The sequence below is a fragment of the Centrocercus urophasianus genome, unplaced genomic scaffold (genome assembly GCF_019232065.1).
Source record: "Centrocercus urophasianus isolate 14NV4802_14NV808 unplaced genomic scaffold, USGS_Curo_1.0 seq_15, whole genome shotgun sequence".
In the NCBI taxonomy this organism is placed as follows: domain Eukaryota; kingdom Metazoa; phylum Chordata; class Aves; order Galliformes; family Phasianidae; genus Centrocercus; species Centrocercus urophasianus.
In genome coordinates, this window is record NW_024884697.1 from 17,251,213 (window position 1) to 17,316,787 (window position 65,575).

General features: G+C 37.6%; 1 long non-coding RNA gene across 1 annotated transcript; it reads left to right on the forward strand.

Annotated features, from left to right (window-relative positions):
- The first annotated feature begins 47,602 nt into the window (after positions 1 to 47,602).
- LOC122158922 lies at positions 47,603 to 49,711 on the forward strand. The gene is made up of 3 exons (XR_006168349.1): positions 47,603 to 47,897; positions 48,204 to 48,318; positions 49,672 to 49,711. It is a non-coding gene; the product is annotated as an uncharacterized LOC122158922 (long non-coding RNA).
- The last annotated feature ends 15,864 nt before the right edge of the window (positions 49,712 to 65,575 follow it).

Genomic DNA, 65,575 nt, shown 5'->3' on the forward strand with positions numbered 1-65,575 from the left:
ACCACAGTAAGAAAAAGACAGGGCTTTTGTGGCTTCCTGTGCTAACCCCACGTTTCTGAGAGGTGGCTTGACAACTTAAATACTGTTTGTGATTTAGATCAATCACCCCAGGTAGGAGGAGAGTGAAAACTCCAGTGTGTAGACTGTGCCTGGGGCTCTTGAAGCTGGCTGGAAATGCACTACTCGTTTTGGTTTTAGAGAGTCCCAAGTAGTGCCCTTTTCTCTAACAGTGAAAAGCATCAAGTGTGGTGGTTGCTTTAAGCTTGTGGCAACCTGCACAACATAAAGGCTTCTGAGTAACCAGGATATGGTAAAAATAGTTTCAGCCACAGGCCTTGAACAGGTGATTAAGTGCTTTATGGCCTGTGCTATACACACCCCCATTCGACTCATATCAACACGAAGCAACATGTACCACTTCTCATTTTTCACTTATTTATATATTTTTTTATTGATGTGTTTTGTCTGCTGTTTGGTTACAGATTTGTTCTGGGCTGTGAGTATTGTTTGGGATGGTTTCTTGCTTGTTGCACCTGACTGATCTTATTGATTTAAAATGAAAATAAAAAAATAAAATAACCAAATAAACCTACAAAAGAACCAAAGTGACTGCAGGGCAGATTGGTTTCAATATCCTCATTTTCACTGCTGGACTTCAGACTGCCACAAAAGGCAAGCTGTCAGTTTTTGTATCTGCACAGACACACATCTGCACACATACACATAGAACAGATTCTTTCATGGTCAGATTCTACCAATTAATGGAGATTGATTCTGAGCGCCTGCTGCTCTCCTGTTCATAGAATTTGTTTGGATTTGACTGTACTTGATTTTGGTTGCCACCTGTAAGGTGCTTTGTGACCTTGAGCCTCACACAAAACTCCTCCCCTGTCTGTCAGTGAAGTACCAAGCTGCTAAAGAATGTCTGGATGATTTCAGAGGCACTGGAAAGGACATTTTTTGTTCAAGCATTCTTCATAGGTATGCTCCAGTGCCTTTTGGTTTAGGCAAATGTATGAAAGTCTTCACAGCCTTAGTGAGGCCGTGGCAAAAGGAAAAGTGTAGGAACCTAGGAATTTATTTACAACAGGGCTTTTCACAGGTTGAAAGTCAAAAGTATAAAGAATATCAGAATATATAAATTCTCCTGCATGCACTTTTTATAGTAAAATAGTTCAATAAAGATAAATAAATTTCTCTTTAGGTATAAGTGTCATGTTGTGGGCAATATTGCAGTGTTGCAGTCAGATCAGATCACTGTTGAAAGACAAGAGATTGCTTGGTTCCCATGCCTCTCTAAATTACCTGTGATGAGTTCTGCAGATATAGATAGACAAGCCCCATATTAGTAATTTACTAGGTACACTTCAAAGGCCAATTACTATAGCTGGTAATTGTGAAGGGCTGGGCTAGGGGGGTAAGGGCTGAACCAAATACAGAGTCAGGTGAGAACATAACTGTTAGGCACAAAATCATGCTAGCAGAATGTGCTTATAGAATAGAATGAATTGATTTTGCATATCTGGCTGTTTATTTTTTAGTTCCCTAAAACATCAATTATATCAGCCAAATCTGATAAATCTGTCATGCTGTAAAACATGTATTTTAGATCTGAGCAGCAGTCTTCCTTCTGCTCCTTAATTACAGTGCCAGGTGCCACTGGTCAGCTTGATCCTGCACATTCATGAAGTGGTCAATAAGTAGGAGGAAAGCCATGATGCTGAAGAGCAGCTGGGATGAGTCCAGAGCCAAGATAGTGTTGCTGTCCATTTTTCAAAGCACAGTGGCTGATCTGAATAAAGCTATCTGGGGACTTGGACGTGTATTGGGCCTCCTATTAATGCTGAAGGCACAAATGGGGTGTGTATGTTTAATGGCTGTGAATCTAATGGCTGTGATTTTGTACTCTGCCTTAACATTTGAGAAAAGGAGATCACTGATAGTTAAAAACAGAGAAGTGGTTGCTCCAAAAGTAATGCATCTTATTTATTTCCATGGAAACTACAACGGATACAAAGAACACAATAACATGATTTGATAAGGCAAATTCTAATCTACAAAATACTCTTTTTCAACAGTCACCACCATTAACCATTTCAGCAGCAATGAACATATCCTTCGTGCTGCACCAGTAAATATCAGTACGAGCGGAGGTGATCCACTGTCACCGTCACTACAGCTGAAACTCACCACCCATTCCCTCAGTGTGCTCATATCCACTATTTAGTCTGTTCAGCAAGCATCAGTGGGTGCAGTTTTCTCCACACACAAGTATTCAATGACACACTTTTGCTTCACATGCACTTCCATACCAGACATCATTTTATCAGACTGTCCCTCTGCTGCCATCTGTCACATGACAACAGAGTGTAACAGAATATTGGTGGGATGATTCAGCCTCTACTGCCATACCACTAACATCCACCTGTGATATCATGAGCCAATATTATAAAATAAGAGGCATTACTTTCAGAGCAACCCTTCTATGTGTAATGAGTGCAAAATTATAAGAACGTGGAAAAAACACACATTCAAAGCTGGTAGAAATGAAGTTCATCTTACTTTTTTCAAAAAGTTAGTTACTTAAAAAGTTTAATTTTGCATCATCTTACATTAGACTCACACAGATTCTGTGATTTAAAAGCAGATGTCTAAGTGTCATTTTACAGGTTGTGGGATATAGCATCTGGTCTCTCACTGCTGTTCCAAAAGCATTCCAAGACTTTTGCAAATTCAACATCAAATGCTTGGCCTTTGAGGATACCTCAGTGATTTAGAATACCGAAGTATCTAAAGTAGCACAAGACACTTACGAGTATTTGCTGATTACTTCAATCACTTTCACAATAAAACCTAATTGTCTTAATCTGGTGTTAAATTCCACTTCTAAAATTCATTAACATCAATTCCAAATCAGAATGTCAACTTTGCAAAAGTATCTAGATGATCAGTATCACACATCGAAGGTTTCGGAGAGAATTAACAAGCTTAAGATGAGAGACAGCAGATCTAATTATTGTTTGAAAATATGAAGCAGTCAGACCTGTCCTTCCTTGAACGGCTCGGAGAGAAAAGAGAATCACAACTCTTCAAATGTGGAAAGTTAAAAATATTGCTTTATGAATAATGACAAATTAAACAGCACTCAGTATTCTCACAAATAATATGCTGATGTCAGTCACTGAATCCAGTTCGGAACTGGAGATGCTTGTTCTGTGGATCTTTCTGGAACCTCTTTTATTTATGTAATACAACATTTCATGCTTCTGTGCTGCAAGGTCTCCTCGAGCTTTGAGTTTGTTATGAAAAGTGGCAATTTGTGATCACTAATGAAATGAAGTTTGAAATTCCCCCAGTAAATGAGACCATCTGCTGTTAGGATCTTATGAATAATGACCTCTTTGCAAGATGGAATAAAACCTTGACCATCTCTTGCAGGAGATGCCCTCTTTTACACTAGCGCATCGGTAAAGCATGTTAGCATAGATCTAGTATATTTAGAAGGTATGATTTACCATCCCCTTAAAAGACATAAAGTAATTTTATAGAGGCTCTCTTCTTCTGTCACAACCGCATTCAAATTAGTGATTTCACCAGCACTTAATGGGCATGAAAATGGTATAGATTTTTTAATTCTAATGAGTGGAAGCTGCTGTGTACATTCAGACTTTCTAATACCTAGTAATCCTGGTACAAACAAGGAGTTCCTTTTTTCTTGTTTGTGGATACAGGGTTAACTTTTGGCAAGAAATTTTAAACCCTACCTTTAAAAATCTACTGGGTACTTTGATCTGATTTGCCTTGATGGGAAGCTCTTATTTAAGATATTCAGCATGGAAATCTCTAGGAGACTGTATGGAAGAAGGAAACCACAACATCACCGACAGCTTGAAGTTGAAAGGGACCTCAGGAGATCATCTAACTCACCTCCCTTGCTCTAAAGGCAGTTCCTTAAAGAAAAGTGCTCGGGATCATATTGAAGTGGATTTTGAATATCTCCAGGAGGTACCACAGTCTCTCTAGGTGACATGTTCCAGCATTTGAAAATTCTCACAGTAAATAAGTTTTTCATTATATTCAGATGGAAATTCCAGTTTGTTGCCTTGGCTCTTGCACTATTGAGCACCACCCAAAAGCACCTGGCTCCATTTTCTTTACTTCTTCCTTTTTAGTATTTCTGTATAGTGATAAGATCATCGTTGAGCCTTTTCTTCTCTGGACAAAAAATCCCAGCTTTCTCTGCCTCTTCACATTTGTCAGGACAGATTCTAATTCTTAATTATCTCACTTGCTCTTTGCTAGGCTTATTTGTAATATGCTCGTGTTTTTGTTGTACTGGGAAGTTAAATTCTCAGTAAATGCTGTGCTCCTTCTCACCTCTGTATCACCACTAACTGTGTCATAGTGTCTGTTTTGAGCAATGTTCATGAAATATGCTTCTTAGTATAACTTTTTTCTTCTACTGGCAACATTGGCAACTCAAAGCCTTTGACATGAGAACAGTTTTATCTCTATCACTCATTCCTTCTGCTGCCTTGGGTTTCATCTGGATAGTGTGAGGTAACTAATTACAGTGTTGGTACAGTGATTGGTTTCTGGGGATGGGCCTCACTTGTACACAAGTTACATGGAATTAAACTCTTTAATTTAAAGGCTGTGTTCATATGTGCAAAGTAGAAGTAGCTGTGAAGGATATGTGTTTCGTTTTGAGGCTCTTGCAAGAGACATTCTGATTCATTGTAATGGATATATTACACCTATAATTTTTAAAAATGGAGAAACAAAATATTTTTTGACCTTGACAGAACTTAGGGGTAAATTGAGCAATTTATGGAAGCTTCTTCAAAAATAATTCACCTTGGCACAGAAAGTAGAAAGAAAAGATCTGGCCTACTGCAACTTGAAAGGGTTTTAACTCCTATATAATTTTATAGGTAGGTAGACATAGCAATAAGAAAACAGTTGTTCCTAACAAATCACAAGTGCATGACATAATTTCTAATAATGCATCAAGGATAGGTGCATGATCCAATTATGCAAATGTCTTCATTTGAACTTCACAACATTCACTATTTTCTCTCATAATATCCTTTCTAAGGAGAGAATACTTCTGTCCTAATTTTTCAGAGGGAAAACTGGGAAGGAGTTCAAAGCATTGCTTTACAAAGGCCACTTGACCGTCTGAATTTGTGTTACACAACTGGCTGTGGCTGAGGCCTGTGTGCTATGCTCCTTAGCCACTACTGAAGAGGGGGCAGAAAATGTCCAGGAGAAAATACATTTGTGTAACACTGTTAAGACGTAGCTGTGTAGCAGGTATCATTGCCGGCTGATGAGGAGTAATGCAAGTTGGTCCAGGTAACTGCATGGACTGTTGAACCTGAGACAAGTTGTTTGGAATGTGCTTGGATACCTCTGGGTGACACTGCTGTGTTTGACATCCTTGCATATGCATAGGTAGTCAAGGATCTGTGGCTCGTGCCTTAGACACTGGACTCATAAATAGCAGAGCTTTGATATGTTGTCTGCATCTGTCTTCAATCTAGGTCAACGTAGGTGCAGATTAGGCCTGCCTAGTAGGCCTTGTGTTCACTGCATGGCAAAGTAGCCACTTCCAAACTACAACTAATGAAGAAAGTGATTAATATTGCACAATATTTTCTATTAAGATTAGAAATTTTCATAAAAAAGAAGGAGATTCAAGGTTTTTTTGTTTGTTTGTTTGTTTTTTCCCGGATGACTGCACTCTTTGGCACCCTACACACAAACCTGAGGTGATGGGCTCTATTCAACAAGCAACATGCAAGACTGATGGGAGCACAGCAAGAATTTTATTCTGTGGGCTACTATCTGCTCCTTGGCAAGGAGAAAACCTTGATTCTGTTTTCTGCTTGTATGCATTTGATCCAATGACCTTTTATGAGCTAAATTCAGTATAACACGGCAAAGGTTTTAAATTATATAATGTAGTCGTGGTGAACTGTAGGGCAGAACAGTATTAATCAATAGTCACCATGACTGGTAAATTGTATATCACACAAAAAAAAGGAAATTGCAGGACTAGGCAGGCAATCCTGCCCCTGTACTCAGAACTGGTGAGGCTTCACCACGAGTACTGTGTTCAATTTGGGCACCTCAGTACAGAAAGGACATTGCGGTGCTGGAGCAGGTCCAGAGAAGTGCAACAGGGTTTGAGAAGGGCTTGGAGAATATGCCCTATGAGGAGAGACTGAAGGAACTGGGGCTGTTCAGTCTAGGGAAAAGGAGGCTGAGGGGAGACCTTATTGCTCACTTCCAATATCTAAAAGGTACTCACAGCGAGAGCAGGGCTGGTCGCTTCTCACTGGTGACAGGTGACAGGACGAGGGGAAATGGCCTCAAGTTGCAGCAGGGTAAGTTTAGGTTGGATATCAGGAAACATTTCTTCACAGAAAGAGTTGTTAAGCACTGGAATGGGCTCCCCAGGGAGGTGGTTGAGTCAGCATCCCTGGATGCGTTTAAAAACCGTGTGGATGTGATGCTCAGGGACATGATTTAGCAGAGGGTTGTTAGGGTAGTCTGGTTAGGTTGTGGTTGGACTTGATGATCTTTAAGTTCTTTTCCAACCTGAGCAATTCTATGATTCTATGAAAGTGACAAGAGTGGTAATTTGAAAATGTATGAATGGGATGAGAGCAATAGGTTGGCAAATTGTTTGGCATGAAAGGAGGTGTTGAGTGTTTGGGAAAACAGGTGTATTTTGGCTAGAGATGGCACAGGACAAATAGGAGATGAAAGCCAAGATGGAGCTGTGTCACAAAGGGTGTTTGCAGTGAGAGTAAGATGCCAGAATAAGGAGCAGTGTAATGAGAAATTGGTATCATCTTTCCTTGTTCCTTTGCAGATGACTGAACATATTATTTCCTTTGGTCAGTATATGTGTAATTTTAAATATGACCTTTGCTGGCTCTCATTCTGGGGCATATACCAGCAAGATTTCTACTCTCATCTCCTGAAGTTGGGTCATGAGAAAAGGGAAGGATCTGTCCATGATATTTCTTCCCCAGCTTTGGAATCTCCTAGTGGTTTCTTGGCCCTCATTACCAAGGCTGCTGCCACAGCTTCCGTTTGGCTCTGGGGCCCCATGGCAAGTATAGCCACTTGAATTCCAGTGTGAGAGAAGACTTGTACTGGCTCCAAGGACTTGTAGGTAGAACAACTCTATATCATGGGTGGGCAGATGGAGAAGCACCACTTGAGTAAATAAAGTCTGATACCTTGTAGAGATACATAAACTCAAAGGAGGTTTCATTTTCAGGTAGGATTTTCCATGGACCTGTCTACATCCTAACATATATAAATGTTCTCTAAACAGTTATTAATCTTCAAAGGATTTGAAGAGCAACTAAGGGAATGTTTAAGATGAGTCTTTTCATAAAAATTCATTCATAGTCATGTAGATAATTACCTTCTACTCCAGCTGCGGAAGAGTGGTGTAAACTCATTGAGTTTTCCATTCTTTCTTGTTCAGGTTTATTTCTCTTCCCTGTGATAGGAGAGGTATTCTTGAGCTTTATAAATTATTTATTGTAAAAAAATTGTCTAAGCACAGAAATAATTACGTAGAACTAAAAAAAAAAATACTGTGATAATAGCAAAGCAAGTAGTTGTACAGTAGATCTGGTAGGGAACAGCAAGCAATAAGATAAACATCAACTGCCAGCATTTCATTTCTGATTCTTGGGTTTTAGTCTACCACCACTGAAGCACATGCACATTTTGCAATGGTATTTGTTCAAGAGAGCCCTGAGGTGTTTTGGAGTGAAAGCTGTGTATGTAAAACACAGATGTTGATTTGATACAGACAGTATATTTCTGCGAGCACTGCTCTTATTCCAAAGGAATTCTGTTTCTATCTTGGGTCCAGAGCTACCATCACTGTACAGCTTGGGCACTCTGGCTACTTGGGTTGGCTACGTGGCAGCTCTGCCTCTGAGTACCTCAAACTGACAGGGTGTTCTGCTGCACTCAAGTCTTGCTGCTGTAGGCCAGCACAGCTTCTCTTAGTTCTTGGTTACATGCCACAGAATGGAGAAGAAAATGAGATCTGTTGTCCTGCCAATGCTATTTGATGGTTTTATAGACACTTCAGTGTCAGCTTATAGGGAACAATAATGAAGGACATCTTCATGTCTCACTGGATGTATGTTGGTATATTCCTATATAATTATGCAGTGGTCACTCATTAGCTGTTCTTCCTTGCTTTACAATTTGACTAATCAGAGATATTTAGAAATAGATCATCTTCATAACCACCACGCATCAGAGAAGAATAGCTGCCTTCCTTATTTCACCTTTGAATGAATCATGGAGATATTCATGGACACTTAAAAAGCTGTATTTCTAAATATCTGGCAGCTATTTAAAACCAGTGATCAGCTGTCATTGTGTCCTGATGGAGGTTGGATAGCTCTGAAATGTTGACAAATGCACTATTTGAAAATAAAAGCAAGTTATAACACACCAGACTGCAAGCATCTGTACTGTGAAGGCTGGAGTGGAGCTGCATACTGACAGTTCTCAGGCATTTTTATTCAAATGTTTCATTTAGGATGATTTAAGACCTCTGTGAGAAATGTTAACATAATAAATAAATATAGACAGGCTACAAGCATGCAGTTTTCATGGTAGTATGACAAATGCTCACATAGCATGCTCTATGAGTTCCCAGTTTGTCATAGCCTCGGTGCGACAGGCTGTGTGTGCAAAGGGGTATCAAAGCAGCACACTGACTCCTGATGGTGTGCAGACGTTACATCCCTAAATACAAGCATGCACCTGTGTTCTCACATGCAAATGTGTACATTCCCGTGACTCCATGATTCTGTTTGTGAGAACAACGCACTGCAGTGAGAATAAACAACATGGGAAACTACCTGGAGTCAGAGAAGAGGTAAAGCAGAAGACACAGACATTGCATGATGGCTTCTGCCCTGTTTCCTGCCCCAGAAACCCCCATTTGATACAGCCTTCTGTGTCCAGTCCTCTTCCCGTGAGGTCACATTTAGCTTTACAGCAGCTAAGTGAGCTTTGGAGGCTCTCATCTCTTCCTCCTTCACAGCATAGCTCAAATTCCTGAATGATGTTCAGCTGGTGATCTGAAGACTTTACCAGATCTCTTTGACACAGACTGTTGGGAGATCCCACAGAGCATTAAGCTGATTACCAATCCCACTGATCTTGCTGTTATAACACCTGAAGGTCTTCATTTCACCTTAGCAGCATTCCTTCATCCCTGCAGTGTCACAGAAATGTCTGAGGAAAAGTGTAGGGACAAGATACATATTCAGTGATAAATTTCAGATATGTTCTACCATTCAGCCAGTGGCATCTGGAGGCGAACATATTGTTTCTGTAATAATCTTTTATGGATTATTGTTCCATAAATTTGTCTAAGTAATTTTGATCCTATGACAGCATTTAGGAACCATTGTAACCTGAGTCAAAGCAAAAAACAACAACAAAATAAAATACCCACAAAACAAAATGAGCAACAAAGTTGGTTTAATTTTGTGCTGGCTGGAGGCATAGCTTCTTGTGTATGTTTTAGACTAAGTTTACTAACAATGTGCTCTGCAATCATGGATCACCATCATTGCAGCCTTTCTACCTGAGCGCATAACCAGCATTCTTTGTTCCTAGTGGTGTAGTTTTGTGTACGTCTCTGTTAATAAATGTTTTCTGATAGAGGACACTCTTCTAACATTTGTATCTAACAATAGTATTACAGCAGCTTTGAAGGTTCCTAAGCCAAGGCTGTGGTCGGTACTGTATATGTGCATAGACTGTATACATAAATACATATACAGAACTTTGGTACAGAGGCCCTTTGGGAAGGAGTCTTCTCAAGGATGGGCAAACCCAAGAGGTTCTGAAGCTAAGAGGACTTTATATTTCTGTATGAATATTTCTTTATATTTACATGTTGAAGTATGATTGAAATCTTTGGAAAGGAAAAAAAAAATGTAGAAAGAAGTATTAAGAGTTAAGTTTTACAGGTGAAGAAACAAAACCCCAATGCGTGCATGAATTTCCTGGAATTGCCCAGGAAATTTCTGTGCTTCCCTTGATCTGTGTCTCTTGATAAGATGAATGCTTGTTGGAGCACTTTCAGCCTGAGCAGCTCCTGAATAGATGTGTCAGAATACCTGAGGACATAGGAGAATGGGCACCACAAGGAGCAAGGGTCTGCTGTCCTTGTCTACCCCAGTGGGGCTCACCTGTCAACACACAACACGAGGGAGAGAGCTTTCAGGTCTATGCAGAGTTAGAGACAGTGGCTAAAACCTGACAAAATCAAGGGAGGGTGAGCAGATGAGTGTAACAGTGGAAGATACTTTAAGAGGGTCATGACACCTTCCTTTTTTTCACAGAACTGTAGAACTACTAAGGTTGGAAAAGGCCTCTAAGATCATCCAGTCCCACCAACAACCCATCACCACCATGCCCACTATACCATGTCCTTAAGTGCCACATCTACACTTTCCTTGAACACTTCCAAGATCTGTGATGCCGCCACTTCCCTGGGCAGCCTGTTCTGAGGGCTTTTCCCATTCTAAGCCAAATTTCTGTTCCCATAACTCTGAACAGTTACCAGATTTCCTTTCTCTCAGAAGTTTGTAAATACACTATACCACAAAAGTGATTAAAAAAGGCCTGTGCCTTTATACCTGAAGAAAAACCTCCTGGATGCTGGAGACTGAAATGCCAAGAACAGATTTGAATCTGATATGTCCTGTGGGTGTCCCAGTTGAATATAGTATTTTAAGTTAACCAAACCCACAATCATCTTTATATTCCTCTCACCCTTTTTTTTTTTTTTTTTTTTTTTCAACTAAAATAATAAGTAATTCAACACAGTCTGTAATCAGATAAGCTACAGCCATAGGATGCCATGCAGCACAAGTGTGAAAAGAAGAACACCAGGCAATTCACAGTTGTAAAGGACAGGCCATCAAGATTTGTATTACTTTAAGTTTTCTCCCTTACCATTATAATATTCCATTTAATTGGTAGCAATGTGCACAATATATGCCCTTTTGAAATAAAATATGAAAGCAGAAAAGTAAGCTTCAATGAAGCTTATTAACCTGTCTGATACTACAGATGAGTTGAAAACTCCAACATTTTACACTGTTAGTTCTAATCTTTGATTTTTTGTTATTGGTGTTCTTGTTATAGTCAAGCTGAAATTGAGGTGTGTCTGTATGACATGTTCCTCTAGAATTTTACCCTCTTTATTTTGGTTTCTTATTGTGTGTTCTCACTGGTCTAAAACCTAAAAACAGACTGAAACTTGCTGGGACAGGAGAACATCTTCATTTTGGTGTGCAGCACAGTGAAACCTATGAGACACACATTACAAAGTATAATTGTAATAACAGTTGAAATGCCAGAAAGCAATCAGCCATATTTATTTTCCATACATTTTCCTCTTCTCCCTGTTTTTGCCTTTTGAACTGTTTGAGACAACCCCTGACATGATACATAAATAATATTCTCACTTGATAAGGGAAACAATTTCTTGATTTGTGAGAAAGTTGTGCCATAATTTGTGGGAAAATTTTTAGCAAAGTCCTCACCATACTACTTCTCCTTGGTACTGTCTGAGCATAGAAGCTGTCTGATTTATCTGCAGTAAACAGGGCTGCGTGACTGCAACCATTTCAGTCAATACAGCTATACAAGAAAAAAGGCAACATTTGTCGTTCTCAGTTCCACTGTGAAAATAGAAAGATTTTTAATCAACTTGTAAATTGATTTATATAAACTGGCACTTGCTCCCCTTTGTAAGAACTCATCAATCTGTCCCAGTGACTAAAATTAATACACATCCAATTGAATACTTTTATTTCTTAAAGAAGCACAAGGAATTATGTTGATTTTAACTGAATCAGTTGAAAAAAGTTTTGGTTAAGTTGGTATTATCTCTTCACATAGCCTGCCTTTGGATAGAGAGTTAATCTGGATGACTTTTATGGGAACTGTTACATCTTTTTCTACTGAGACAGTAGAAATTAGCAGTTGCATCGGGATGTCCAATTCAACCAATATAAAACAGTGGGCCTTCTTCACTTCCAAAACTGTAAACATGTTTCCTGTAATAGTAACACAAAGCTAGCTTGTTGCTCCCACATCAACAGGTTGGAGATCCAGGCTTCTCACCAGTGAGACAATATTCCCAGAGACTTTCTGTAACTCCTCATCTTTTCATCAGAGATTTCTTCAAGGCAATTCAAGGCATTTCTTCTAGGAAGGCAAAGAGAAGAAAGCATTAGCACCTAGCTGTAAGCAAACTTGCAAGTATCTGCGTCCCTGATTCATGCATACTTTATTAGATAGTGATTCTCCTTGTTACCTTGTGTGCTGTAGCTGTACAGATGAGTACTAAGTAGGACACCTCATGGCATTACAGAAATACTCTCTGGTGTACTGGAGAGTGGTAGCATGCCTCTTGATTTCAGGAAGTCTGATCCCAGTTTTTAGTTACAACAGTATTTTTTATGGGTATTTGTGGAAGAAAAGTTGCCATGGGAAATGAGAAAAAAACAGAGGTTTACCCTGAAATACTACCTCCAATTTGACACATTTTAGATCCTAATTTCCAGAATATCACCTTCTGCAAACCAAGTGATTGAAAGAGGACAGGGCTAAAGTAGTAGCAAGTAGGAATGTAAAACTGGAGAAGGTTCCGTAGCCACTCAGCAGTCCCTTATGGCCACTTTCTTCTGAAAATGATTTTGTGCCCTATCCTAAAGAAGGGTAGACGTATTTTAGATGACAGGGACAATAGGAAGACTAAATAAAATCCATGGTGGATTTTCTTCTGTTGACTTCGGCGGGTTTCTGTGAGAATGCCATGACTCTTGAGATAAAAGGGTCTTCTATTTATAGTTAATTTGCATTTGAAGTCACTATTATATGCACAGAAAGTATAGAAAATAGCAGCAAGAAGGATTAGCAACAGAGACCATTTATGCATTATCACCATAAAGGGCCTTGCACACTGGTGAAACTTTGATCTTCCTTGTTGTAAACAAAATAAATGACAGATGTTCAGAATATTTCAGCCTAAATACTTCAGAGATGATCTCAGGCTGAGCTCAGGCTTGGATTCAGCTACTGTGTTTGTATTACATCCAGCTGGGCTTTCCCATCTCATTCCTTGTCTAAAGCTGAAGCACCAGAGTGCAGGTTGTAACAATTATCCTATTGCCTGGCTACAGGAGCAACAACTTTTGAGGGAAGGAAGGAGTGGAAATCTTCCCATGATAAACAGCCTAGTTTAACTCAGGACATTTGAACACTTATTTCAGTGTCCTAAAATTAAATATTTACGCTTTAAAGAAGGTATATGGAAAAGTGTAATGAACTGTAATGTATGAGAGTACAGATTTAGACTTTTTTATGGAGTTACTGAAATTAAAAGTTCTGCATATTCAGTGGCTGTAACTGTTATTATTTCAAGTGAATGGTTTAGATTCGTTCCTCGCACTGCTACTGATCCCAAAGATGCATGTATCCTTGGCAGGAGAGTGGTGTGGTACAGTTAAATTGTGTGCAGCTAGAAAGTAGATCCTATATTTACAGTGGTATGAAGAATTTTCATATATTTTTTTACAAGAGTCAACCAGATAGAAATTAAAAATTGGCTGGAATAAAATGTCATTTTTTTCCCCCAAGAATCTGTTAGAGTTAACCCTTTTTCCTAAACACTAAAATTTCATGCATTTTAAAATTTGATTCATAAATTATCATTTGTTATAAATGAATATGGCTTCCTAGCTAACTCCCATTCTTCTGCCACTTGAAGCCAATTCTGGGCAGAGCTCCTCTGTGCATGGAATCAATCCAGTGCCAGGTTGTGCTGGTGTGGTTGGCACGGCAGACTGTGCTTCCAGTGGGCACTGCTCAACTGCCATGTTTTCTGACTTAACACTGAAAAGACAAAATTGTCATGGTGAGTTGCATTACACAAAGCCATTGAAAGGCTTACCCAGCCCTTGTTGAGGATGGTGTGCAACTACATGTTGAGACTGATACTTAACTGAATGAGATTTTAGCACTATCTGAATGCTAAACAGATGTTTTCCTTACGTAGCCCTACAGTGGAAGCAATATTATGGCTTCATACACATTAGTTCTATCACTCAAGAACAGGTTGGATGGGGCCCTGGGCAGCCTGGTCTAGCTTTAGATATAGAGGTTGGTGGCACTTCCTACAGCAGAGGGCTTGGAGCTTGATGATCCTTGAGGTCCCTTCTAACCCAAGCCATTCTACGATTCTATGATCTGAGATGTGGAGTATCTTGAAAAGTGGTGAATTAACTCAAATAGATTAGGAAAAAAAAAAAAAAATCCTTCCCAGAATTAGAGACAGAATGCAAAAAATAAAAAATAAAAATTAAAAAAATAAAAAAAAATCCATCTAACAAATGAAACAAAAGCTGAGAAGAAAAATTTTGTCAGGTTTAATAGTTTATAATCTATTATTTTACATATAGCCTATGAAGTCAAGAACAGTGCACATATTTAAAAATGATAGAAGAAAATCCTTACAAAAATATTGGTGAACAAATTGCATAGATGCAGTGGTACCGAATCAGGTAGATTCCTTATTGATAGTTTGCTTCTCTAGATTTAATCGCTATCTGTTTTTGTTTTTGCAGGTATCCTTGTATTTCAGATCCAGCTTGGCAAATGACAGACCTGAATATATCTGCAAACATGGAGGAGTGTTTTTCACAGGTTGATTTATATAACAAGTTTGAGATAACATATTTCAGGTCAAATTAATCCTTTTGAATCTCAAACTTCATTTACTGTCTTTCATTCTTTTCAACATTTAAATAAACCTTTGTCTTATTTATCTCTATTACACACAATTTCCCTTGATGAAAATAATTTTTTCTATGTGCAAGCTGCCAGGAACAAAACCATAGCTTTTCTGAAATCAATTTTTATTCAAAATTTAAATGAAAAATTTTAATTCTGTAACTCTGGTTGGTGATCTTGACTTGCAAGGAACTGAGACCATTTAACTTCTGACAGTGAATGCAGCCTCTGTGCTGTCTGCAAAGCAGTTTAATGCTCTACAGATATTAATGTTTACTATTAAAAATATAAATTCTATCACTTCTTCCAGTGTGAAGCCACAATGGACTTTTTTTGTAAAAAAAAAAAACTTTTGGCTTGCTATGCTTAAATAAAACTACGTGTTTTTCTTTTAAACAAAAGCTTAATGTGATCTTTTGATCTTTGCACTTCAGAAAGTTTGTGCCTGGAAGAGACTTCCAGTGACGAGTTACAAATCCCTGAAAACAGATATTTAAAATGGAAAAGCTGTCAGTACATTAAGTATGGCAGCATAAATGGCACAGCTTCTATACTTAGTCACAACTGAAAGATGAAAACAAGAAAAAGAAGGTGTGTTAGTATGAAGTCAGTCTTGACAATGCTCACTGTCAGATGGTCAATATTCAGTCAATTGTTTTTTTTAAAGATGTTAGCTAGTGCATTCCTCTAGAATTTTTTTTCAGATTTGTTTATTTTTTGTATAAAGAATATTACATTTCTACTCTCAGACTTAAGTTAAAGTAAGATTAAATATATAGAAAGGTTCGTTGCATGATAAAAAATATCTAGGATGTTTACTTAGAAAAGCCATTAGCTACTTTTTAGGATTTTTTTTCTGCAGTCTTTGTCAGCAGTTTGGGTTCAAAGTCTCAAAATTTGAAATTTTCTGTTGATCTTCTGTAGGCTTTGGCTTCCCTCAGATTGCTTCTGGACTTGTGCTGCCTCTTTTGGCTTCAGAGGCATTTGGATGAGAGGAGTCAATTAAACATAACGTAAATGGTCTAATATGGTAAGCTTTGGAGGCATTTAATAGATTGTGTGTTTGTGTTCGGTTTAAACAGTGTACCTAAAGCATATGGTGAGGTATATTACTATGCATCTATTCAGAAAAGAGAAAAAAGCATAACTCACAGAACAGCAGAAATTTTACGATGACAATCTTCCAAGGAATATCCAAAGAAAATTTGAAGGGAAAAATTGTTTGGAGATACACCACGCTGTGCTGAATGGCTTTCTGGACTTCAAAAGACATAAAATGCATGACAAATAAAAATGCTTATGAAATGAAAATAGATACTTTTTGTGCTACAAAGTACTATCGCAAAGCTGACGCTGCAATCAAAAGATTACGGCTTTAGTTGCAATGTTTGTGATCCAGTGAATTTTAACTGTTCATTGCATATATATTTAACCCTTTCATTGTGTCAGAATGTGACAGAAGTAATTCCTAATGTAACTGAAGCACAACAGAAGTAGAGCAGCTAGATCTAGCAGGTCCATGGGGATGTCTACTGTGATGCCATATGGAACACCATTTCCATCTTTCTGTCTTTCTGTCTGTCTGTCTAATTATCTATCTACTTGGTTTGAGTTCTCCCAGACTCTGTTCTTTGAAGTGTTCTGTGCTGTTCCTTAAACTAGAGTTCTTTTCCTGCATAATGTCATCATGATCATTTTATCTACTTCCAACTCCATTTTAAAACACGTTTCTTTCTCAGAGGCTACCAAATATTAAACCTTCAGTGAAATGATGTAATTGTAAGGATCTTTGGTGAGAACAGTCCTTTTCAGTCCTTTAAAGTCCTGGTCCTGGGCAGTATAGTGTGCTCTGGCAGAAATGCAAAGCATGGTCATACTGTTCCAAGCACTTCTGGGCTCAGAAAAACTATTAAGAGCATGTTGAAATTCAAGTGTTTTCTTCATTATCATCTCATTAATGCTACATATTGTCTGGTTTTCATTTTCCCTTACTTATGTCACAATACACAGACTAGCCAAAAATAATAGTGTGAAAAAATGTTCTTACTACTGGCCCTGGCTGCAAATCAGCATAGACAAAATTAGGTGCTTTTCTTTCATGCATGCCAAAGGGCCAAATACAGAATCTTCTGCAGAATTCCTTCCTTCTCTCCCAGGCACAGGAGGTCCGAGTGATATCAGTCATCCTGTTGTCCTGCCTTCGACAGCATGCCGTGTGCTGGCAGCTTAACCACATGATAAGTGGAACATACCATTAGCTCAGAGCTATTAATGCACAATAATATTCCACTGAAAACAGGGTAATTTATAAGTTTCAAATAAATTACACATTGAGCTGAAGACCTTAAGGAAGCCGAATTACAATGATAAGTTCCTTTGCCTTTGCTAGGCTTTTACCTTGTTTACTAAGTAAGAACACTTTTTTCTTTGCTTCTGCGAAGGCAAGACCTTACATCTGACATATCAAAGCAAAAGAACATTGAATTCAGGATCCAGATTTTACAGTGTGGGTCCATCTGTGATAAGAACAGAGTGTGAACTCGTGGAAATGCTTGTGTGCATTTTTAATAAATGATTACCAGCCCATTATGATAAAAACTAGAAAACTGAACATAAATGCAGCAAGAAAGTACTGTGCAGAATGCCAGTGGTTCCCTCACACAGAGGATCTGTCTGTCTCCAGCATGATGAGCGTGATGCTGGAGTGCTGTGTGCTCCTTGGAAACAACTCCCTGCAGCAGCACTGACTCCATCTCTCAGAGCTGCAGCAGTGTTGGTAATGGGGCTATGGGCAGAAGCACTAAGTTCCTTAAGGATGGGACATGGAAGAACAAATACCACTCCACTCCTCACAAATAGAAGCTCCTCTATTTTATCTGGTAACCTAATTCAAACTAGTTCTTTTATTTGAGCACGTTAACAAATGTAAGTATTTACAGTAGGTTAAAGTTAAAAAATCCATAACATCAAAAAAAGGCTATGTCTTTGGTTTTTGTTTCTCACATTTTTTACACTGTTGGTTTTCCAAGGAAATGAGAACAGTTCTTTTTGGGTCAAAATGTTCTTTAAACTTTATTATTTGATCATTTTTGGCAACAAAACCGTAGAAACACAGATCTTCACATAGCTCCAGTTTGTAGTTCTGGCAATGGCAGTTTTCCAAGATGTGTTTGGGAATCAGGCTCCCACAAGTCCACTTGTTAGGGAAGAAAGTATGTTTGGGATTTTGTAATTCTTTGTTACATTGCACTTGTGTTCAGTTTCCAGAATTACAAGGAACGGAAAGAAAAAACTGCAAATGACTTTAAGTTGAAGCACACGAATGTGAAACTCATACACAGTGTGAGGAATGAAATTTTGTTTTCTGGGAAGAGTTTGAACACTCAAGTAAATTCCATGAAAGTACGGTAATAATCTGAATTATGTTAAAATATGCAAATAGTTCTCTATGGAAACTAGAAAAAAGCTGCACACTTTAAATCCCAGATGGAGTTCTTATTAAGGAAACTTCGTATTTTTGAAAATCCTATTTCTCCATCTGCTTGTAATATCTTTCAAGTGCTTCTCCGTGTAATTGTGATGATGGTTTCTTTGGGTCATGTGCTTTATTGTTTAGTACATATTTCTACACCTTCCTCCAAAATGCAAATACCCACCTTATCAGTCAGTGGGGACTAAATTCACTTCCGTGCTGATCCAGACAGGGAGAGCAGCATTCCTATGATGTCTCAGTAAGGTGTCCACAAAGGAGTATGTGGTGTGTAACTCTCACCCACTTCAAACTTCACTCAGAGAGAAGCTTCATGTTCCTCTCCTGTTCTTGTGCTTTGACTCATTCTGAATCACTGGGACAAAAGTGCAAAGAAGGAGCAATCCTTCTCCAAATAAATGCAAATAAGTAAATCATAAGAATCTGGAGAAAGCAGATAGAGAAGTGAGAAATGATTTGCTGCTATCCAACATTCAGTTGCAATGCGGTTTTGGTTATTGTCTTATTTTTCTTTCATGACTGAGGGAATGAATTTCTCCGGTTGTAAATCCAAGCTCAGTATGTGCTTCAGGCAAATATTAGTAAATATTTGGTAAAATATCTATTTTAAATTGTTGTTCAGAAGTGCTTATGCAAACATTTCAGTTTAGGAAAGCAAGCAACTTCATTGGCTTCAGTACACTTCAGGTGCATTAGTTTGACTGTGTTGATTTACTTGAAGAAATGTTGAGGTTTCTTCAAAGAGCATTCTTGCCACCAACCAGACCTGTTTGCAGGTTCCTTCAAAGATAATACAAATGGCAGTGGTTCACCATGCAGATGTAAAATTCCAAGCTGGCATTTGCAAGAATTGAATTATGCTGTGTGACAACTTCCAGTTGGTAATATTTCAGTGCTGTTGTAATAAAATAAGATCTCCTGCCCTGGGAGCAGCAGTGTTAAGGAGACTTTGGCTCCTCCAGTTGCCGCAGGGTACATCCCCAGGTGCTCATCAATACTCCAAAATGGAACCAGGACCTGAAATGTTCCATTTTTCCAGTGATAAAAGTGGTATTTCACGTCTTATAAAACCTGCAAATCCTGTAGTAGCCTGATGGTGTCAGTCTTGTATTGAGGCTTTATAATTATTCTTCCCCCTGGAGCTTCAATAGAATATAATAAATTCTGCCATTCACATTATTTTTTTCACCTGTACTAGTCTAATAAAAAAATAAAAAGGAGTGACTTGCCAAAATCTACCATGAGCAGGTCATGCTCACTGTCCTTGAATTGCAATGGGCATTTGCAGACCAGAGTGTAAAATCTGTATTTCTTTAAATCTAAGATGTCCTCTCTGAAAAAATTTCCTGCCACATATTCCTTGATTTTATTGTCATGATGACAGACTTTTCCAGAAATTCTTGTTATTGAGAGAGACACAGGAAATAAATAGTGCTTGCATAAATTTAAATGAACTAAAAATGCATAGACTTGGGAAAAGCAAAATGGAAAAGAAATACCAAAGCAACAGTGACTGGCAGTTTATTTTAAAAATGGGTACCATTAATAATAAAAAAACTCGGATTATGCAGAGCTGCAATACATCTCTAAAAAGGTAATTATTATATAATCCTTTAATTAATGCAAAAAATATGCACTTTTGGATGAGCTGTAAAATGGAGTCCTTGCCCACTCTCAACCTTCAGAAGTGCCTTGGTGCTTTGGCCAAGAGCTGGAGTGTTAACACAAGGGATCTGTCCAAATTTCATTTGGGTAATGCTATTTTGCCTAACTGACATTCGCATATAATTTAGTTAGATACATTATTATTCCCTACTTGTCTCATACTGCAGCACAAAGCTTCTGCGTTAGGAGCTGCTGCTGCCTTGGCAGAGGTTTAACAACCCAGGGACCAGCAAAGGGATTCCTGTCAGTACCAGAACAGTGTTTGTAGTCGGTGTTTTGGGAATTTGGAATGAAAGTGCTCTATAAATAAATGTCCATAACCAAGCCCTGTTTCAAATATGGCAGACACCTTGGAAGCCGTGGTAGTTGCTAATGATGCTGCATCCTGAGACTGCTGGCAATACTGTGGGAGTTGGTTAACATCCCTGCCAGGCCCTGAATGAATAAAAAGGAAAACTTGTAAGAGAGCTCAAGAAATACACAGTGTGTTTTTTCCTGAATTGAATTAAAACTATTTCTTTAAAAAGCAAAAAAACAATCAGTTCAGCAGTCCTCCAAAGTCTTTATCCTGTTTCAAATCTGAGTAGCTTCTGTCCCTCGAAACAAACTCGATAGGGCCACATGTCTGTTTTTTAGAGACTGGGTAGGAGTTTGTATTGTGACTGTACTGTTTTTTAGACAGGATGTTTTGGAAGATGAATTTAGGAAAATTTCCCCATCTCTTCTGGAAGTTTACTCCCTTAGCTGCATTCTCTGGAACTGGAGTGTTTTGCTTTCTATTCTTCATGTACATCATCATATTGTGACTGCTGCTGCTTTGGGGAAAAGCCATCAGCTGCTCAGAGCAGTGCGGGACTTCTGTTGTGTCTGTCTGGTCTACAGTGCAGTGCTGAGATGGTAGAGGAGCTGGCCCACAGCAGCTAGCAGAGAGTGATCCAATTAATGCACAGGCCCTACTGATTTCTTCTGAAGCACCATGTGTCCACAATATTATGGACATGGCCACAGGATGAACCACCAATCTGTGTTTGCTCGTGGGTGTACTGGGAGCTTTGCATTGTGTTCCTTGTCAGGAAGGATGGAACCACTCTGCTCTGGTGGGGCAGAAAGTTAAGCTGGGTGGGCAGAATTCAGTCAGAACTGTTTATGTTATTCTCCATGCCACTCTGGAGGGGCAGAAAGAAAACTGGTGATAAATCAAGGCTGTAAATATCAAAGTCTTGTGGTTGAATCCCATAGCTCAGGGTTGTACTTGGTTCTATTCATGATAAGCTGATTCAGAGCTGGAAAACCAAGACAAGTTCTCCAGTTCTCCCTCTTGTATCTTGTCACAGTGAAATGTTTCTCTCTTCCAGTAGCAATGACTTTCATTCCACCCGTCTCCTGCCATCCTTCCACCCTTTCAATCATTATACCAGGCTTTTTATTCAGTTAGTCTTCTGCCTCACTAAACATATCATGAAAAGTCAGTGAATGCTGGTGCTATACAGCATACGGAGAAAAATGACACTTTGTGAATACAAGTATACAAAGCTTCACTTCCAGTGAGTAGCTCCCAGTTCATCATGCATGTTGCTATACAGAACCAGAGAAAATCCTGACTCACAGACTATTGAGTTTATGATGCATTTTACATGTTATAAACTAAAAAGTACAACTTGTTTCCAAGTGGAACTAAATACAAAGAAAATCTATTACGCAGAATGGCAACTAGATGACTGAGTTTCCCTTTTGCTATGATTTCTTCTCCCAAGGGTGCTACTTTGAGAGTTATAATCAAGTAGTATTCTGTTTATGGTTTTGGTGGCTACATAGGCTTCCTAAGAAACCTTCATCTTTCTGTGTCATTTTTTCCATTCAGTTCATAAGCTTAAAAAGGGCTCTTCTGAACTCATTTGCACACTTGAAACTATGAGGAATTTAAACAATGGGTATATTCTTTTTCTCATTTGCTGTGATGCAATTCCACAATAAATCTCTTCATTTCCATGCAATTTATCTGGGTCTATGTGAGTATAAATTGAAGAGGAACTTGTCCCATAAAGATGCAGCTGATTTAGATGTTGGTTTAGCATGGCTGGCATTAATGATCCCAGTGTACTCAGAGATCGAGGCAGATATCTTCCAATTTAATTTCCTTTTAATTTTTTTTTTTATTATTTTTATATCCCTTGTTGGTTATATGGGTTGAAATGATGGGTTACCTTAGCTAGCAGTGAGGGATGTAGGATGACAGAAACCACTGAAAACGGGAGAGTACTGGCCAGCACCGAGAATACGATCCACAAACTGCACGCACCTGAATCAATGAAGACATAAGACATTTTCCAAAAGCACAGAACAAATTAGAAAAAGGCCTTTTATGCACTTGTTTTTGCCAGTGCTGTAGAAAAAGGAAATTAGTAAATTGAAGCGGCAGGCCCTTCTCAGAACAGGCTTTTCCTTATCAGTAGAACATGCCACAGTCAGACATTGTTACGTCTCAATTCACTTTTGACCGCTGTGAGTCAGAATTAGCTTATCTGTGATATTTTCATGTTTACTCAAGCTTTCAGCCTGATAGTGATGCACAGCTAATACTTGGATGGTGTTGCATTCCAGGAGATTTGTAAAGCAAATGAGAGAGAGAGACTTTTAATTATATGAAGTTAATTTTGGAACTTTCCACAACTGTTTCTATAAAACCTGCAAGCAGAAACTTCAGCTCCACTCAGAGCCCTTTGTGCTTTGCTGGCAAAGCAGAGGGCCCTAGAGACTTCCATAAGCGGCTAAGTGGGAATTTTGTTCTGGCTGGATGTTGCTGTATAGCTAGATCCTCTGGTAGACTGAGGAAGGAGACAGAAGATTTCCTGTATATTCTGATATAGTTTCAACGGGAAAATCAGTGGGACAGCCCTGAGACTCACCCAGATGACACAGGGGATGGGGTTGGTAGTAAATGTAAATGTTGTAGGAAGTTTTTCCTCCTTCGCTACTACATGGCTCCTTTCTGTGCCTGCTGGAAAAAGTTAGGCAAGGAAAACTCACATCTTCTATTAATAAATTCTAAAGTACTTCCAAGGAAATGTAATGTTATTTTCCTGTCTAATGACCTTGGATGACCACATGTTTGAGTTTATTTGTTAGTATTTAAAGAAAAAAGTCTTGCTGGAATTAATGGCTTCTCTAGAAAGACACGCCTCCAGTGCCTTTTGTTTTTATAAATTTTCTTTTTACACTGTAATTCTGACAGCCTTGGAATTTCCAGATGAACCTTGGGTTCCAACTTGACTGGATGTTTATAAAGATACAGGGAAGAGATTTTTACTTTGAAATGATGATAGTGCTTTTAAACTAGATTGCTTTGTGTTTTTATTTTATTTTATTTTAGCAAAGTATAATGGGCCTAAGTTTTGCTTGGTACATAAAGAAAATGCAAAAATTAGAGTGTCCTTCATTAAGTGTTTCCTTGTTGTAATGGTGCAAACCATTTTGAAGTTAGTTTTCATTGTTTCTTCATGTGTCCCATAATGGATGTGCTTTCCCACATTCTACACATGGCTGAGCAGTGAAAACATAAACGAATAGGTTCACTATTTTATTTTTCATGAGATCTGAAAAGGATAAAAAAAACAGAGGCCTCCTTCTCCATTCACAGGATGGAACATGCATGCAAAGTAAATTCAGACAGTAATCCTGGGGCTGTTTACTTGCTGAATCTGAAATCTTTATTTGGCTTGTTCTATCACAGTATTTCCAGTGGCACAAAATACTAGGCACAAATTCTTTGACATATTAACTCTACAGATGGTAATGTCTGGAGTGTCCCCTGGGTGACACATCCACTGGTGTAGCAGATGATATGATCTCCAGGAACCTGTACCTGACAAAACCACCTAGGGCTTCTCCCAGGAAGAGTGGATCACCCGCTCCTGCCTCATTCCTACTATCATACTTACATTAAAGCAATTCAGTCTTTCCATGCATATGTTGGACAATTGTTCTGCATAGCTTGCACTTATATCTATGATGTGGTTGTCAAAAAACCTCGTTGCAGGAACACGTCTATTTCATTTTTTTATATGGCACCTTCATGACAGAACTATCAGTATCAGCTACTGTTTGGGTGAAAGGGAAAGACAAACATGCAGTCAGTCCCATAGATTACTGTCCATCAGTGCACTTGAACAATACACGCTTGTAGATCCAGGGTGCGTTTCCTCTTTCCCATACATCACAGGGGCACACTGCTGAACTTACATCAGTGTCAGTGATGAAGGACTTCATTGGTAAATGCTGTCATAAAAGGCAAGTTGCTGGATTATATGATCCTGATAGCAGAGCATCCTGCAGGATCTCATGGAATAGGTGTTGTTTTGCTTTTGTTGTTGCTATTTTTGCTATTTGTTTGTTTGTTTTTGAAAGAATACTCCATTCAATGTGCCATGCAGTGCCTAAGAGATGTGGAGTGTGGAATAATGCAAAATACGTTGAAGAGCATAAGAGTATTCATGTTTTGAACATGTGAATAATAAGTCTACATTAGTGAGGAGGTACTTCCTCTCATTACTAACCTGGCCTATGGGAATTATGAGTTCCCTATGTTCCCTGCCAGTGCCCTACCTAGGACATCTAGGAAGACTGTTCTTTAGGAAAAGAACACTTGCAAATTCATTTCATAAATAAAAGAAACTAAATCAACTAGGAGTTATGTGTGTACCCTCCTGCCTGCTACCTTAACTCACTCTTAAGAACTTCATTGCTGTGGAGTTGCAAAACCTTTGATCTTTAGCACTAGTCATCAAGGTATGCTGAGGATGAGAACGTGTCTAAATCTGGATGCTTATTCTCCTTTTCTAGAAATGCACAATTACAAATTTGCTTTGAAGATTCATGCTATTCTTTCTATACATACATGGAAGAGAAGGGTACAGCAACAATTTTTGCAGCACTGTTAATTACAGTGTAAGTCTAGGGAGATGGAGGCTTTGTAGAGAGGCAGTAGTTAGTGAGGGTTTGAACTTCCACTGCTCTAAATGAGCTATTCTATAAAATATCACTTACAGCATCAGGAAATGCTTTGTCTTGAGCCCAGTACTGCATGTCAGTGATATGTTTGGTCTAAGAAAGCATTATGTTAGAGAAGCGGGATGAGATTCAAGTTTCTCTTTGGAAGTGGAAGTTAATGAGGTTGAGACAAATGCCACCTAAAAGTATTTAATTGGAAATTTGTTCAAGTATTTGTATTTGTATTTGTGTATTGTCAACAACAACCGAAAAAATTCTCTCTTTAAAATATGTGAATACAAAATGACTTTAAATTATGCAAATATTAAGTTAATGTAGCAAAAAATTGATTTTATTTATTTATTTATTTATTTATTTATTTATTTATTTATTTATTTTGTGGGAGCACACAAAGAATTACTTGAGATTTAAATACAAATTTTTAAGAATTTTATCTGATGTTTGTAATTACTAGTGGAAATTTAAATGAATAAAATAAATAAGGGAGTCATATCTGACATTATCTGCAATAAGTTTTTTTTGTTTGGTTGATTTTTTTTTTTTTTATTAGCGTGATTCAGAAGATTCTGTGGAAAAGCATACACAGCACTTTTCTAGTTGTTGCTGAGTTTGCAGTTTCAGAAGCAATTGAGATTTCTAATTATGATCCAAACTTGATGATGCAGAATCAAGTTTGTCATAAATTCCAATATACCAAGGTAAAAATTGGTTTTAATGCTAAATCTAATCTTTACGTATGAGTAAAACTCCTAAAGTCTTATCTCACAGTGCTGCTGATGGGGAGGGACATCATAAAATGTGCTAAAATAAAAGGTAAACTGAATATATGCTAAAGTAAAATCAATTCAATGTCAAGAGAATTGAGTGGTTTCCTTCATGAAGTTTAAATAATTCATTTTTTATTCCCATTTTTGACATCTCTGTCCAACTCATGCAAATGTGCAGGCTGAGAAGACATTAGGTAGGCAGCCAATTAAAAAAAGCTTTCATAAAAGAGCAGGATGATTTTGCAGGACAAGCGGCAATATTTTGTGAACATAAATATAACTTCCTAAATGTCTCACAGATGCAGCCTGAAAGAAATTGCATTCCCCTCCCTGCAAAAAATATCTAGCCTCCTCAAAGAAGAGACCATCTGGAGCCTTACTCACTTTGGGGGATGCTGAGTTAATGGAGTGAAAGTCCAAATATCTCTTTAGGAAATAAATGCTAAAGGATAGCATTAGACTCAAAAGTGATTTAAACTAATGTGTCTCCAAGCGAATTTGATTCAGTACTGCTGTTACTAATTAGCTGTATTATCACAGTACTAGGAATCCCAGTCATAGATCAGAGCTCATTTTGCAAGGAATTTTCTAGGTACTATTATGTGGATTTACGCTAAAAAGTCAGTCAAGATCCAGTAAAATTTTAATAATAAAATCAATGTAATTATTTACAAACATTTTCTATTAGACAAATTTCCCCTGGCAGCTTCATTTTCATATTTGAGCAGATAAGGGTGCTCATGAAAACAATATGCACAAAGCCTCTGAAATTATTTTAGAATTAAGACATACAACTCCCATTAAAATTTTGAAAAGTTTTCCAGTCAAATATCTGCATGATGCTTTGAAAATTGAAGGTCAGTGGCTGAAGCATGAGATATCAATGAGTTTTATCCATGTGATGTGCATTAGATTTTACATAAGATAGAAAAATCAACAAAATGTTCCTAAGAGGGGACTGGGGCTGAAACAAGCATCAGGCCAACGGTTAGTCAACACACTGACAGTACTTTTCAGTCTCCATATTAAGGACCAGGATAATAGGGCAGGATACAAACTAAACAAGTTTGCAGTTGGTATGAAACCAGGAAGAGTACTTGGTGGACCAAGTGGGTGTTCTGCCATCCAGAGAGATTTCAACAGATTGACCAAACAGGCCAAAAGGAACCTAATGAACTTTTTTTACAGTGAGATGAAACTCACTTTAGTATGTGAAAATACATGTATATTTTTTAGAGGGAAGGGGACTTTAGGGGTCACAGTAGAAACATAAGTACTTGTAGAAAATATAGTTTTCACAAAATTTGGGCTGTGCTATATATTGCTATATCTTGCTTTATAAAAAATACCAAATTAGAATAAATTACATTGAGCTATCATGTAGAAATTAGAAAAAGAAAACACAAAACTGATACTTTATGACACAGACAGGAAAGAACCATTTTATGTACGAACTCTCAAATCTGTGGAACTTATTGTGACTGGTGTCCAGTCCTTATTTTATATATTACTCTCTGTAAAGGATGATGTCACAGATGGATTAGGTCTAATCCTGGGTGAGAAAGCTTTGTGATGGCTCAACAGAGAGTAGAAAAGAAGGAACTAAATCAGCTTAAAGTAAGGCTTTATAGAATCAGCATTTTGCATATGTGGTCATACTCTAACAGCACACATAGTTTCTGATGAATCCCAGTCTATGACATTCCTGTTACTGACTCCCATTTTACTGTGCTGCTGCCCCAGCTTTTGGCTGCCACTAACAGAAATTAGGAGACCACGCTCCACAATCAATACATGGACAATTTTAATTAACAGCAGGGCTCTTTGTAACACATAAGTCTCATAGTGGATCGATCACTTCAAATGGATAAACTGCTTAACCAGGGCAGGCCTTCAGTTGTTATGTACTATAAAATGCATCTGCTAGATGAAACAGTTTTAATTATCAAGTTCCTTTGACAGTCTTCGAACCTTCCAAATAGCAAAGGGACTTGCATAATATTAAGTCACCATATTTGTGGAGTCTCCTTCTCTGGAGATATACAAGACCTATCTGGATGCCTATCTGTGAGACCCGCTGTAGGTAAAACAGGTTTAGCAGGGGGTTGAACTTGATGATCCCCAGAGGTCCCTTCCAACTCCTACAATTCTGCAATTCTTTGATTTATAAAACATTTAAATTAACCTTGATTGGAAAAACACCAGAATCCTGCTTGAGTAGGAAGCAAATTGGAAGATTACTTTGCAGCTCCTTATAGCTCTGACAGATATTTCCTTATTTATCTATTTTTGAAAGTATTACAGCAAGAGTGATAGATGTTGCATAATTGGTTTATTTTTCAGGGAGATATCATTTAAAATTCTTCTTAAGGTTTGAAGAAGATTAAAAAGTGGTGACTTCAGTGATATATCTCAGTGCAATGATTCTTTATTCACACTTTCGTTTTTAGTCTCAGAAACAACTACCTTACTGAAAAGAATTGTTTAGGTAAAGCAGATTTTTCAAGGACTTGCAGCTTTACTTCCAAAGCTTTCTAAATGGTGTGGGGGCTGTTATAATACCTCTGTTTTGAAAATTCCAAATTAAACTTTAAATAGGAGGGCTAAATCTGTCCCAGACATATCATTGATGTAACAGTAGGTATGAATTTGGTTCATGCTAATTACTCAACTTCATAATAAGTGTTGCAAGACATGAAGGTGTAAGAAAAGAGTACAGGAATGAAACTCTGGCAAAAATATATGGATGAGAAAAACAACATTTTTCCCACTTGCAAAGTGTACAATTATATTTCACAACTATACAATATTTAACAGAAACATAGTATAAACTGTAAGAAATGTATGTACAGAAATAAAAAATAGTTTTTATCTGACAATTCTTTGTCACCCTTTACACAACAGCTTTGACATCCTAGTTACTTCCCAGTGGACAGTTGTCAATCCAACTGTCAAAGCCACCTCCCAACAGAAATGGTTTTTCATAGAGTTGTTTCAGGTCTCAGCCTGAAGACATGAGGGAATCCCTGCACACTGGGCACTTGGAGAGGAACTGTCCTGACAGAAGCTAATAGTTGGTCAGTCTGGTAACTGCTGATATTTTCTTCACTACAGAAAATTCTTCTGGTATAGCCTTCTCCTCTCCTCTCCTCTCCTCTCCTCTCCTCTCCTCTCCTCTCCTCTCCAGTTCTCCTCACCCCTCTATTCAGTAGTAGAGTTTTTTGTACACTCATCACAGATTTCTGGCTTTTGGGAAAGACATCATAAATAATCACCATGAACTGGTAAATTTCTGTGGAAGCATTTAATAATCCTTAGAAAACCTTAGATTGTTGAACCTTTCACCTCATGAAGAGTGGAGGATAAAAGAAGAAAAACACTTTAAAATAATTAGTATCTTAGAATGATCTGGAAGAGATTTTGGAACACTGATTCTTAAAAAATAAGTCAAAACAAGGGGTGATCTGCCAAAAGAGTTGCAGTTGGTTTAATAAAAATCTGAGTAAGTTTTGGAGAAACTTGTCTGTAGTTAAGTGTACTGATGATCCACAAATCCAAAGCTCAGCGGTAGTTAAGACAATATAGTTACCTAAACTCACCAGGGCCTCTTTGTTTGCTGTTAAATATTACTATTATGAGAATCAGTTCTGTGCAGCCCATCTCAGATTGCCCCCATATGAAAAACTCAGCAGCTGGTTCAACACTTGATCAGGTTTCAAAAATAGGAATTTTTCCAATAAGTCTCTCTTTAAGTTCTAAAATACCCTCATAATATTCTGAGGAAAAGCTGAGAGTGGTGTACTGCTTGCAAAATGCAGTTCGGAATGTATTTTAAAGGAACCAGAAGATAACTTGTGAATCATCTGATAATATGGCAAGAGTAGCATTTGTAATACTTGCAAAATCTGTGAAATTTGGTCACTAGGCTTTGTAGGAAATTGTTCTAAATCCCTCTGTCAGATCCCATATCCTTCAGTTGATGCCCAGGCAATCCTACTCTCTATATGCTACGAGCCCTGAATTTGTTTAAGTTCTTTTCAGCCCAAACTGTTGCTAGCTTTAGTCTCCTTTTCTTTTTGGATAGACCAACATTGAGCTAACTATAAATCCAGTCCATAATTCATGGTTATTTACAAACCACTTGATACAGAAGTCACAGCACATATTTGTGTTGGCTGACAGTCCTTTGTCAATGATGGATGAAGATCAGGTGTCATGACTGAATCTTTTGGATGTGTCAGTTGCCTCCAGTACTGTTGGCCATGAACTGACCTGCACTCTTGCACTCTGGAAGGATGCAAGATGAGTAGTAAAACTCAGACTTTTGGGCCCTGCAAATATGGGCCCTGAAGCAGGTTGGCAGTGGATTGAGGCAAGGATCTCTTCTAAGGTAAAAGAACAAAAAACAAACAAGCAAACAAAAAAGTGATTATTCACAACATTTTTTATTAATATGTTTATCTATTAACATTTTAATAATGCAGCTTTAGCACTTACCACTGTCTCTGCTTGCCTGTTTTAAAAAGATGTTGCAAGCTTAGGCAAAACATGTTTTACAAATATTTTCTCCCACATTACTTTGCCTTTAACTCATAGTTTACCTTTAACTTATACTCCAGGGGTCTCTTTCATAATATATATTCCTATTCAAATGATGGAGGAGGAGAGAAAGGAAGCCCTCTAATTTTCTACCTCCACTTCTCAATTCTGTGTGGGACAGCAGAGATGTTATTATGAGATGCCTCTGGGTTGCAGAAGCAAAACCATCTGCAGTCCACATGAAAACATCAGCCACTGAGATGTGGATTTAAGCAACTCTCTCTGTAAAGTTCTCAGAAAGTCTAGGTGAACCATCAGCTGCACCACAAGACCATGTCAGGGTCTAGGGATGTGTAGAGAACACTGCATCCCAAGGTAAGCAAGGGATGGCTGGCAATGACAGCACAGTCTGGAAGAAGTCAAATGCTTGATCCATTTCCTGTGGCAAAACATGTTATGCTGTGTCAGCTTAATTGTGGGATAAGTCCACATTTACACAGCTAGCCAGGTGCAAATATGAGATAAATAGATATAAACTTCTCTACCTTGTATTCGCTAGCCTTCACTAGTCAGAGAATTAGGTAATTAGGTGAAGAGACAATTTAATATTTAATAGCAAATGTTGATCTGTCCAACATAGGAATCTTAGTTAAGCACAATGTGGATAACAATTTTGCCTTTTACAAAGGGATACAGTAGAAGAATTTTCTTTTTCTCATAAATATTCACTTACCTGTAAACAAAGATGGAAGGCCTTTAATCTTTAATCTATACATGGCATATGAAAACATGCATTAGTAAGTCAGAGTTTAATCAATGTCCTCTATTGAGAGAAACAAGCCCTTCCCATCTGACTCGCACACATCACACTAATATCTCTAGATCCTTGCTGGAGAGTAAAAAAAAGAACAAATAATGTGGTTGATTACACAATCCTGACATTTGTCCATTTGTTTTTGCTATTTTTTTGCATCCTCTTTAGCCAAAGAAAGTCATGAGCATCAGGAAGCAGTTGGGTTTCCCTGAGCGAACTGAACTACTGCCATGCCACAACCAAAAGCTTCAGCTACTTGGACAAAGCACTGCCTTGTGCCCTCCATAACCTGTTCTTCAAAATATTTAATGATTACACCAGGAATGTTTATGGTAGGATGGCAGCTACACTCAGTACAAATTTCTTGCTTTAGTATGCACCGTTTCAAATCTGTACAACACTTTACACATGGTGATAAGTAAGTAAAACATTGGTCATGGTGTCCTGCTACTTACTACCTATAACAGTTTCTGTTTTTAAATTTCTAGTGCACCAAAGACAGATGCATTTCATCCGCCTTGCTGTTAAAAAAGAAAAAATTACCAAGTGCAATTAATTACAGTGAGATTAGCCTATTATCTGGCCTCAAATTTCTCCTATAATGCTAGAGTGCTCCTTCCTAGCCTTTGTTCAGCTCCATCCCTGAACTTCTCTACCAGCTGTTAGTAAGCACCTCTGTATTTTTTTTCTTTGAGACTTATACATAAAACAACAGAGGCAGGCGCAGGAGACAGACACAGCTGTTCACTATTGTTTTAACACCAGTGTCACTTTTTCCCTTTGTAAAGTATTTCCAAAATTTGTTTTCCTTAGTAAAATGAAAACAGAGCAATGACCCAACTATCTGTAGTGTACCTTGTCTCTATGCCTACAAGATTTGATATATGTTTATAAAAGGAAAGGATGTAATTAAAGGTTTAAGAGTTATAAACGTCCACTACACGTCTCTGTGTAATTGGTTCTGAATATGATAAGGGAACAACCACTAAGCGCTGGTGGGAAGAGAGGTGTTTAAGTTCTGTGAGAGTGGTGAGATGCAGAACAGGCTGCCCAGAGAGGTTGTGGATGCCCCGTCCCTGGAAGTGTTCAAGGCCTGGTTGGATGGGGCCCTGGGCAGCCTGGTCTAGTTTTAAATATGGAGGTTATTGGCCCTGTCAGTGGCAGTGGAGTTGGAGATTCATGATCCTTGAGGTCCCCTCCAACCCAGGCCATTCTGTGATTCTGTGAAGCTAAATTTTTCTCATATTTTTCGTCTTAAGGCTGTGTTCTTTCTCCGAATCATTCTATGATTCTATGATTCTGTGATTCTATGATCTCCCCCTCTATTCCAGGGTGGTGAGGCAGTGGAACAGACTGTCCAGAGAAGCTGTGGGTGCCCCATCCCTGGAGGTGGTCAAGGACAGATTGGTTGGGTCCTGGACAGCCTGAGCTGATGGGTGGCCTGCCCATGGCAGCAGGGTGGAACTGGAGGTCTATGAGATTCCTTTCAATCTAAGCCACTCTATGACTCTATGATTCTTTTCAATTCAGTTTTATTTTCTATTATTCTACAAGCCTTGTGGCTGGAGACATCAGGGATTGAGTTTCATTTACATAGATAAGCTATGGAGGAATATTACCACAGAAACTAAAATCCTGATTTATAAGACAGAACACAGCTCCTCTCTCTATTCAGACAGGATTTACAGGTATTTTGCTATTCATGCATATATGTCCCTTTGATTTGCAAATGCAGGGCTGTCTATATTATTAATAACCTTGACTGGAACAAATTCAACCAGTTGTTTTTTGTCAGATGAAGAGTTGGCTTTTCAATTTCAGAGTTTCCTGTTCTCAACTTCCATTGCTCTGAGCCAAAGAGCTGCCCATTACATTTACTGTTTACTTAAACCCCTTTGACATGGCAGGATTAGAATAGCTATCTGTCTCATTTTCTTTTCTAGATAATAGCCAGTAGTACTATTACCCTGAGAATAGATTTTACCAATTATTGTATAGGGGTGTTGTTCTAGGATGAGTTTTTATCATCATTTATGCCATTTTTCCATGTCTAGTATACAGTATTCCCAGTTACTACTCAGCCAAGAAAAAAATTCTCTCTTGAAGAAGCACAGGCCTAGGCAAACAGACTGAATCCCTGCTCAGCTTCAGATTTGGTGTCGTGCAGATTCGTTCATACAGTCTTTATTTTAGCTTCTGAGCTGCAAAACAGCGATAATACCCCCCCTTTGTAGCCCACGTTCAGGCTCTGAAACATGCAAATAACCTTCCCTGGAGTAACTATGGCAAGGATAGAAGTGACACCCATAGTTGTGCTGGGAGCTTGCATGGATATCTCTATCACAGCAGGAAAACTAGGCTGCAATGTATTTTGATTAAGCTGCATGCAAATACAGTCAGTTTTAGGTAGTTCAGGCACTTGTTTCTATATCCTCCAGGGAGTAGGTGGTGAGTGGTCTGGTGTAGCATTAATTGTAATATGTCCTAGAGCTTGAAAATTGTTGAGGGACTTAAAAAAACATATAATCTCTGAAGTGCCAAACAAAATCTTCAATAAAGAATACATTCTGGCCTCACTCATATACAGAAAACCTATCTCTAGCCCTCAAAGACAAAGTCACAAAGACCCTGACATTTTCATTGGAGTTTGAAAATCTATGAGCAACTAATAAGTCAACTAACAGCTCAACTCCAAAACTTTCTTCTGGTTTGGGGCACTTCCCATTGAAATAGTTGGGAGAAAGATTACAAGAGGACACTCTATATGTAATGTATGAAAAATGCCCTTGCTGCAAATGAATTATAGATACTGCATTTGCAATGCAATTCATTTGTGAAGCCACATCACGAAGGATGGCTTGGAGCATTCTGGAAGGGCAAAGGGGTGGAGCGTCCCTGTCATTGAACTCATAGGGTACTGCATTTTCAATATTTACAGAATCTAGAGAAATCATGCCTCCCATTACCTCCCTTTACAGGCATAAAAGCACCTGGTCCAGATTGACTAATCAAAGGCTCTACTTCATCAGTATTGCATGTAAGCATAGGCTTGAATTTCATCAAGTCCAGACTGACCTCACATGCAGGATGGTGACCGCAGGCTTACAAACAAGAAGTAAGAGCCAAGTATCTACAGACTGCAGTGTACACAGGTCTGGGTGCTGTGTCAGCCCAACTTCAGTCACATTGCCCCTCTGCCTTTGTGCTGATGCCATGTAATGATGGAGAACTGACTCCTTTAACAAGAGTCATTATTTCTCCAGCATATGGACAAGGAACTTTTCTGGTCCTCGTGTAAGACTGCCCATCTATAGTCTAATCCATGGCTATTTCATAGACCCACAGGCCAGAGAGGGAACAGAGTAGCTGGTGGCCAGGGTACTCAGCGTGGCTTTCTGACATGATAATTGTTAAGTCAGACTGATAAAACCTGGGTGAACATTTACCATGGACTTATTTTCTAAGTACATTCAAAAACAGAGGCTAGACCTATCTTCACAACATGTGAATCTGCAGAATTTTTTTTTTTTTTTTTGAGAGTAAAAATATCTAAAATGCAATAGTAATCTTTTTTTTTGTTGTTTATTTAAATTTGTGTTGCTCTTTGAGTATTTAACATTTCTTCTGAGTCTTCCCATTCAACAGAAAATTTAAAACTGAAATAATATGGCAACAACACAAATCCTAATAAATTCAAAGATTGGCTATGGTTTCATTAGTACAGACAGTAACTGTAGGAAAAGAAAGGACTAAGGTTATAAGGACTAAGAAATGCTAAGATTATAATTATAAACTACAAAAAGTATTTGGCCATTATTTGTTCACTAGCATGCCTCTGCTCCTATGCTTGATGATAATTTAGACCATGGTCATATGAATTCACTTTAAAAACTTTGTATGTTTGCTAAAGAACCTCCTAATGACCAACAACATGATATTTCCAAGAACAGATCAGCTGAGTGTCTATATTAATTTACTATCCTCAGTCCACCTGGAATTGGCCAGTAGCTGATTAAACTACACCAAGGACTAATCAATAAAGAGCCAAAACTTTGATCTAGTTGGTGCTCTTTCTGGTTGCATAAAGTAATGCTCTTAATGAAACTTGGTTCTCCTGCTTTCAAGCGTAAAATCTTGTCTTTCAAATGGTTGCTTATTAAAAACATTACAAATACCAGAGAGAAGTTGCTCTTGTTTACTTGCTTCAAACAATGCAACAGCAGTTTGCTCTACTTACCTGGTTTAAGGTTTTGTTTAGAGATTTTTACATGTGACGTAGAAGTCATGTTTTGATTCTTCTGTCAATACCAACCGAACTATTTCCTAAAGATACAGCTGACTTCTATTTTGTAATGTCAAATAGGGCAAATTTGTGTCCCAGTGTCACAAGATCTGATTGCTGACTACTCTGGGGACTGAATGCTGGATTCATCTGACAAATGGAGCAGCTGTTCAAAAGCTTCATCTGCCAGAGGACAAAGTGAGACTAATTCTGGGCACTGCATGCTCTTAGTCTGTACTGATCCTGCCTCATGTATGTGTATTTTATTTTCTTCAGTACAAACACACCTGTTCGCTATCTCTGAACACACTCTGATTTCAGCTGTCTAAATTGATTTTAACTGCCTGCTACCCCAAAGTGCACTGTAGCTGTAAGCGCTTTCTCATAGAAAAGTATTTCAGTTATCTCTTTATAGTCCTTTGTAAATACCAGTTGAAACGAATCCTTTACTGGCTTTAAGCTATCTGCTGTAAAGGACTCTAGCACCCCAGCGTCTCCAGGACTGTGTCTGCTGTAGAGAGCTGAAATGTCACTGGGAAACAGGTTGCCCAGAGAGGTGATGGCTGCCTCGTCCCTGCAGGCACTTAGGGTCAGACTGAACCAGGCTCTGAGTGCCCTGATCTAGCTCTAGGTGTCCCTGTTCACTGCAGGAGAGCTGGGCTAGATGACCTTTAGATGTCTCTTCCAACTCAAATGATTCTAGGATTCTAATTTGAGGATGGAATTGGAAATTCATCCTTCCTCGCCAGCATTAAGTTTAGTTTGTTCTGACTGGACTTTGGACTTGCTAGTTCTTTCCTTCTGGTGTTCCCACAGTTTGGGACGGACCAAACTGTTCTCCATTAAAAATATTAACAAAAAAGCCACTTTCAAAAACTTTCTATGCCTTATTTCTCATCACTCTTCTCTCTCATTCCAGACATGCAGTAGACAAAAACAGATTATACAGATGGATTTAGTTATATAAGGGATAGCCTCTTTGCACTCTGCACATCTAGTTGCTGGCTCACCTAGGTTAGAGTCCTGGCTAGAGCATCCCATAACTCCTTGTTGATGTGTTTGTTCAAGAAGCATTAGCTACAGAGAGGGACATGAGAAAGAATGGTAGATAGATTCTGGTTGCTGCCAGAATTACCAACTTTTTTCCCAGTGACTCTAATCTGCAAGATGATGCAAGAGTTCTCATGAGACATGAGTGAATGTGTTTTCCCTTCCCATCTCTTTCAGCTAACAGGTTACCTAGATGTAGCAAGGAGGATACGCAACAGCTTAGTAAAGAAATAACCAAACTGTATTTACTATTTCTACAGACATACTTGCTATCTGTGCTCCTGGAAGGTGTAATAGTTAGCAAGCCATCAAATGCAGACATGGACAGTGTATGATATGGGGAGAAAAGAGAGGCAGAAACAAGATTAGAATTATCAATCATCTGGAAGCAAAACTGATATTCCACAAGCTGAGTTTCTAGCAGCTAAGGGAGCTGATTAAAATACTGATGTATTGTTTAAAACACACTTGAATATATGATATGGGTAATGACCTGAGATTGTGGTTGGTACCTCACTTTACAGTACAAGACTGAATCTTGACATGCTCTGGTGGCTCTTTCAGTCCTTGGAGTGGACCACCATTCTAGAAAGGTTCATCAATTCATAAAAGCCTGTACATATAGTAGAACATTCTTAGTGCATATTTTCTTGGTGCCTATTTCTGATTTGTTGTATTTTCATCCTAGTCACCATTCATCATCATTATCAGTATCTTCTCATCAATACCAACTAATTTAATCACAGATGAAGGATTGAAAAGTGAGATCATGGTAACTGTTAGAAGAAAAGAGCTGTTAGTAAACATTAAATGCTTTACAACGAAACTCCCAAGTAGCAGGTAGGGTAGCAACAGAATCACAATAACTGTGTTTTACACTACAATAATAGGGTGTTGCTCTGTTGCAACAGAATTTGGGCAACTGTTTTATCTCCAGATTAAAACATTTCTGGGCATCCATAGTAAAAATTTCTGAGCATTGGCGCATAGGAACTTTGTGTTCCAATTTCAATGTCATAGTATATTTTATTATTAGCTTTTTGTTGCTGTTTTTTGTTTATTTGTTTGTTTGTTTGTTTCCCTGGACTTTTTTTCTGGTACTTGTGATTAAGACTTACACAACTTAATCATCGGCAATCAGTCAAAATGGAATTAGGGTATCAGGTCTTCCTCAGCAGGGGGAATCTTACATCTACCCTTCACTAAATAGTACACCAACAATCTTCTGGGATACCACTTTTCTTCTTATATTTACATTGACAGAATCCAGTGCGCTTCATAAACAACAATATTGGTTTAATGAGGCCCTAAAAACTACTAGGAAAGTAAATACACACTTATGTTACCTTTTTCCTACCCCCACCACCACCCCCCTCCCCTCCCCAGAAAAAAACCAACAACCCAAAGAAACAAAAAAATCAAGGACATTTTATTTTCTAAACATAGTCTAAACAATAGAAAAGTACAGGTACAACCTACCCACATAAAACTAATGTGCAATATTTTCATTGGGGTTTTTGTAAATGAAATTGACAGGCACACTTGCATAGACCTGGTCATATTGTATCAAAATGCTTTACAAAGGCAGATGAAATAAAAATGGTTAAAGTTCTCATTAATTTATATTGTATTGAAAAAAAAATTTACACTGAATTCAGATTAAAAAATCTCAGAATCACTGAGATGAGTCCAGCAGTATAAAAAAATTGCATCCTTCAGTTTGAGCTCTTTGGAAGAAAATCAATACATTGGGCCCAAGGTACCTTTAGTACTCATGTTTCTCATAAAAATTTATGTACTTTTCTGTATAATTTGTGTGTTACTGTTTCTGTTACTGAGAAACAGTAAATCCCAAAATTAACCTGACAGCTGTCTGCATACAAAAAAAGGGGACATTTTAATTGTGATTAAAGAATGTATTCCTTTGAATAATCTTTCCTAAACTGAGTGCCTTTGTGATAATAAGTGACATCACAATTAGTTCCTTTCAGCTGAAATAATTCTCCAATGTATTTGTCTGTAGTCACACCTTGAAATATCACTGGGTTTGGAAAAGAAAGAAAAAGAAAAAATAGAGAAGAGAATGAAAGGGAATGCATTAATGACTTTTATTGACTGTTTCAAACAGTTGACCTATCTTGATGTTGTATTTCCTTTATTTCACCTAATCCACAGTGGGTTTTGGTTATGTTTCACTGACCTGGCACATACTCTTCTAGCTCATCACTTCAGGCAGAATAAAAGAACCCTATGAGTCTTTTAAAATATTTTTAAATACATGATGGATAGGTATGTTGTGGCTACATTCAGATGTTTGCTTCCAGCCAGCCAATATTCCTTGTATTTAATTTGTTCTACCATTTGCATATGAGCAATCCTTCAATTATAAAAGAGTCATCTCAAAATTACTTTCATTTATGCCTTTATAGGGGAATCAGACTATAAGTGTATATGAGATGAATGGGCTGGGAATGCTTTCTTGTGGGTAGAAAATGAACCTTTCAAAAAGTGATTTTGAAGGCATTTATTCCTGTTAGGATCTGTAGTAAATTCAGTGCAGTTTCAGTTAAAGGTATACAAAGATGTCAATAGGTCTCAGGGATCAGTACTGAATCTTGCATGAAGTTCTGGTCAATAGAAAAATCCCACTGATCTCAAAGAAACCAAGATTTCACTTTTTTATCTCTAATCATTATTAAGAACAGTGAATTTCAGAAGGTCTTAGAAAAGTAGTCACTTGTTGTGTTATATGGAATAGTTTTCTTCCCACACATTTTAAATAAGGGAAATGGAAAGGCAAAAGAGATGGTAGATGTAGTATGAAAATGAAATGGAATAGGAGGTGAGACTGCAAACATTAAGAGGATATTTTTTAGAAACAGAAGTTTAATATTGGTACTTATATTAATCCTTTCTATCATCATAGATATTAATGTTCTTCATCTGCAGAACTCGAAGCCATTTTCTATCCTTGCTTTCTTTTCCAAAAGTTTAAATTTTCATGGGAAATATAAAAGGAATGAAGATATATCTATATAACAATTTATAAGACCTTCAGTCACCAGTAGCATTTCCCTATTTTGCTCTTAGATATTCACACAACATCTGAATGCTTTGCAAATGTTAATAAATTGATTCTGTAACCTGGATAATCAGAGGAGAAAAATTATCTTTCTCTTACAGATGGAGAATGGAGAAAGAAAGACTTTGTGATATGCTTGAGGTCTCTCACTGAATTTTTCAAAGTCAGTGTTTAACCACAAGACTTTCTTAGCTTCTGTCTATCTTTGCTTTTGGGATCGAAGCTTGTTTAAATTCTGTTTTCTTCAACACTTTTCTGCAGGCCAGATTTGTGTAAAAATGATTCTTAACCTCAGCAAATATCTGGAAAACCACTTGCCTGGAGGGAAAATTGAGTTTTTATTTCAAGTTCACTGGCTGCTGTAGCTCATAAGACAATAGAAAAGTGCAGAAAATATATCCTGAAAGATCTCAAATATTTTTGAAAATATAATAAGTGCATAGAGATTCCAATTTTTTTCCACCCTAATTTTGCCAGGGATAGATTTTCTAGAACGTCTTCCAACAATTTATTTTTCTGTTATTTTATATTTATATAATTTTTAAAAAACTTTTGCCACCATTGTCTCAAACCACCACCATTGTCTTGCAGAATTAATGCTGAGTTTTATCTGGGTTCATTTTATATGGAGCTTTCATTTTACATGCGGATTAAATTGTGCAGCACTTCTACCGGCTCCCAACTGCCTTACTAAAGGTTAACCACATGTTCTCATGCATAGCTATTATTTAGTAACTGTTTTATTTACAGTGTATTGATTTATATCCAGTTATTACTATTTTTAATTGGTATGTAATTATTCTTTGCATAAACCTAGCACAATGCAATTATACCAATTTATAGGTGCTTATATAGTTTATTCCACTTAGACCAAATACACTTACAAAGAAATTTAGGTATTGAGATAGCTATAACATTCCAATCTGCATCTTGACAGAACTAGAATACCTTGTCACTACAAAGGTGATTAGAGTCCCGGAGCATCTCCCTTATGAGGAAAGGGGCTCGTCAGCCTGGGGAAGAAAAGACTAGAGGGGATCTTATCACTGCTTATAAACAAATAAAAGGTGGATGTCAAGGGGACCAGGCTGTTTTCAGCAGTGTCCAGGAACAAAACAAGGAGCAAAGTGCACAAACTGGGACATAGGAAATTTCATACAAACAAGGAAAAACATCTTTACTGCGAAAGTTACAGAGGACCGGAACAGGCTGCCCAGAGAGGTGGTAGAGTCTCCTTCTCTGAAGATATTCAAAACCCATCCAGGTGCTTTACTGTCTAATCTACTGTAGGGAACCTGCTTTAGCTGGCAGGGTTGGACTGGATGATCATCAGAAGAACCTTTAATCCCTGCGATACTGTGAATACATTGAAAACCAGCATAATCAAGAAATGTTCTCAGTCTTTGCAAGATGAAGAACAGAATAAATTGAAACAAGAACAATGAATGTTTTGAAAGTTTTGATTCAGGAAAGACATCAACATGTACTGCTACTCATCCCTCCCCACCAGTCTTGGCCAGAAGAATCACATGATGTGAAGACTCGTGGTAAAGCTCCAGAGAGGAATAAAAATAATTAAAAAAACAAAAAACAAACAAACAAAAACAAAACAAACAACAACAACAAAAGCATGAGGTAGAACTCATAGAACTCACTCATTTGCTTCCTCAAGGAGAATTCAACTTTGATTTTCTATGTTTTCATACCAATTATGAAACTAATCAGTGGATTTATTACTGACATTCTCAGCAATAAGAATTCTTGGTGTGAAGCAACAGCCAGAGATAAGACTGAAGAAAACTAATTCAGGATTTATAGAATTCATCCTGTTTTCAATTTAAAGAAGTATGGACATTCAGAAAGGGGAAAGTCCCAAACTACACCTGTCAAGATTTTGACCAGTACAACACAGAATTCTGACTGTACAACTTGATCACAGTTGACTTCACTTTGAGCATAGATTTGGATCAAATCTGGTCATGAGTGATGTCCCCCAGGAAGTGATACTGGAACCACTTCTATTTAATGATCTTTATTAACGATCTTGATGAGGGGATTGACTGTACTCTCAGTAAGTTTGCAAATGACACCAAGGGGAGAAAGGCACTACAGAGGGATCTGGATAGACTGGATCAATGGGCCAAGGCAAACTGTATGAATTTCAATAGGGCCAAGTATCAGATCCTGCATTTTGGTCACAACAACCCCAGGCAACCCTACAGGCTTGGTGAGGAGTTGCTGGAAAGCTGCCTGATGGAAAGGGACCTTGGTGTACTGATGTATGGCTGAATATGAGGCAGCAGTGTGCCCAGGTAGCCAAGAAGGCCAATGGCATCCTTGCTTGTATAAAGAATGGTGTGGTGAGTAATCCTGCCTCTGTACTCAGGACTGATGAGGCCTCACCTTGAGTACTGTGTTCAGTTTGGGCACCGCAGTACAGAAAGGACATTGCAGTGCTGGAACAGGTCAAGTAGAATGGCAACAAGGCTTGTGAAGTGCTTGGAGAATATGCCCTATGAGGAGAGACTGAAGGAACTGGGGCTGTTCAATCTGGGGAAAAGAAGGCTGAGGGGAGACCCTATTGCTCACTTCCAATATCTGAAAGGTGCTTACAGAGAGAGTGGGATTGGTCCCTTCTCACTGGTGACAGGTGGCAGGACTAGGGGAAATGGCCTCAAGTTGCGCCAAGGTAAGTTTAGGTTGGATATCAGGAAACATTTCTTCACAGGAAGGGTTGTTAAGCACTGGAATGGGCTCCCCACGGGTGTGGTTGAGTCAGCATCCCTGGATGTGTTTAAAAACCGTTTGGATGTGGTGCTCAGGGACATGATTTAGCGAAGGGTTGTTAGAGTTAGGGTAGTCTGGTTAGGTTGTGGTTGGACTTGATGATCTTTAAGGTCTTTTCCAACCTGAGTGATTCTATGATTCTATGATTCTATGAAATTACTTTCAGAGGTCCCTTTCAAAGTCCATTTTTTGGTGAATCTATGACCCTATTCACTGCTCACTGTAAAGGTGTATCTGCATGCAGCTATGACTATGGTGTTTCAGGTTTCTAAGTTTCCCAGTACTGTGAATTCCAGGAGTGTATGCAAAACCAATTCCCAAGTAGCTCCATGCACTCATCATGCTCTACATGTGAGTTAATTTACAATGAACAGCATGCCATATACAATACCAGCTATTAGAACTGTTCCAGTCTTACTTTAGCACCAAATCCATAAGGGTTAGTACACAGTATAAATTAATAAACCAAATTGCAGCTGTAGTTCCTTAGTCTGGAGTCAATTTTCTGTCTGTATGTTGTTCTCTTATGGTGTCCCAGTACTGGGTAAGTATTTTAAAGCTATTTGTCCTTTGCTAGGCTACATAAGGTCCTGCACAATTTATTTGTTCAGTCATATAGAAATTAAAATGTTAATGCCAGAACCATGATATCCCAGGAAGCAGTTCAACTGTTTTCATGGTGCTGAGCCAGCCAATACCCTGTGCACTGGACAGTTAATCTGCATGAGAAGGTGATTGTACATCACAAAAAAGTGGAGCTTCATGCTCATACTGTTCATTGACATTTGAAATGTCAGTCACTGGATGAAAATGAAGCAATTTGATTTAATAATGCAGATGTCAAAATAGCAAAACATTTAGGACAATTATATTAAGAAATTGTCACCATCAATTTTATTTATTATTCTTACTGTGGCATTGTTTGAATACCATATTTTCCATTGTTGAGAAATGATAAACAGAGTAATTGAGCTGAAGATAAATCACTCATAATTCCATCTTTCAGTGTGGTGATTTGCCATTAATTCAGGCAGTGAAACAAGTAACATTGTTACATACTATGTCATGCTTCAAAATAATTTTTTTAATACCTTGTTTCTAAATGAAATTGCTATCAATCAATCAAACAAAAATATACACCATTCTACTTATGTGCTGTGTCAATGTCATAAAAACAGTATGTTCATTGCCTTATCAAGTACATAATGAAATTCAGCAAAAGTATTTCATTACGGTCTTCATGAGGATAATATGGCCTATCTCCTTCACAGATTAGTCAGCAGATGCATTACCCTAAAAGAGATTAAGAAGTCTGAATAGAACAATTTGAGTGGTGAAGAGGTAAGCCATGGGAAACAGAATAAGCCACCCTACAAAGGGGGTCCATCCACATCTTGTGTTTCCCATCAGGCAGTGAGGTTTCATGCCACTGCAGCATAACTTGGGAATCATGCTGGTTTGGGCTGCCATGGTGGTTTGACGCTGATGAGCAGTTGAACATCACCATATTAATCCTCCACTCTCCCTTCTCAAAAGGACAGGAGAGAATATGCCATGAAAAAAAAAAACCAAACCTGTTGCCTGGGATAAGGACAGGGAGATTGGTCATGAGTTGCCATCATGGGCAAAACAGACTCAGCATAAGGGAAGATGACATAATGTATTGCCTGTTGGTAATGCACTAGAAAGATAAGAATCAAGAGCAAACTAAAAACACTTCTGCTTACCCAAATTATTCTACATTCTCACCCAAGCAACACAGGGGAACAAGGGGAGCTCAGCTCTAACCAGCAGTGGATCCCTTTTCTAATCTGTCATGTGGCAACTTCTGGACTCTTCACAGAAAAGCTACAACCAAGCTAGCATTTCTTTAGGCACATACACTGTTCTTTCAGGTTCCCAGACTTAGCAGAGTTTAGAATTAGGAAGTAAATAACTAACAGTACAAGAGGAGAGAAAAAAATCTACAGAATTCTCTGTACTAACTGTATGGTCTGTTTCTAGAAATAATTTTACTGTCATACCTTTATGACTTAGATCAATGTTTTAAATGTTGATAAGTACTAATGATACTATTAATAAAGCTGAAGAGAGGATCTATTTTTCTTTGAAATATAGACAGCTTAGCGATTTCTAATGAGCATTGTGCTTTCTTACATTATTTATTGTCTGCAAAGCATGAGAATATATCTTTTTATTCATTTATCTACTGGTTGCTCTACCTAATTTCCCCTTGCTGTTTGAGATATTTTAAGAATGGTCCTAAGCAGAATAAACTTTCTCACTGTGTAATCTTTCATATGTTCTTGTGAGAATTTGTGAGTTCTCTCCTTGGTAAAAATGAGTTTTTTCTGTTATCGCTGGAAAAGCTATGGTACAACTTACTAATAAACATGTCAGTACACAAACCTAATCTGGCTTACAATTATCCCTTTCATTTAGCTGTGAATATTATCATAGAATCATTTCAGTTGGAAGGGCCCCTTAAAGGTATCTAGCCCAACTTTCCTGCAATGATCAGGGACACCTACAGCTAGATCAAGTTACTCCCCTTTCTTTCTTATAGCCTCCCTTTAAATACTGGAAGGTCTCCCTGGAGTCTTCTTTTCTCCAAGGTGAACCCCCCAGGTCTCTCAGCCTGTCCTCACAGGGGAGGTGTTCCATTTCTTGGATTATTTTTGTGGCACTCTTCTTGATGCGCTCCAATAGATCCATGTCTCTCCTGTACTGAGGACTCCACATCTGGACGCAGTACTCCAGGTACGGCTCCACCAGCACAGAGCAGAGGGGCAGGATCACCTTCCTCGACCTGCTGGCCATGCTCTCAGAACTCCCATTGCATGTTCAGGTGATGCACTGACACAGCCATGCTGGTGAAGCAGAAGGTTAGATTGGAGGGTGAGTCGGACAGAAGATGTCTGCAATGAAGAAGAGTAATTGGGCTTGATTACAGACAATCTCAGCTGTTTCTGAATCTATTGGGCACTCTCCTATGCTCAGGGACTGCGATATCTATGATGGGCGCATGATGAGAATGCATGATCAAGTGTTAATACAGTCTCCATCTGTAGGAGCTGATAGCCCTTAAAGAGCTGTTAACTCTTGATGGACCTGCTCTGGCTGGGATTTCCAAGATAATGGCTCTCCGACATCTCCCTTTTATCCCCAGGAGAAGCAGCCATCTAGCATTGCCCTGACTCCTCAGGAGTAACAACAGTTCTTGTATTTTCTACCCTTTCTTCCTGAAACACAGCTTTTAAGTTGAACTCCCTTTTGCTAACACATGTAAATCTAAAAGGAGTTCACAAGAATCAGTTTTTCATATAAATATGGGGTATGCCATAGCAAAAGAAAAGAAAAGCAAGTATGTCTTGCATTCACTGTGAAACTCAAGGACCAGTATAATTCTCCTCACCTTACCCACTAAGGACAGTAATCTCTTTAACCCACACCCCCCCTCTGACAGTCCTTTCTCTTTTCCTGGTGCTCTCAAAAGACTTCTGCCTTTAAGCAGTTATCCTTGCTATAAGCATCTTTAAATTGTAATTATCTAAACTTCTAGATTCTGATGGACCTCTTTGTCAGAGGGGTTCATGGAAATACGACTCCTGTTTGATGGAGCTGAATCGCTACATTAAGAATGCACTAAGGATATGATTCTTCATTCATTGTAGAAATCCTGCTTTACCAACAGATGAAATGAACCTAGCAACAAAATATGCATGCTTGTATACTCATGCTCCTGTATTTTACTTTCTGTCAAATAAAACTCCATATTTAAGAATACCATAGTCTGTGCACGTGTGTCACATGGGGAATTTAGACCTTACCCTGCTCACTTTCTACCTTCACCCTTCAATATCTCAAATGTTTGGATATCATTTGAACTAATTTTCCCAAAATACTTCTTTTTTTCAACTCTCTGTGTACGTGCCTCTCTGTCACGTGCAGAAGCCCTGCATGGAACAGTGTCAAAGAACAGGTCAAGGCCTGTTTTATTTACAAGCTGAGATGGCTTCAGTTTCTGCAGGCAGCTTGCATGGTCTGTTGTATGTCAATCAGCTGGCCAGCACACAGAAGACCTTTAACTTATGAGCATGTATAAAGATGGGAAGACAGGCTTGAGGACATTAAGAGACCTGCCTGATCTGGGATAGATATGGGTTGCCTAGTAGGACCAGAAACAGTCTTCTGGATAGTAGTGATGCTGTATCTAAAGAGTTTGTGTTTGATTCTGTAATCCACTCCCAAATTAAGCCAAAGCAGGAAGAAGACTCTGAGAACGTGCTGAAAGTGATGGGAGAAGAATCAGTTACCCTGGAGTGATCATAGCCAAATTCAACATCAGTGGCAGGGCAGTGAGATTTGCACCTGTAGATAGTGGTAAGCTTCATTTACCACGCTACACATCTTTGTCACATGTTAGAAAAGTCTGAGCTTTTCTCCTCCTCTGGGGTAGCGTGGTCACTAGCTAATGTCTGATCTATCATGCCCTCCTATCTCAGGATATATTTTGTCCTCCAGGTTAGCAAATCATCACTGTTTTTTGAACTCTGTTTTATTACAGTAGAGTTACATCAGCTCACCTACACTGGCTTCTTGCATTATGCTAGGAAAAGGTTCAGCAATAGCTGAAATGCTCCTGGCCTAGGCTTGAACCTTATTTTAAATACACATACCTCTCCTTTTCAACTTGGTCAGGAAAGATAGTATCATCTCTATACCTGCTATCTCAAGCAAAGCATTGGGTAAATATCAAAGATGTTAAGGCATGGCAAACATATCCCTTTTATGTTTGTGCACAGCACTAATGACACAGGGTGAAATTTATCCTCTTATCAAAGGTCAACACAAACTAGGCACTACTTCAAAGGCTCTTTGATCCTATAACTAATGCCTGGCACTGAACTGGATTTCACCAAAGTGCAAAACTTTCAAAATGTGATAGATATGATGTATCTGTGTAGAAAATAATAGTCCACTTAGATACACATACACAGCAATACACACTAGCTGTCCCAGTTTTGCTGGGAAAATATTGTGTACAGAAATAATGTGTAATATTTTTTTTTGTTAACAAATTTTGGACAGTTCCTCCTAGCCAGCTGTCCCTCCCTCCCACTTGATCAGCCAAAATATCCACACATTTTCTGCAACTGCACAATATTTACTCAAACTCTGTGTTTACCAGGAAGGAGGTGACAGTCCAGTGACCAAATATTTAGTACTGCAGATGATGCTTGGTTTAAAGGTGAAAGTAAGAGTGAAGGCATTGGAAAAGCTGTTATTTCAGGTCTTAAATAATAATGACAGCTGTTTATTATATCCTACTACATTCAGTCAAGGTTCTATGATATCAAAAAGGTCTTGCACGAAACAAAAATATGAAAGGAGTGGGAGAAGGCAGCAAAGCTAACAGTAGACCAATTTAAGATTGGTATCTTTTTGTTAATGGTCACAAGCATAAATGACTCTCTGCAGAGATGACAGAGGATTTTTATATTGCAAGTACAGTCATGCTAGGTGTGAAGATATGCACTGTAAGTAATGTAGGAGAAGATACGGCATCTGCAGTTTGTGTTTTTCTTTCGTACTTTTTCTCTGTGGTTGTATTTGAGCAGAGTATGCCAATATTTGCAGTCTGAGGAATAGCTTCGGGATGTCTGATATTTCTGCCTACTTGTAAAAATAATGAAAACACTTCAGCTGCTTGCTTGGTATCTTTGTATGAATTAGTCACTGGTCTCTGTACTCTCTAATTATAGACTGCCTTGATGTTACAAATACAGTGCATGAAGGAAAGACTTCACAAAATGTTTTTTTGTATCTCTTTTTTTTCTTGCCAGACAAATGGAGAAAAGCACTTTAAACACAGATCTCTGTTTGAAGCTGTTTTCTTCTTGGAAAGTGACTGGGAAAGCTAATATGATTATAGTGGTATCAGCAAAGATGGATTAAGAGGTAATTTGCTAAGAAGACATAAACCTACCTGATAACACATTCATCCTTTAGTTCTTAGAAAACTGGTGGTTTTTTTACCCATAAAGAATCTTTACATATCTTATCTGAATATTTTTAACATCAGTTGCTATACATATGGAAACCAAAGGCAGCTAAAACCCATGTGCTATGACTCACTGTACAATTTATAATTTATTAAACTGTTATTTTCACAGAATTAAGTCAGAATTCCTTTGTTCAGTCATGTACATGATTGCTTTGGGGGCTCTGATACATCAAACTCTGACAGCAGCGAGCATAATTTTCACCTGAATATATCCACACTTCTTGTAAAAGCCAATGTTTGTTTTGTTTTGCCTTATTCAAGAGTGTATTCATTAGTTTACAACATTTTGTGAGGCTTTCTAAGATTTAACCTAAGAATGACTAGAATCTGTAAGAATCAGAGATTCCCTGAAGATGCTATTATGACACAAAACACCGAAGGAAAAATGTATATTTCCGTAAAAGATTCAAGACATAGCATTTATTTTTGTGCACTGAAGCAGCTATCTGCATGTATTGGGGCCCACAGTGGTAAAGACACAATAATGAACATTAACTTGTTTTTCTAAGTTAGCATACTTATTAGTATATGATAAATTTATAATCCTCCATTTTATAATGCATTTGGAGCTTATAAAATGTGGCAGTAACATCCTCTAACACTGAACTGGAATGGCTGGTTCTGATATAGATGGTAGTATCCAGGTGGAAGGGTTTGATCTGTACAAATATATACGATATTTGTGATATATGAATAGGGTAAGTGAAAAATGAATACAGCAGGTAAGGTAGCTGGCAACACTGAATTAATACATTGAAGGCCAGGATACAGCTGAACAACTTATCAGCTATCCATTGGGTTAATATTAGGTCTGTCCCAGCTCTGAGGAAGTACATGTTATGATAAAGCTTTTTGACTGACTTAGAATCATAGAATGGCTTACTTTGGAAGGGGCCTCAAGGATCATCAGTTTCCAGCCCCCCTGCCATGGGCCAGCTGCTAAATCAAGTTCTAGATCATATTGCCCAGAGCCCTATCCAAACTGGCCTTAAATATCTCTAGTGGAAGGAGTGCTCACAACCTCATTGGGCAACCTGTTCCAGCAACTCACCGCTCTCTCAGTAAAAAATTCCTCCTGACATCAAATCTAAATCTCCATTCCTTTAGTTTAAAACCATTCCCCCTTGTCCTAGCACTATCTACCAGTGTAAAAAGCTGATTTCCTTCAAGTTTATAAACTCTCTTTAAATAATGGAAGACAGCAATGAGTTCTTCCTGCACCTTTAATTTTTTTTTTTTTTTTCCAGACTGAGCAAGCCCAGTTCCTTCAGTCTATTTTCATAGCAGAGATGCTGAAGCTCTCTGATCATCTTCATGGCCCTCCTCTGGACCCTCTCCAAAAGCTCCACATCTTTCAAGACTTCTTGGCTAGCAACTGAAGAAATAGCATTTCTATTCCAAATTTTATTAAATTTCTTCAATCACAGTGAGCATGTATTAAAAACTAAGTAAATAACATTTTTGTGCTAAAATAACTGAAAGTTGATAACTGTATAGTAGCCTGGTTCTGGCAGCTTGCAATCTTTGTTCTTTTCATTGACAAGCAATCACAGCTACGTTTGATCTCATGCTTCAGTTGGTATAACACAAAAAGTTATTTGTGAAAAAACATAGCAACATCCTCTTATTTAAGCCCAATCTGCTGCACCAGCTCTGCTCAGCGTTCACCTCATTGTTAGTTCTTTTGTAAAAAAGATGATCTTTTAAAATAGGGTATCTGTCAAAATAAGAAGTCTTCCAGCTGGGGACCAGACAAGAAACTGATTTCATACACAGTGTAAAATACCTACATATGAATTACACACATAGAATAAAAATTTGACACTATGTGAAATGCTGAAGTAGTGTCTGTATATGAAGAACAGTAAATTACAAAAGATGTATAAATGTTTATTTCAGAATGCCACTAAACCACAAACTCATTTCTGAACTTCCACCTAACTATTGGCTTTCACTGAGAAAACAAAAAGAGTGAATAAGAACACATTCCTTATCAGTAAAGGACATATTTGAAATGCCTGCAAAATACTAGTAGGATTAGGAAACTTGGGAATGGGGCCGAGGCCACTATTAGGCAGGATGAGGAACTCCTTCGTGTAGAGCAGGGTGGGTTGAGCAGAGAGAATGGAGAGCAGCCTCCTGTGTGGATAGAGAATGATTTCTGGGAGCATGAAGAAATGGATCTGATTTTACTGAACCATACAAACCTTCCTCTAGTAAAACTTCATATAAATATATGATGTATGTTTGCATCTGGTCAGAAATCTAAGTAATCCTAGATAGCTCTGCTTGGAAAATATAAATTCATTGGGCTTAAAAAGTAATTTGGAAAATGTTTTCCTTCTGAGTTGGGGTAAAAAGTAAAATAAACAATCCTCCCTCCCAGCCCTAAACATTATGTTTAGTTATTCACTTCAACAGAAAAAGCCTTCTGAAAAATCTGTTCACAGAGAGTTTTGGCTTACTAGTTGTCTCCCTTTCCAGAAAGTACAGCTTAGTTTTCTTTTCTTTTCTATAAAAGAAATTATTAGTCTTCATCTGGGATTACAAAGAAGCTAAATGAGTAGTCTTTTTTGTCCTGCTTTTTTTTTTGTTGATGCCCAATTAGGACATTTTGTCATCTTTGAGTCTTTCCCCAAAGGCTGAAATGCTGCAAGATATAATATGTATTTGTACCTCTCTTCTCTGTAAAAAAAAAAAAGTATAGAACTGAAAATAACCACTGGAAAATTCAGTTCAATGGAAATGACACTTTCAGTTTAAATGAAAACAACCTTGATGAAAAATTGTTGGCTAGCTCACACTTCAAGTCTTCTCCAAACATGTCACCTACTCTTTAGATATTTACCACTAACATCACATGCCTCAGAAGGAGGAAAGCTGACTTCTCTGTAAAGTTCTCATTTTACATTAAGCCATATATTGAAATGCTGCCATACCCCTTGACTCATTGGCATGGTGATGATTCAAGAGCAGTAAGTTATCATAACAATAACGTGGTAGCAACTTTCTGTGACATTTGCCAGTTTATCATTGAATACATCAGGAGGGACATGATGCCTGTTGTTATTTTTCGTAATTATTTTTGAATTGCATTTGATGCTTCACTCATTAGGATCTGAGAATCCTGAGATCGCACATTAAGAGGTTTCAAAGTTTTATTAGGAATTTTAAAATATCAAGTATTTTGACCTTCTTGCATTTCTCAACAAAATCTTTCTCCATACACTGCAGTGAAGGTTTCAGAATATTTTCCTTTCAAAACCTTTCATAGATTCATACTTTCATTGTCATTCAAAATAGTACGTATTATTACCATTCTATCCATATGTGCACCAAAACTTTTCCTGAAAAATACAGAAGGCCATAGATGCTCATTTAAACAGAGCTTTATGAGTTAGACTTCAGTTCAGATATGAGATAATCATTGTTAATATCAACAATTTAATATCAATATTGGAGATGGCCATCACCTATACAGCAACTAGTTTCTTTGCTAGAGTACTGGATGAAAAAACTATCTTAGCCCCTCTTCATAACACATAAAAAGTTTCTACAAAAGATAATATTTGAATGAGGATAAAAAATTCCCCATTTAAAATGTCAAAGAGTGTATATGATATTTTTCTCTCTTCTCTGTACCTTTTCTCTTACTGAGTTTATCAATAAGAAAAAAAGTGAATTTTTATAGGGAAAATATTCAGTCAAAAAGCAATCTGTTCTCTTTTTGCTAGAGATAATGAAGGACAGAACTCAAAGTCAGACAATGCACAAACATGAAACTGGACTAAAATGAAGATTGGAAAAAAATCAAGACAAGAATTATCAACTAAAAGAGGCCACTTCATGGAAGTATAGTAGAGGTTCACTCTCCGTTTTGAGAATGGAGATTTAGAAGGGTAAAACGTGAAGACAAACAGGCACATAGGAACCAATAATATGATTTGTGATTAAAAGAGGCTACTCCTCAAAATGAAATCAGTAACTGGGCAGAGACACAACTGTGAGCATAATGCCAGTGATGAACTACATCAAAGAGAGGAGCAGAGTCTCAGAAGTGCAGAAGAGTTTTGCTGTGTGTTAATTTTTTTTATTTTTTTATTTTTTTGTCCTGGAATGACAGAGCTTTCCTTGCTTTGAGCAAAAGAATTGTTACCATGAATCATCAGCATATCACTAATCAACTGTGAAAGAGAAACATGGAAAACTGAGACAGATGACCCAATACTGAAATGATAAACAGTCCACACTAAACTTTCACTGTAGTAGTCTCTTCATTCTTCAAAGTTGACTGTCTTCCTCAGTTTTGCACTTGTGAGGAGTTGGTAATGATATTTTAGCCTTCAGTGTCACTTTGTGAATATAGCATAACTTTGGGGAACAACAGTTCCATATTTTCAGTGTCTTGTCTCTCTCATTAGGAAATCAGAAAATGTTCTTGTCAATGTCTCAGGAAGATGATTATGCAATAAAAGGAATGTATTTATCAATCACAGGCATAAACAGATAAATGGAGAAGATTTTTCTTTTTTTGCTTACAAAAAATAACACATCTGTTAATATACTGTGTCTGGAAAAATGCATGCGTCATCCTATGTTTTTTTAAGATAGCAACATAAATTTATAATCTAATTCTGTAAATCTATGTACACTGCATTAAATTTAGGAAAAAATTTCTTTGATAACTAACTGCAAAATTAGTGTCATTTCTAACAGGAAAGAGCATATTTATAGCTGAAACACACTGTGGCAAAATGTCCTAAGAACTAAACATAATGGAATGAATTTTAATTATTAAAAAAATAAGTAATTGAAGGAATGCTAATTCTCCTTTTTACTAGGAATGAATATGTGCTCCAACTAAATGTAGTACAAATGCATTGAGGAGTCTGATAGTACCTTTACAGGAGAGTTTATGAATGTATTTTTCTTTTTTCTGCAAGTGTAATAATAAACTTTGGCAAATAAAGGTAAATAAGGAAAATTGACTTACCTTTAGAAAAAATGGCCCTAAAACATTTTAAAGAACTATTATGAAAGAAAGACTAGAAATAGCTGATAGTGCTGAAATTATTACAATCACATACTAAGAACATGAAGAACTTAACAAGAAGAAATGAATCTCACTGATTAGATAGTTGATGAGCATTTCCAGAATTACAAATGGCAATTTTTCAGTCTGCAGTAAAGATTAAGAAAAAAAAAACACAAAAAAAGTAGAAGTGCAGAATTTCTGAAAGATATAAACCAGCTGCACAGTGATGAAGTAGGAAAATATGTTATTTGCATTTCAGACAATTTTGGCTGTAAGTTTGTAACAAGTAATTGGATGAATGAAGTGCAGAAGAAAAAAACCAATGAGTAGCTTCATCTATAATTTGACTTTATTTTTTTTATTTGATCTTAGATTAAGGAAGAGACCAAACAATCAAGTGTTTAGATTGATGTCCATGAAAAGATGAAAATAGTCACAACTGGAAAATGGGAAAAGACTGGAGTTAGATGATGTTCCAGTAATGTATATTATTAAGCATAATTATACATATGGTAATTGATATGAACCATTTAGGGCTGTTTTTTTTTTTTTTTCCCCCCAGTTTCTTAGAAATATGGCATTAATTTTTACAGGAAAAGAGGATATCCCAGAATTCCGTCAATACAACACTAATATGTTCTGTAAGTCCATGAGTGCATATGCTTCTAGCTATTTGAATATGATGCAAATTCATAGAATCACAGAATGGTTTGGGTTGAAAGGGACCTTTAAGATCATTTAGTTCCAACTCCCCTGCTATAGGTAGGGACATCACCCTCTAGATCAGATTGCTCAAAGCCCCATCCAGCATGGCCTGGAATGCCTCCAGGGAGGGGGGCAACCACAACCTCACTGGGTAACCTGTTCCAGAGTCTCACCACCCTCACGGTAAATAATTTCTTCCTAATATCTAGTATAAATCTATCCTCTTCCAGTTTAAAGCTGTTTCCCCTTGTCCTGTTGCTACATGCCCTTCTAAAAAGTCCTTCCCCAGCTTTCCTGTATGCCCTCTAAATTCTTCCAAATTTGTAAATAAGTAAATTTGTAAATACCTAATTTAAATTGTTCTCCGGGCCATTACAGGAACATACAATCTTCACGAAAGCTTTGTCTTCTGTATTTTGAAATCCATTTTCTGAATTTGTTTTCCTGACAAACCAGAAAAGAGATGTCTCTTGTCACTCCACACAAAATCAAGGTATTAGCCACATTGCTTAGTTAAGTTCTCTTTGATATGTCTGTCCATCCTGAAGAACTCACAGAGGCATTATGAACTCACACAGCCCATGGCTGAAGAGGACATCCCTAAAGAGGACAACATATTCCACACGTTAAGATGACCAAAAGGCAGGATGGAGCTGAGGCAGTGAAGACTTCCTTTTTTATGGGAGCATTGCCCTTCTTTATCTTGGAGTAGTGATCAGGGAGTGTGAAAGGGAAAAGTGTGCTGAAAACTGCCTCTGTGTTTGCTTCAGTGTAAGCCTCTAAATATGCTTTTTGTATGGTTGAGTGTAAGAGGGGAGATATCTAACATTGTAAGATTGTTGGAAGGGAAACGAATAAGTAATTGATCATGTGGAATAGTACTGCCTAACCAGCCCATGATTTCCCATCCTCTGGGACCAATAAAAGAATATGCAAGAAGAAACTGGAGTCAGCTCTTGACATTGGAGAGGAGTAGTTTGTGTAACAGAGAAAAGTATTAATTTTAGCAAAATAACCCCATCTCTTAGTCTAGTCAGTAAAGTCAAAAGGCTGTCCCTCTTGGCTGAAGGCAATCACACACCTTATGTGCAGAGGTCCCAGTATATTCAAGAGCAGATGGCGCCTTGCTGTATGAAACATTTAATGATGTGTGCTAATGAAACTAGAGTTTATGCTGTGCTGGGGCACAGAGGCCCTTTGCATACTCCAGGTACACTCTGTGCTCTTTTTTTTCTGATGGAGCTCAGTGAATAAAAAGATATAAAAGAGCTGTTACTTTGCTTGAAGGGAAATTCACTGCAGCCAGGGTGCCAAATGTGGATGTATATGTTAATCAACTCCAAATGTCTACAGAAAGAGAATTGTTTAAAGGACTATATTCTACATACCCACTCAACTCTCCATAGGATTTTTTCTTTCTGCATCTTTTTGTTTTAAAGGAATACATTATTTTATCCCAAAGTGTCCAACAGTCATAGCTACAGATGGTCTCTCTTGCAACAAGAAGTCCCTGTGAAGCCTTTGTCAGGTCAGCTTCATAAATGCTTCTTTTGCAGATATCCAGATATAGAGTGGGACATGGGTGACAATCTTTTGTCAGTTTCAATTAGAAACAACTTGTACAGGATCGTGTAAGAAAGTTGTGACTTAGAAAGTAACATTCCGTAGTTCTTCTGTACAGCAATATCTGGAGAATCCACAAAACCAACCTTCTTCTTGAAGAATTCTTCAAGCCTTTTGGAAGAAAGATTCTGGGACAAGAGGAGTCATAAGCCATCATCCCTAAGCTATCATCCTTTGCAGTATCTCAATTGTGCAACGAAAGGACAGACACTACAGGAAAGCACCAAGGCATGTCATGAAGGGGTTACAGTTACACGAAATATGATGAATTGTATGGTCTTAATGCTGGTCTTCTGTAGTAGATTATTGACTTTGCAACTAGAGAGCTTTATCTTAATGATTTTGTTGGATACATTACCTATGTTTCTTACTCAAACTAAAAACTATTTTGTTGCAAGTATCTGTGGCAACAAAAAGTTATTGGTGTTATCATGCACGTCATCATGATTTTGCCTACAGATGGGAAGAACACCTGTACCGGGGATATAATTAAATCACAACATCATAGGATCACAGAATCATTGGTGTTGGAATCTAGTCCAACACTCCTGCAATGAACAGCAACATTCACAGCTAAATGGACTTTTATGAAAGCTGATAGTTGTATGTATCTTCCTGAAATTTCTTCTTGCTGAATTTCAAAGACCTGATGTAAGTAATGAAAGCATGAGAACATCAAAATCAAAGTCTTTGCTTATTGAGAAATATATGACAACACAAAGATAGCTCCTTCACTATAAATACATAGATATGAATATGTATAGTCTCAGTTACACAAGTTTCTGTTAGCTGTTCAAAAGACTAAGATTTTTAGAATAATATTTCTTTTTCTTATTTTCTCATTTACTGTTTTCTAGAGAACCAGACTTTGTCCATGACCTGAAATATAATGGCACTGAAAGGATCCTCTCCTCATAAATAAGTATAGTTGTAACTTGGTAGGTGGGAAATACGAAACAGATGGAAGAATTTCTATTCTAAACTTGACATGACTATCTTTTTAAAAAAATATCTATGGCTGCACACAGATTTGAGCCATATGATTTACATGCCAGACACACACACGTGGAAGTTTTTGTTTTCACCAGCTCCCAGCGGGATTTTGCCTGAGTACAAATAATCAAATTATTCATGCTTGTTGGGTTAGGGGTAGAAGTGCAACTCTCCGTAGATTAAATTCAGGGTGTTAAGAATATATATCAAGCTTTTATGTACACACTCCTTCAGTGTGTCAGTGCTGTGGGAAAGCCACGAGATTCTTCTAAGCACACTTTCTTGGACCCCTGAAGCAGAAGAACATATTTAAACCATAACATTCTTAGGACTTTTGTTTATTTTCACGGATATATCCTTTTAGAGTAAGAAGTGTACAGACAAGCCATCAGAAGTAAATAATATCTAAAATACAATATTAAAGTAATCTTTTGGGTGACATAAGTAGTAGATTTCTATTCAATCACAACTGAAATACAGAAGTGACCAGAAGGCTAGTCAGAAAAAAAGGAAGGACACACTGCAAGATGATCAAACATTTTTAAAAAGAGCTACTATGTTCAATATGAATCCAGGTTACTGTGCTTGTAATCTCCTCCAGGCAACCAACATCTGCTCAAAGGACAACTGAACATGCAAGTAGTTTCCCCTGGAATTATTGGATATCTTTCTACTGACTCACTGCTGCAAGTAAATGTACCTAGTGAATTCCTTCAGCTGGCTTTAAACATATTTTGAACGGCCTGTCAGATTAAAATGGTGCAAGTAGGAAATCTACACTGATGTAAAACACTACTATTAAACAATTTATGAGGAAATTATGAGAATTTTTTTCCTGGTTCTGCTTCAGATAATAGAAAAAAAAAGAAGAAACAAAAGGGCAGAGAAAGATAATGGAAGGAAGGAAGGAAGCAAGGAAGGAAGGAAGGAAGGAAGAGAGGGAGGGAGGGAGGGAGGGAGAGAGGGAGAGAAGAAGAAGGAAAGAAAGAAAGGAAGAGAGGGAGGGAGGAAGAAAGAAAGGAAGGAAGGAATTGGAAACTGGACTAATGTTTAATGTAAACCGGACCATTTCTTTAATTTCTAGATCAGTGCTACTTTTTCAACATAAATTTCTGGTCTACTGTTAAATTCTTATCTATCCCCTTCAGACTTTTTCTTCAGCAAAACTTCGCATGATAATTTTTATATTGCTCTAGATTGGGTGATCACACTTGCAACCACTTTTTAAAATAGTCACTGTAAGACATAGTATTAACAGGGAAAAAAAAAAAAACACACAAAAAAAAACATTCACAGCCCAGCCCACCCCCTTATTCCCCCCCACTTACTAGTTAAATCATACTGGATCCCATGAGGAATACTTAATTAATGAAAACAAAATGTGATTTTACTAGCTTCATAAGTTCAGCAAGCAGGAGTGATGTTATTTTTCCTGTTCGGTTGTGATCTGTAGACGTGAGATGTCTGAGGGTGCTGGCCGTGTTTATGTATCAGAGCAGGAACAACAACTGGAAATGGGATGACAACTATGAAATAATAGTTTACAGCAGTAGTAGTGATCTCCTGTGTGCTTGTGGGACATTATTGGAGGCAAGAACAATATAGTAAAAGAGGTAAACAGCCAGCTCTTCATTATACAAGAAAGTAGAGTTGAGCTTTTAGGAATAATGGAAACAAATTGTTCATGCAGGATGCACCTGCTCCCACCAGCTCTTTTTATGAGTGTTACACCAAGTTCACCTTTGACTTGAAAGTACTTACTGGACCATCTCCTTCCACCTTGCAGCTACACAATGGTGCTGGTACACAAACAAGAGACCGATTCTGGAAATCAAGATCATTATCTTCTGCCCTTCCCTTTTGTCCATGACACTAAACACACCAGCATGTCTGTACAGAGTGTACCACAAGAAGATACAGGATTAGCTGGAGTCACTGGGTGATACTGCATTAAAGAATTTAATCACAAACCTATTGAAAATTTGATTCTGAAAAGTCTGCTGTAGGAAACAACACTGACGACAGGAGAATAATATAACACTGAAACCCACTGGCCAGAGAAAGGAGCAGACAGTTAACTTTTTGCAAATTTCTAAAGGGCTTTCTCAGTAACAGGCAGGAATTGGTTTAACAGAATGAGACAGCAGAAGCATGAATAAGTAGAGGCTAATGTTAGATATCTGGATAACTTCTGTAACAGCATTCTACAAGTATGTAGAGAATTTTTCCAAAGGAAATGATGCAAGTCTCTCTGATGGACATATAGAATCAGTTGAACAAAATACTTACTGTAAAATTGTAAACAAATCATGCATTTATGCAGAGAGATAATATTTAAAACTAATATTCTAATTATTTTCTCCAGCTGTGATTTACAGTACATAAAAATATCTAAAAGTACGTTGTTTTTCTTCTCATAGTTTACTGTTTTCTGGTTTATTTTCTTTTTATTAGTCCTTTGGAAAATCAACCAAAAAAATAGGGAAACAAAATCAAATATACAAGCCAAAATTTTAATTCAAGTAATACTGGAAAGAATATAAAATTGTCTGTTGTTGCACCTTCTCATGATCTTCTGTTGCATTCTGAATAATAATATTCAGAGAACTTAACTAGGATTTTTTTTTTAAAACTGGTGATAGACAAGGTTAAGACCTTGAACAGTTCAGAGATCAAATTCATATTCAATTCAGTCATTTGAGAGTCAGTATTAAGATTTTTATCAGTGAATATTTTGGTTACCTCAAGATTCAAGCTATTTTCCAGAAAATACTGTGCATAAGGCATTCCTTGCCAGCAAAACATTTTGTAATGTTGTGCGGTGGTTCAGTACTTTTTCATAGAAAGTGACCTCCATATTGTGAAATTGTAGGATGTAGGTATAATTTGCTTCTATTTAGACAGATGACTGAGGTCTCAGATGGGATATTTTCAGAAGTCAGGGCAGGAGAAAGGTTAATTAAAATAAAAAAATGTTTTGTCGGTTTTAAAGTTTGTAATTATGTAGAAATCTTTCTCTATTTTTAAGCTACTTTCAGACATACTGATTTTTGTTTTATTTTAATAACAAGATGACCTGACATTTCCTGTACTTGCAGACTTTCTGGAGCTCACAGAATAGTGTCATTCTTTGGTAAAAGTTAAAGAACCTGATTTAGACATGCTTTTTACATCAGTATCCCAGAAGATGAGAAATACGGAGGTGGAAACCAAAAATCTTCATCTCTGTGATAGGACTGTTCACATTAGCACTGGTTTCATGTTTCACCTCTAGTAAAGGCAAAAAATACACTTGTATCCATGACTGTAAGAGAAGGAAAAAAATATTTTCTCCCTAGCCCATGAACTATTTTTAATATGACTCTTTTCCTTCTTTAATTCCACTCTGATGCACAGATCTTCTGATTATTCAGGCATATGCCTCAAGGAAGTAGTGAGTCCACTTTCAATAATGGCAAGAGTTTTATAGAAATCAGGACAGCTAAGCTGAAGCTGCTGCTTTCTCACATTAATGGTCTGGAAGTAAAATCAAACAAACCTGGACACAGCCACTTCTTATGGTACAGTCTACTTCTGATCATTTATTTTACAAAGCCAGTTACATATGCAGAAAGAGAGAGTAGAAACAGAGCACAGTATTGTTCATAACATAACTTATCAAATAGTAAACTCCTACCCACAAGAGAAAGACCTATCTGCTGGCAGAGATTATTAAAACTCTACCCTGCAAAGCTCTCTTCATACTAATGCTTCCAGTGAAGTCAGTAGCACTAAACAGTAACGTGCATTGGCCATGCAAAAATGTTTGTTTTAAATCCTTTACAAAGGCCAAGAATTTTCCAACCTCATCTCATACCTAATAATCTGTCTCAGAGGCCTAGAATTTGAAGGTGATACATAGTTTTATCCTGAAAGCTGAACTGTTGAATTTGAGTTCATCTTTCCCGGCAGTATCTATCAACAAGCGACTATTCTGTGGAAAACAGATAATATCCTTGATCATATCTGAATTTAGACTGGCTCAGACAAACTGACTGACAGACAATGTAAAATGACTGAATTTGTAATTAGTACATTTTGTACATAGTACATTTACATATTTTGTCTTTAAAAAAATTTAGAAAAATCCTGTCTCCACATTCACTAAGGAATTCATTGTTTGATAGCTGCCTTAATTCCCAGTGAATAAAATCTTCATTCGTTCACTTTGAGCAAGAAGTCATGTGTGGTCCTACTTAAGAAGCTCCACAAAAGGAATTCTGATTTCTTTTGTTTCTTGTGTTACAAAATGCAAACTGAGTTAAAGAGGAGGAAAAGTTATTGCTTGTTGTTTGTTGTTGTTTGTTTGTTTGTTTGTCTTTGTCTCACATATACAATTTATTTGTTTATACACGTTTTAATTTTATTGGGAAATAGCCAGTATGGAATTACAAAGGGAAAACTATTTCACCAACCTGCTAGCCTTGGCAGTTTAGGGATAGCAATGAAAGTTAGTTATCTTGATTTTAGTAAGGTTTTTGGTGCTGCCTCCCAAAATATTCTCATAGACAAAGTGATGAAATACGAATTAGAAGAGTGGACAATGAGATAAACTGAAAACTGTCTGAATTCAAGATTGTGATCAGCACCATGATAGCTACCTGAAAGCACATCACTAATAATGTACCCCAGAGTAAATAAAATGTACCACAGTATTTCACATTTGCATTATTGATTGACCTTGATGATAGTACAAGGTGCACCCTCAACAAGTTTGTAGATGATTGAAATAGCAAAACTGAAGGGATTAGTTGACTCACCAGTTGGTTGTGTTGCCATTCAGAGGAAAGCCATTGCAGTTAGAATTGGGGAAATGTGCCAGGCTGCACTGTTTAAGACAGTATTTCACAGACTCTTAGAAAGACGGAGATTGGAAAGGACCTCTGAAGGTCATCTTGCCCAAATCCAACTTGAGCAGGGCAACACAGAATCACTTGTCACGAATCATGTCCAGACAGCTTTTGAATATCTCCAGGGAGGGAGACTACACAACTCCTTAGTGCAATCTTTTCCAGTGCTCTGTCACCTGCGCAGTAAAGAAGTGCTTCCAGTTGTTCAAATGTAACCTCTTGAGTTTCAGTTTGTACCCATTACCTCCTGTTCTGCCTCTGCTCGCTGCTGCAAAGAGCTTGGTTCTTTCTCCTTTTCAACTTCTTTTCAAATATTTGTATACTGCCCTGTACTCATTTCATCGTAGAGCATAATCAGGTTGGTCAAGCATGACTTCAGCTTGGTGAACACATGCTGACTAATCCCAATCACTTTCTTGTCCTTCATGTGACTGAAACTGTTTTTCAGAACTATTTGTTCCATCATCTTCTCAGGAGGGATTGCCGTAAGGTTGATGATCATGCAGATCCCTGGGAGCTTCAGCCGGAAAAAGTGTTTTGAATTAAATCAAGTATTTTCAGAAGAAATCTGGAAAAACCAAAAAGTATCACAATAATGAAACTAAGCAATTGGTAAGACAAGATTCCAGGATGCATAATGCAGAAAAAAAAAAAAAAAAAAGGCAAATGGATTGGTTCTGGAAAAGTCAGTCAGTGTATATAATGGCAATCTGAGACAAACAGAACAAGTGAAATCACAGTGTTCAGATGGACAGAAAGGTGACAGAAATGGGAAGCAATGTTCTGATTGCTGCTGTTGATAAACCAGGTGAGTGCATTCACTGCTTAGATGCTGCTGATTGTGCTGTGTCGCACCCATTTTCCACAATGACAGAAAATTCTCAGAAAATAGTCAAGTTTGGGAATGAAAGAATGTTGCAATAAAACTAAACCCTATATAGTTGGTTTTCTGAATGTATGTATGGGAAATTTGTGCAGTATGTTTTTAAATTCTGTCAGAAAATATATGTTGTGATGTCCTCTGGAAGGGTTGGTTTAATCAGAGTTTAGGATGCTGATACTTCATTAAGTTAAGGTCAAGCCATTTGACTGTCAGAGTGATGCACTGCCTGGATGAGCTGTAATGCTGTTAGGCTGATGTCACTAAAAATCACATAAAAAATGACACAGAAGTGCAGTGTGATTATATAAAATCCAAAATGTTTATAATCTGTTGCTTAACTGGCTTTGCCAGCTAAAATATGAATGAATGTACACTTTATATATCTTTTACAAGACTAAATCAAATCTTAAACTATTATATATATAATGTAATTCTTTATCTTCATAAAATAGATTGTGGTTATTGCACAAATGTTACAATAAACATTTTATTCTGCATTTTAATTTTGCTCTATAAAAATGCTGGTTTTCAATTCTATCAGGCACAAAAGCTGCATGCAATCACAACACGTGAAAAATTAACTTTGTGCAATGTGGCGAATAGAAGATCTTAGAGAAAGCTGACCTCAAAGCACCCTTAGGCATGGTTATGAGGAACAGTTAACTGAAAGTTTCTAGTAAAAATCACAAGCTGAAGATTTAGGACAAAAACTGGCATGTGATATACACATAACTCTCTGTGCACAAACTGGAAAATAACATTTTTTTTTGTGTGTGGCTCTCTGTACAAATCAGATGAACTTCTAAATTTAAACTCTTTCTTGTTTTAAAATTAAATATGAATTCAACACAGCAATGTACACAAGAACGTCAGAAAAGAAGTGAAATACAAGCAGATATTGAGCAAGATGCCACACATGGAGAATTCCGCTTAAAACAACCACCTTACTGTGAGTTACTTGAGTCAGCTCAGTTTATGGCAAGCAGAAAGGAGCTTTTCTTAGATGCTATAAACTGGTGCACACACTTTAGCATGTGAAACCAACACCCCCTTAAAATACACAGTGATTGGTTGCAGGATTTAGAGTTTTATAATTTTGTATCCCTGGTGACCAATTCTGGATGATACAAAAGCAAAAGCCTGGACAATCTACCAGTTTCACACAACAATGCCTGTGTTTTTATTCTGTTTAATCTGAATCTGAGTGATTATAGCTTTGTTGTGTACCTTACAAATCAAAGTCTCTGATACTGCTAGGGAAAAAATACTGAAATGCAAGAAATGCTGCCAACTTCAAAACCATGCTTCTGCCTGAATTTTTTTATCTACTATTACTACATACAAATAAATTATCTGAAAGAGATTTCAGTAGGAAAATACTTTCAGTTCCTTTCCTCTTTTCTTTTACAAAGTACGGAGGTTTCTGAAAACAAGCTGAATCTAAGCCTTTTTCTGCCTAATTTTTGGTGGGATATTCTTTGAACAATCAATCAGCCATTGTCCTAAACAATCTTAAACAGGAGTTAAGGTCTAAAGTAAATCTGAAACCCCAAATGGGTGGAGCATGTGGGGGAATAGTTTAGCAGCATTTGAGATCAGAAAGAACAGTTGAAATTGTCTGATGGCCACTATACACCCACCTGGGGAATGTCCTGTGAAGCATGCTAGCTTCCCTCAGACCTAAGGCTCTTAGCCTGCAGACTGGGCCAAGATCCCAGCACTGGTTTAGGCTTCTGCCAGAAACTACAAGTAACTATATTGGATGCATCCTGATGATATCTGTTACATCTTAAATAGAAATGCTAGTTTTGCTGTTCCCACATACCTTTGCATTTAGAAATATGGATATTGATTCCTAACCTGAGCTTCGGTGATCAGTTGGTTCTGTGACAGTATGGATCTAAGAGTGAAGTTATTCCAGGCTCTTGAGTATCCTTTCTCCAGCTCTTCTCTGCAGTCTGTAAGGCCAACTATTGATCATTCATGAGACAGTAAAATCACAATATATCAGGATATATATATATATATAAGATATATATATATAGGATATAGGGTCACACAAGATACGGGCCTTTTCATGACACAAAACTTAAGGAAATATGGCAGCATAAAAGGCAATACAGAAGTTTTAACCTTCTCTTCAGCTCCCGAAATAGAGTGATTCAGAGTTTTCCACAATCAGGTATTTCCAAACCAGAAGAGACTGCCACGACAATCCAGCCAAAACAATTGTATTCACAGGCTTGAAGGATTTTCTGCATAAATGGAATGGAATCCATAAAAACAGATAAAGTAAACACTTAAAGACATGATGAGACCACTGCTTTCCATAATAAAATTGTTACAGTTAAAGCACATTTTTTCTTTTGTGATTTTTTTTTAGGCATATAATTCAGATTATTCTTTTACAGTGATTTGTCTGCCTAATTAACGATTAGTCTATCAAATATTACATCTTCTGTGGAGCCCAGAAGAGATAATTTATCCCTCTTTATGTCACTGACAAAAAAGGAACAGGGTCAAAAAATAATTTCTGAGAAATTCTGCAAGAAGAAAACCTATTCATTGCATTAACTGTTTTTTGAGACTTCTTAGCCAGTTTTTAGTTTCTGAAATTCTGCTCTGCTAGTGCCATTTCATGCAAATGTTTTTTAAACTTAATGTTCAAACTTAATAATTCAAATGAGTCAGAAAAAAAATCCAAGAATACAATGCCAACATAGTTACATTTTCCTATCTAGATTTATGACATTTCAAGAAAAAAAATAACAGGATTAATTGATCAAATAGAACTTCTACAAACATTCATGCTAACTGTCCTCACTTATAACCTTTAATTTTTTGTTAAAGTTCAACTTACCGTTTTCTAATTCCATGTAGAATCAACCTGCAGCTAATAAATGTCTATTATGCTTTAAAAAAGAAAAAAAACTGGAAGAACATTAGTGATTTCTGAGACTGCTGAAGTTTTCTTGAATTTGTTTAAAGATGATAAGCAGTTTATAGTGTTTATTACACTTGTT